The sequence below is a fragment of the Lycorma delicatula genome, chromosome 4 (assembly GCF_047948215.1).
Source record: "Lycorma delicatula isolate Av1 chromosome 4, ASM4794821v1, whole genome shotgun sequence".
Lineage (NCBI taxonomy): Eukaryota > Metazoa > Arthropoda > Insecta > Hemiptera > Fulgoridae > Lycorma > Lycorma delicatula.
In genome coordinates this window covers 34,030,974-34,081,836 of record NC_134458.1, presented here as the reverse complement: position 1 = coordinate 34,081,836, position 50,863 = coordinate 34,030,974, and the positions used below count along the sequence as shown (strand labels likewise).

General features: G+C 37.6%; 1 protein-coding gene across 1 annotated transcript; it reads right to left on the bottom strand.

Annotated features, from left to right (window-relative positions):
• Positions 1-24,788: 24,788 nt before the first annotated feature.
• Positions 24,789-49,147, bottom strand: LOC142322826 (uncharacterized). Its single transcript, XM_075361897.1, has 6 exons — positions 48,706-49,147; positions 40,289-40,717; positions 37,239-37,367; positions 35,969-36,125; positions 26,247-26,472; positions 24,789-25,086 (listed from the first exon to the last, which is right to left on the bottom strand). The coding sequence occupies exons 1-6, from the start codon at positions 48,995-48,997 to the stop codon at positions 24,877-24,879; spliced, it is 1,443 nt and encodes a 480-aa protein (XP_075218012.1). The 5' UTR covers positions 48,998-49,147; the 3' UTR covers positions 24,789-24,876.
• Between the last annotated feature and the right edge of the window lie 1,716 nt (positions 49,148-50,863).

Here is a 50,863-nt window from a genome sequence, read left to right as displayed (position 1 = left end):
ACAGGCGTACTTTATTTAATTAAACAGGTTTCCATTCAATCTCTTCGAACTACAACCAAGTTTCTAACGGAGTAAAATTTCTGTCCAAATATTTTCAGCGAGATTGTTTTGACAATGCTTTAAACGAATTAGGAAATTAAAGGTATTTCTTGCCGAGTTTGATATACTGCTAATGAATCCTCTCTCAGTTTATCTTAATTTTTGACAAATATACATATTTCACGACCAAAATCGATTGTTTACTATTACTCGTAGTTTTTTTTTTTTTACTAACTACAGTAATATGTTAGCGATAAAAGGAATCTAATTAAAAAAAATTCAAACATATTTAAAAGACAAGAAAAATAATACAGAGTGAAAGAAACGGTAAATTTAAAAAATTAAATAACGTTAATGAAACATTTTTTTTAGAAAATGAATTTTATTTCATGTAATTGTACAAATGTTGCCATTTTAGGATACATACATTTTAGTTTATTTTTTAAAGATGACATCTTCCAGGTGACCTACGTAAACACTCACGTAGTCTCTTCGTTAAATTGTTCATGGTTTGACGTAATATCTCAACTGGAATTTCAGCAATTGCTTCTCGGATCTTTGCCTTCAGTTCTTCCGTTGTAGCAGGTCTACTGTGGAACACTTTGCTTTTAAGGTGACCCCACAAAAAGTAATCGCAAGCTGAGAGATCAGGCGATCTGGGAGGCCATCTAATGCCACCGTTTCGTGAAATGACACGTTGTCCAAACAATCGGCGTACAGCTGCCATCTATATTCGTGCAGTATGTGACGTTGCTCCGTCTTGTTGAAACCAGGCTGTGTTAGGAATCGGTGGAAATCTATCTCTTTTGTTGTTCCACAACACAAAGGTTTCAAGTACGGCTACGTAACGAGCCGACGTCACTGTAATCGCAAGACCGTTGTCATCCTCAAAAAAATAAGGGCCTATAACACCATAAGATGACATAGCACACCACACGGTTACTTTCTGGCTGTGCAACGGACGCTGGTGTAGCTGCGTAGGATTTTCTTGCGCCCAATATCTGAAATTTTGCTTGTTAACAAATCCACTGAGGTGGAAATGCGCTTCGTCTGACATCCACAGTTCGTGAATAAAACTCTTCGTTATCATTTATCTTCTGAAGCATTACATTACAGAATTGTGCTCGCACAACTGCATCGTTCGGTTTCAGTTCCTGGACGATCTGCAACTTCTATGGATGGTATTGCAAGTCCTTCACTAACATTCTTCGAACACTTGAACTATGCGATTGTAAAGATGCTGAGAGACGACGGATTGACCGATGTGGACTTCGTGTGACAGCATCTTGTAAAGCTTAAACATTCTGTGGTGTACGGAGGTTCGCTCACGGCCTGGAGGTTTCTTTTTCATTGCCGAACCAGTTTCCTCAAAATTAGATATCCATGTTTTAATTGCATGCGCTGATGGAACACGGTCGTGCCGTCCCAGATTAAAATGACGGCGAAATTCTCTACGCGCTCCCTCCACACTGTCATTGTTTTTGTAAAACGCTTTTATAGCAAATGCACGTTGCGCACCACTCCAAGGATCGATGAAAACTAAATGGCAGCTTAGGTTAGAGAGGCGGGCACCACTTATCAAGTGGTACCAATCGCCCACGGCTACCAACACAACTTTCAAAATTTCCCGTTTCTTTGAATCACTCTGTACATTCAAAATTAAATTTACCGATTAAGAACCTTTACTTTAATAGTAAGAATGTAAAATCTACCGGAAAGATCCGGTAGTATTTTTTTAACTTCTTCCCTCATCTTGGTTTGGATGATTGACACCAACACCCTCAACATCGCTTGCCATACTTGTTTGTTCTATTCCGCATTATCGTCCCCGTAACAGGGGGTTAGCATGGTTTGTCCGGCATTTCTTCCTCCACCACCTCATTCAGTCGCCCTAAAGCATAAGACCGAATGTCCGTACCACAAACGGCTACTGTACCTTAGAACGGTTTAGCGAACAGTATCCTAATTAGCTCCTAGAACTTACATGAGCTTACATGAGAACTTACGTGAGCGGAATAAGCGTAGTGCGCTACACCACTCGCTTGCGTGTCCCACCGCTCACTTGTCATATATTACTAAATTGAGTAGGCGCACCCCGTCTACATACTAAAATATATGACTTGTAAATTAATTAAAATTTATTCCGTCAAGGACAGCAATTTGCTGCCACACCTAGTTCGCTAAATGCCAGCAAGTACCTCTTCACAATGTTATAGCGCTTGGCAGCCATTTCTCGAGGGTAGCTTCTTACAGCAAGCGGTAGGAGTCTTATATCCCTTAAACTACTGATGCCGGTTGAACAAAGCAACGGCATCAAGGAACTTCCACACGGTCTGATAATGCGGCTCACGCCATATTAACTCGCCACTTATGAGTGGCCAATTTTCCCCTTGACCTCTAAGTTCCAGGGTGGCCTGAGTTTTGGCTCCCCCCAAGAGCTGAGGGGTTAACATGCCGAATTCTCTCGAGCATGCTTCCCTGAGCGGCAAGAACCTGTAACATTTGAATACAGTGTACTCTGCGGTGTCCTCTCCTCCGCAATAATCGCACTTTGGAATGTCTCAATGTCCGCGCGCACAGGTACACTTTGAAGCAGACGTGATCAGTCAGGAACTGTGTCAATTCGTACCCCAGTTCCCCGTGCTTGAATTGGAGCCATCTCTGGAATTCCGGGATCTGTCTATGGCTCCTTCTTTCCTTTGTTAACTGATCCCACCCCTCTTGCTTACTATGTAGAAACGATGCCTCCGCTTCCGCCTTGTTTACCCCTTGGTTCATCGCCTCCTTCTTCTAAATGAGGAGGTCCGAGGTGCTAGGTCAACCGAGATGGTCTTGTAGCTGTAGCATACGCATAGTGAGATAGCCCTGGGCACCCGTTTTAGAATTGTCCGAATTCTCTCCTTTTCGAGCGCCCATAGACCAGTCTGGTGCTCCTTACAACACTTTGAGAGCAACACCTGCGACAAAACCCTTGCTTTAATATGTGAGGACCCCCATTGTTGATCATTTTCCGACCGATGGTGGCTGCCGTTTTTTACGGCCTTGGTCAAGTACTAAGGCCATAACTCGGTCATACCTCGGTCAAGTACCTCAAGCACCAAGCATTTTTGTCTATTCTTACCTAAGTACTTCACTGAAGGAGAAAGGTGAACGACCGTGTTTTCGACCCTAAACTAGATCAGGATGAGCTTCCGCCTGCCCAAGATGACGACCATTTGAGTCTTCTCGGCCAAAATCTGCCCGATATCCTGCAAGTGACAGACGATCTTACATGTCGTCTCATTGCCAGTGCCTATCACCATTCGCTCCGACTTGGCTATCACAATCAGAGCCAAGTCATCAGCAACCCGGTCTGAGCTGCTTCCTTCGGAAAGTAAGATTGACAGGACTTTGTCGTAAACGATGTTCCACAATGTTGGATCTAACACTGATCCATATGGAACATGGCAGTTCATATTGATCCACACCTCTCCATGCGGAACTGTCTGTCGTCCTTTCAGAGAGGTAACTCTAGAAAATCCTTTAAGTATGGACTAACGCCACGTATTTCAATGTTTCCATGGTACACCTTTAAGGAATTTTTAACTTGAACAGAATAAAAGCCGGGACAAAACGTATGCCTTGAGACAGATCTGGCTTCCCGGACAGTGGTAATCGCTCTGGAAATGATATCCAGAATTGACCTGGTGTCTTCGAAAGCATGATCTCTTACGCGGCGCCCGTTTGGGTGCATAGGTTGTATATGATTTCAGGACTTCTTCAAAATTTAAGGAGTGCCCAGCGCAGAGCCTTACTTGTATGCACTGGTGTTTATAAAACAACCTCCTACGAGGCTACCATCGTATTGATAAAGGCTCTCCCAATCGATTTAGTGGTGAAAGTTCGGGCAGCCATGTGGATACTGCGAAAGGCCGGAGGCCGAGGAATTTGGGATGCGGTTTCGAGCCGGGCCAGTACTGGAGCGGAACGGTGATTACAATGCACTGGATCTAAATTTCGTTCAGTTGTCCATCTCCCGCCTGCGGAAGAGGCTGCAGAGCCTTGCGATGGAAGCATGGCAGCTGGAATGGGACACCACGACTAAGGGAAGATCCCTGTACAAGTTATACGGGATCTGGGAGGATGGTATGCCTCGAGTACGCTTTTAAGGGCAGTGAGATATATGGCTGACCACGGGAAGATATATGGGTTCCAAGCGCTTTAATATGGTGAACAAGTACTTGCGGGCATTCAGCGACCTAGGCGTGGCAGCGAATTGCTGCCTAGACAAAGTAAATTTTAATTTATGGTTTCATATATACATTTAGTAGTTGTCGGGGTGCGCCTACCTATTTTAGTAAATATATGACAAGTGAGCTTTTGGGATACGTCAGTCGGTGGTGTATGACATCGCGCTTAGTCTGCTCACGCTGTTAGGTAAGCTCGAAGAGCTAATTTGGACATTGGTTGCTACAGTGTTTCGAGACTCAGAATCCATTTGTGGCACAAACATTCGGTTTTATGCTTTAGGGCGACCGAATGGGGTGGTGGCGGGAGAAATGTCAAGCAAACCAATCCGTCGAATACCGGGTTCTAAGGCAAGGGACCGTGATCGGAGCCCCTCGCGCTTCCCCTGGTGACGGACGTTTCCACAACTAGATGTGTATTTCTTAACAGACCCATGCGATTAGTCAATTGTCACGTATTACGACCTGCAGGCCTACGGAAACATTGTGATGTTTCAACTCATAGAGGAAAGAACTCCAACACAAGGAAGGAAATGCTGCCTTTATGTCAATAAAAATTGCCAAAACATAGTTACAGTCGGGGCTTTCCACCTCGGCAAGAACATGTAGTATGAAATTCTCGGTTCCAACCCCTTTCATTATGCCATACCTTTTTTCAATTTAGAAATGACTTCATATCGATGCTTTATCAGTATTTATACTCTAGTTGATTATGTGGTGTAGTTGTCTTATTTTGCAGTTGTTCAGGATATGCCGGTGTAAACCACTAATATTCTGGTAGATCTTGAAGAGTTTGTTGTTAATTTAATGGTTGACTTTGATTATAAAAACAAAGAACGAAGACTAATCAACCTGGTTGTTATTAGCAGGGCTGCAACTATAAGACAGCAAATGCAAGTGAGCTAAAAAAATTAAGTTAATTTTTAATTTTATTGTGTTATATAATTATGGTATTTTCAGATGACATTCCAAAGTCCGTGGCGGAGTGGTAGCCTAGTGGACTTTCATCCGGAGGTTCCAGGTTTTAATCCCGGTAAGACAAGAGATTTTTATGGCAGTAATAACATTTAGTGAACCGATGGTTAAAAAATTTCCTTTGCTGCTTCAAATTTCCCATCTAATCTTCATTTCATTTCATATTTTGTAATTTTTACCAGTATTCCAGTTTTTTAATGTAAAGAAATTAAGTTTTTCTAACACGGCACTAATGGTAAAATATTATACACTAATATATTGGTTGGTACTATTAACCAACCAACTAACCAATATATTAGTCGTTTATCTCAAGTGCTTTCGGCTATTCTGCCATCTTCAGGAGGGATTATAATTTACGATTGAAATATATAAAATTCACATATTTAAATTATATACATAACAACTGATCGTCATTTTGTAAAAGTTAGTCTTAAGTCAAAGTAATTACGTCTGTATTGAAATAGTATCACAATTCTTATGAACTGTGTAGATTGTGGAATCAGTTTAGCCAATTTAATTATTACTGTTCGTTATTTACTGATATAAAATATCATCATTGAATTTAATTTGTTCATTTTTTGATTTGTTATGATTATTGTATATATGGACTTTTTCAAGATTAAAAGTATTATAATAATTATTAGAGTAATCTAATACTTCCAAAAATTTATTAGGGTCATAATTACGTTTAGTTTCCAAAATATGTTTAGCAAAATTTAAACGGTCTTTATATTTCTTTGTTATACAATTAATATGTTCTTTAACTCTAATTAAACGAAAGATTGGTCATATCAGTATATTGTAATTCACAATCTTCACATTTTAAACTGTATACGCCCTGTCCAAATTATATTTATTACCATTTATTAGGGTTTTAGTCGGATCTCTATTATTAACATAATTTATGATTTTATTATTAATTGTATATGCTGTTATTAAATAAAATGATTTATATATTTTATTAAATTTTCTATAGTTTACATTAAATTCCATTTTTACATAATCGTTTCCTGATTATTATGTTTTAGTTTTATTTTTCTATTAAATTATCATTATATCCATTTGATGTGGCAATGTATAAATATAATGTAATGTTTTGGTAGGCAGTTTATATTATATATAATAAAAGAATATATATTTAATAAAGACAACTAATAAATCGTTACATTTTTTGTACGGATATAATTAGTTTTGTTTTCCAGTCCAGTCTTTTTATCTTGTTACCACATCGTTTTCTTACTTAAATGTGTATTAAAAATCTGTCTTTTATCTTGTAGATTATTATTTAATTGAATGGTAAATAGTTATTAGAACACATAAAATCAGAATTGAATATATCTGTTTGGATTTAATGAATTTCTATAAGAGCACAGCTAGATGATATAATATTTGGAGAGCATATATTGTAAAAGATGTATAGTTATAAGGGTGAACGAAGCTTATGAAAAAATCAAGCATTTAAATTTTCCCCCTTTAACACATTTGTAAAGTTTAAAAATAAGAGAGATATTTTATTTACTAGTAGCATCATAACTAAATCTAAAATCAGTCTTACCTTAACACCATTAATAAACTATTATCCACTATCCAGCAAATAAAAAGTAAAACAACATGTCAAATTCATTATCCAATTCAGAAATGATGCTAATGATTACCGCTTTTATAATACATTGAACAAATTAATTAACAGTAATAATAATAATTACAGTCATAAGAAAGGTAAGAAAATGAAGAAATTTCCTCAGTATCATTGTAATAACCTAATTGTATTATCATGTATTAAATTTTATTCTTCAAGTCAAATGATGAATATCAGAAATTTATATAATTGTGGTAAATTAGGTCATTTTTAATGATAAATGTATTGTTTAAAGTTCAATATATCAAGAAATAATCAGGTTTAATGTTATCAGGAAAAATTAACATTTTGTTAGTTTGAATATTTTTTTCAGGGAATTGTAAGATAATTAGCACAAAAATAAAATATAAACTTAGGAATAAGAAATAATAACAAATAAAAATAAAAAAAGCGTATGTTATTACAATCAAGTAGAGAAAATTAAGATAGATTAGAAACTGACAAGCTAAGAGCGATTAATTAGATAGATTAAAAGTGATTAGCTGAAGAAAGCAATAGGTTTAAAGCTCAAGCATTTAATAATATTGTAAATTTACATACCAACTTCTTTAACAGACATTGAAGGTATAGAAATTATACATTAAGAAATAGAGGATTAAATAAAATAAAAAAATAAGTGATTTTTTTTGTTTACAGGAGACTTGAGTATCAAAGCAGGAAAAAAGGGAAATAATTAGGAAATATATTGGCTGAACTCAAAAAATAAACGTGAACTAGAGTAATAGAATTTTGTACAAAGAATAAACTAGTAACATCTAACAATCCATATTTAAAAATCATAAAAGAAGATGATATAGATGGGTGAGGTCAGAGAATACATAAAAGGATCAGATGGTCTATATAATGTTTAGGTAGAGATGAACCAAATTACAAATTTGAAAATGTGTTACATATCAATTCTGATAACAGTTCAGTAATGATTTCATGAGTGTAAATTAAAAATATAGAACAAAGAGATGACATACCGTCATACTAAAAGAAAATTATGTAAAGTTAAAAAAAAATTTGAACAAACTATATGCTCAGATCTGGAAGGTTTTTTAAATCATAATTGTACAATAATAAGAAGAGCTAATACTCAATAAGAAAAAAAATTGAGGGAAATGAATCCAAAATCCTTCTAGTCTAGATAAAGGGATGATGTAAGAGCAAATGGGTGGCTGAATGCGTAGATCAATAAAATCTGATAAAATACAATAGGAGGGAAAGAGAAATTGATGATGATTTCAGAGAAGATTCTGCAATTTGAATTAAACAAAATTTTTATGAAAGTAAATCTTTAAGAAATGATTTAACACCTAAATTATTATGTTGCCTGGGAGATGTAGGATTAAATAGGATGCACACACTATTACACAAAATATATTAGCCTAACTTGCTCATGTAATCAATAAACACATTTTTAAACACATAAAAACAAAAACTTAATCTGGAATATGTAGAACAGAACAAGAAGCTGTAAATTAGATGAAGACAAATTCTTTTTGAAAAAACATGGGAACACAAGAACCAATTTCATCACTCTGATTAATTAATTTTACTAGGCAGACTCAGTAAAACAACACTATTCAGATTTATTGAGAAGGTGCTTCATATTTTTGAATTAGTAGAATATTTTTTCATAATAAAAAAGGATTAAAATAAAACAAAACAAAAATTTATTTATGATTTTTATGAGAATATTTTTATAATAAAAAATTTTAGAATAGAGAATAAAGAATATTTATTAATAAATAATAGAAAATGAAACAAAAAATTATAAAATAGGAGCAAGAGACTGATTTGCCCTGTCACCCCTTTAGTTTTAAATTTATTGTGGAAGAAGCAATTAAAAAACCAAAAGAATGAGAAATTGAGAGGGTAAAAAGAGTAAAATGTTTAAGATACACCAAAGATGTTGTTATTTTAGTTAAAACCAAAAATGAGTTAATGTAAATGAATTATATAACAGAAATTCAAACTCAGAATTAAACTGAATAAAAAATTCCTCATCAAAATTAGATAACCTGTAAAATCTAATTGAAGAGGTTTTAAGACAAATAGGAGATGTTGGAAATTTGTGGCCGAATCTATTAAAATGATAAAAATGGTAGGTGGGCCATCTATTAAGGCATGGTCTTAGTTAACTTGATGAAGGACTTTTAGAAAGTAAAACTCATAGAATTGGACAAACACTGGAATATATAAAACAGAAAACTGAGGATGTAGGATGTAGTAAATAAATCAAAATTTAAAGATTAGCACAGAACATAAAGGAATGTAGAATTGCAGCAAACCAGCCAATAAATGGTCAAATATTCGTACATACATCATACTGCAATAATATATCGTGTAAGTATTTATTTATTTCCATAAAAAATTGTAAGTATTTATTCATAAAATTGCGAAACACATTTAACTTGTGTAAGTGGATGTTTCAGGCTAATGAATAACTATGTGCTTCAGTGAGGGAGGCTATTAGATTCCCTTGCTGAAATAGTTGCGTTTCAGTATTACTTACTTTTAGTTTTGTCTCCTAATTGTTATTTGATGCAGATTTTTATATCTACCACGATAAACCCAGGTAGTAACACAGCTAATATACACTTCCTTTGCTCATTGGTGAATGAATGAATTTGTTAATTGTCATTGCCTCAAAGATTTGCCATTTCTACTTTCTTTGTCTCCCATCATCTTTTTTCCTTACTGCGATCTCTTTGTCAGTTGATTACATTTTGGTGTGGAAGTGACATTCTTAGTAGATTTTGAATCGACTTTAGTCAGAAAGAAATAATTGTCTCATTTAATACAAAATATTTGTAATTCTAGCCGAATATCTAAGTTTGTTGATGTATCTAAAATGCACTGAGCAAAGAAATTTTATTTTTCCTGATTACTTCATGTTTTTACTCATCACCCAAGCTTTACTGAACAGCAAGGTGCAGTTGTTGTTTTACATAATTTCAGCAAAACCTTTTGTGTGAATTTATTTTAAGACATCCCATTTATCATCCTACAGATTACTTAAACTTTTTCAATTTTTTTTATATCAAAATCATCCCGTAGTGTAAATTAATTTATTACTTTTTGATCTTATGGAACTTTTTTTTACCTTAAAACTATCCATCATTTTATTCTAATTTGCTGACAGCTTCAGATTAGAAATGTTAATCTTTTTTTTGTCAAGTTTGTAAACAATTTGTAAATTATTTTCATTCTTTTGAAGTACAACAAACATGATTTCACAAAGATTCTTATTATACTCACTCTAATAATTAAACCTTTGTTAGCTACCATTCGATAGCTAACAATCATCATCATCAAAGCTTATTGAAATAAGATTTTTTTTTAAAGGTGTAAAAGTAAGATTAAAGATAATAATTAGGTATAAATAAATAATTAATAATAATTATTAATTAATTAATAGTAGTAATAATTAGGCATAAAGTAGAATTTTGTTCCATGTTTAAAAATTTTTGTCAATTTAAAACTGAATAATTTTATAAAAATAACTATGAAAATTATTATACCAGGATTTATTTGTTTTTATGGTTCTAACTACATCACAAAGAGTCAGCAAAATTCCAAAAGGTAAAGTTAAAACTGAATCAATTAACTCTATCAAAAAATGTATTAATGTCTATCAAAAATGTATCAACATGAATACATTCAGTAAGCTGATATATCAGTCACTCTTATATTTTGAGAATTAGAATTTATATATTAGACATATCATCTGTTACTGTTTGTGTTTGTGCTAATATGCTCCTTTATCTTATCAGTCAGATTTATAGAGCTCAGTCTAACATGTTAAAAGATCACAGTTTATTAGTCATGTTTATTAATCATTCGCTTTATTAGTTCTGGATAAGACAGAAAACTACATCCCAGTATATAACCGTATGATCTAACTATGTTTGGAACATCTCGGAGAATATCATCCTGTAAACTGAAGGGTTTGAATTAATGCCAAATTTCAATAGCATTAGCCATATAAAATAAAATCGGTTCCTGTAGATCATTAGAGTTAAGATCACTGTATTGTTGGAATTTATTAGTGGATAATGACACCAAAGTAGAAAATTCCTCTTAAAATTTATTTTTTTTACAAATCATCTTTTGATTCGTAGACATAGGATTTAATGTTTAAATTAACTACATATATATTTAAGTTACTTTTAATTAACAGTATTATGTTTACTTGCTTTCTTTATTACGATTTATTTACCTACTGTTTAATTAATTATTAATTAATTTTAAAATCATTATGGAATTATTAATTTGAATGTTTAAGTAGTTTTGAAATTATATCGTAGTCATTCTTTGAATTTGATAAAAACGTGAAAAGTCTACTTTTGTTATGTAACACAGTAATGATGTTATAACATTTCATAACAATGGGAAAAACAGATTTTTTTTTCTTTTTTGATTGGGAAAAGGAAGACAACTTTTTAAACCATTTTAAGTGATTTTCTTGTGAGCTTTTTAGGCTCGAATGTTCAGTCTGGGCTTATTTTAAAACCGATGAAATATTCCTCATATTATTTTTTCCTAATATGTATGTTGCAATCTGTTCAACTAGTGAACAATAAGTAACCTCCCACAGCCCAATGAGATAAGGCTGATGTGTATGACATGTAAATGAGGTGTAATCTTGTACAGATTCGGACCAATCACTTCTGAGGCTTGTGGTTAATTTAACCCCCACTACAAAAATAGACTGATGTCCACTTTCTAGTATTGAAATTTGATAAAAGCAAATAACTTTTACTAGAAGTATAAGTTCATATGACATTTTTTTTAAGTTAAAAAAATTTTTTGCTTCGAATTTTAAATTTGTTAAAATTCAAACCTCTGATCTCCCTCCCCCCAAAGTATGTAAGTATATTATCACTTATGTTTTTATTTATTAAACATCCACATTTGAAAAAGAGATGATGATGGGAAGTTAGAAAATGCTACAACTTACTACACTTAAGCATTTATATATTACTACATGCATGCAGCATGTGCTGGCACATAAATAAAATGAAAGAAATGAAAAATTAAAATGAATAAAGTCATTACTTTATTCATTATAAATCATGAATTTATACTTGAATAAACAAATTTTTGGTTTTCCAGAAATTTTAAGTTTAAATTAGTTTTAAGGTTGTTAAAGACTATTTTAGAAAAAAAAATTACTCCCTTAAATGAGATTGCCATATAATTTAGAATACAATATAATTTAAAATCAATATTATTCCTTTAACTTGGTCAGTTTTTCTTCGACTATTGTATTGACTCCTTAAGATTTAAATAACTTTTTTGCCAAAGGTAATAGAATGATACATCTTTACTGATAATTTATTTAGTATTAAATGATTTATAGATTAATAGATTTTACAGTTTTATTTTGAAATATTGGTAAATAATTTTGTATGATGAGAGGAAGGTATGAAACATCTTACTGTCCAAACAGTAAGGAACTTATCCAAAGTTTCTTAAACATGTTGACCATAAATGCACAAATACACTAATATACAAAATACTAAAACGTCGAGTTAAAATAAGACTGGTCGTTTAAAAAACATTACATTTAGCTACAAAATCACAATCTTTGCTAATCACCCGACAGAAATTTAAAACAAATGAACAAAGGCATTAATCTCAACAGCAAATTTTAAATATAGGATGTAATTGTAAATATAATTGAACGATATAGAATTTAAAATCGCTCCAATTTCGACAAAATCAACACATTAAATACGTGTCAAACATGTAATACGTGCTAAACAAATTATCTGACTATATGTTAAGGGATTTCAGACTACTTTTAAGATGGGTAACATCACTGATATAAATGTGCATAATAAGCTTAAAAATATTTAAAATACATTCTCTATGTAATTTGGAAATAAGTCTTTTTTTAACTTTTACTTTTATATTTAAATTCATTTTATCACCTTCTATGAAGTCAAAGATTCATTTTCTTGTTTCAAGATCGCTAAGCTCAAAAAAGGAATTAATTAATTAATAATGTCGGTATGTATATTTTTATATTTAATTAAACAGAATTATTAATTTGTAATCTTTTAATTTTACATTCAGAGATGTAAACTTTCAATACTACAAAGAACACAATTTCCAAAAAAAACAAGTTTTTCCACAAAAAAAAACAGTAACTAAAAACAGATATAATAAAATGTTAAATGTAATTCGTTTGAATTTGTTTTATCCCTTAATAAATTACAAGCTCAGTTACAGCTTTGATAATTGTTCTTAATTGTCCAGTCTAGTGTTCACAGATACAAAGAAAGTTTCATTGATTTATGTCAATAAAATAATATTTATTTGATTGGAAGTAAATTAATTATATTTGTAAAAGGATTTGAAGTTCTATTCCTGGCAAGGACTTAGCATCTTTTTACCTATAATTTAATCCGTTTTATCTTCTTTGTTAAACTATGTGTAAAGCTATAGCAATAAGTATTAATTTTAAATTGTATTAAGATTTGTAACTGCATTATGATACAGTATTTTATTAAATGTTTTATTATTTTTAACATTTTTTTTCTTTACAGGGTTCATTAGAACACGATATTCAAGAAATAACAATTAAAATTAAGCAGTTTTTATTGTTTAAAAGCTAATTAAATGTATGAATAACGTACAGTGAATGTATTGCCAATAAATTTCTTTCACAATATTATATACCTGTAACATTGTAGCATATTATTGACGTAAAACATTGTAAGTTGTTCTGACCAAGGTTTTACCACGGTTTCCCTTGGTCCAACAGAGTAAATGCCAGAAAAGTTAATTTTACATTCCGTGGGTTAAATTTCAAACAATAAAGTATTATTAAATACTTATCCAATTATTTGTTATTTATGTGACCAAAAATGTATAATCCTCAACTGTTATTTGTTAATATATTTGTGTTTAATAAAAAAATTAACTTAGTATTTCCACCCATCGATATCTGGCTATATAATCTTAGTAATTAACTGTGATGCTGCTCAATGTTTTATCATGGTTTCCCTTTATCTATCCAGCCAGAATTTGGCACAGTTCCTTTTTATTTATCTGTGGAGTAGTGTATTAGAAAAATGGACTTAAGTTATGGCGCTGAAAAATATGATTATATAATCTATGTAATTAATTGTATATTTTGTGATGCTGCTCTGATCAAAGTCTTACCATGGTTTCCCTTGATTTATCCAGGCAAATGCTGGCAAAGTTCTTTTTTCTATCCCTGAAGTAGAATATCCGTTTCTAATGTGACACGTGTAATGTATTATTCTATATAGAGTAGAATAAAGGATTTATTTATGTAAATAAATACTAGAACACAAACAGCTACATAACACTTGCACAACTTGCACCTACTAAATATAATGAGTCCAGCTGTGTCCTGTTTGGGCCATATTAAAATCTATTGCAGTATTTTTTTTATTTTCTTTATTGACTGAATACTTCGTTCAAATTTGTGGGGCTAGAAGATTATTTTCATAATTTACTATCTACTGAACATAATTTAGATTGTTTTTTTTTTAGCATGGCTCGTTGTATAATAGAATTATAATAAATATATAAACCGCTTACCAATAATTATACGTGTAACACATTCAAGCACTTTCAGAGAATAATTTCCATCATCAGGAACAGACTGTGTTATTAAATATAATTATTATTATATATTTATAGTATATTATATAATTAATATGTGAAGTTTTATTTGTCATTACATACATAATAACATAGTGTGTTCCTGATGATGGAAATTACTTTCTGAAAGTGCTTGAATGTATTACACGTATAATTATTGGTAATAATTATAAAAAGCGCTTCTGTGTGTTACATATATAATTGTTGGTAAGTGGTTTAGATATTTATTATAAGTGAACATAATTTTCATAAAATTCTGCATTGAAATGGCCTCTAAAAAATGCTGTTTCCTTTTAAAGGTTCCTAATGAACTAATAAGTTATTGGCTGTCTAACATTTAAAAAAATTTCATATATAAGATACTAAATGTTAACATGGTCATATTTTTTATTTCAGTATAAAAATAAATAGTTTTAAACAATTTGTATATTACCTAACAATGCAAAAAATACTAAAAAAAAAGTTTAAATTCATATACACCCCACAAGCTGATTATACATACATTTATTCTATGATATATCTTTCAATTATAACTTCAGAAAATTTACACTCTTCGTTTAGTGTATTATTGATGTCTTATCTTTGTTAGTAACAAACGTAAGATATGTTCTTGTTTAAGACTGACTGGGATTCAAATCTTGAAACTTCTGTATGAAAACAAGATATCCTAACACAACACCACACTGATTGACAAAATAATAAAAATTAACCAAATACCCAGAGAGTGAAAAAAAATAAAAATAAATTTAACAGTTAATTGTTAAATAATAGTTAATTAATTAACTATCAAGGAGATAATCATATTTTTCTCAAATTTTACAACGCAAGATTATTGCTAACATTCCTAAATTGTGTGAGACTAGATGGTCAGAGAAATACAAGAACATCTGTGTTTTTAAGGATCACTTCATTGATATTATTAATGCATTAAAAACCTTAGCTAAAGAGGGAAATGCAGCAACAAGAAAAAATGCTTATCAAATGCACGTAGCAGCATGCAGATCTTCATTTTTTATGTCAGTAGCATTAATTTCTAAGTATTTCGCTATACTGGAACCTGTAGCAAATGCACTTCAATTGAAGACACTTGGCAGTTGAAGCCAACCAACATATTCAAACTATTCTTGACGTGTTATGAGCATCAGAAAGATGTAGAGAACTTCACTACTGCCATTTTAAAAGAAGCAGGCAACATTGCAATACATTTCAATGGTGATATAACCGCCAATAGTATTGCTGGCCGACAAAAGCATAAAGGCAATCATCCAGCCAAAAATCCATCCAAAATTTGAAGGTGTCCTCTTATAATTTCTTACTCTGATTCCATCATATTATCTTTAGCATTCAGATTTTCTGAAGACAAATTGCCTGCATTTTCATTGATAAATTTCCATCCAAGTACATGAGAGGTGTTTCATTAGAGGAATAAAATGAAAGTACTTCATTTTGTGCAACTTTCTACAATTTAGAAGGCATTGAAGGAGAAAAGTAATTGTGTTTCAAAATGTGAAATAAGATACAAGAAACGCCATACATAGGTTTTAAAAAAGAGCAAATCGATTTTTCCGATAACTGGAAAGGCTGTGGTGTTACTGGTTTCACAGCCCTGTGGAGGGTGCTGGGCCAGCACCCTCCAGCGTCGAATTCCCTGTTGAGCTTCCTCCGAGGCATGTAATCTGTCATTCACTTTCTTAACGTAGTCCTCTATAGTCTTTCATTCAATAGGTCCACTCATCATAATTCTCTGAGTGTCTTCTGGATTAAACATGACCTCTGTGCCCAAGGCTTCCAGCATCTCTTGGCGTTCATTCTCAAATCGTGTACAACTAAAATAAACATGTAGAGTCCTCAACACATGTGGGACTTTATCCTACATGTGCTGTCCTCAAATCGGGAAGGTTTGAGGACTAACACCAGCTGCTGGAATCTCCACCTGTGAGGGAATACCCCCTCTGCAAGGCAAGCATTATATACCTCAAGGTATACATCCGGAGCGGCCTGGACCGCCACTCTTATCACCAAATTCGGCAACCGGTCTGGGCCCGGCACCTTCCTCGGAAGCACGCATAACATTGCATCCAATAACTTCTCTTGTGTAAAAGGGGGTGGAATCTCTCCATCATATCCGTTGTCAGTCATTACCTCTTGTTCGTTCGGAAAAAGCCACTGATTATAACTCATACTTCTTGAGCATCCTGCATAACAGGGACCCCAGGTCTCATCCTCCTTTTCACCAATATAGTGTATGGCCTGTCCCAAGGGTCTGCCTCTACTTCCACAATTAGCTCATTCCATGCTTTCCGTTTCGCTTCTCGAATGCATGATGCAAAGTCCTTCTTGGCCTTCTTGTGTTGGGCCATACATTTATTCTTCAGACAGGGACTCGGACAGGGAAACGAGCTCTACTCATGTTCTTTCTGGCCGCTAGAAACATCCGTCTCTTGACGGCAATCTCCGACGACCAGCAATAGGTCGCCCTTTTATAATATGTCTCCTAGGGAGTCCGCCGCAGGCCATCTCTAACGAGGCCACTAGTCTGGTGACCTTCTCTTCTGCTGAGCCAGGGACGCAGACTTCATTTAAGTCAAGCGCCTCTACGAAGGCAGCCGGGTCTAGGTCCCGAGTACTCCACCCAACAAATATGGGAAGGCCATCCCCGCCGTTTCTTAGCCTCTGAGATCACAGTGACAATAGGCTGGTGGTCACTTCAAGACAGGCCTTCCCACACTCTCCACTCACAGGCACACGGGACCAGCTCAGAACTTACAAACTACAAACGTAAGATCGACCACAGATCCAGTTGTGCCCCTCCTGAAGGTATGGATACAGCTCACGTTCAGGCAAATCAAGTCCAAATAAGCAGCTGTATCCGCAAGGATCCTCCCCCTGATGTCCGTCCTGGCAGAGCCCCAACCCGTAGACTAGGAGTTGAAGCCTCCCCCCAGGACAGTAGGACGGTGCGTAATTGGTTTGATTGGCATTTCTTCCGCCACCACCCCATTCGGTCGCCCTAAAGCATAAGACCGAATGTCTGTGCCACAAACGGCTACTGAGCCTCAAACAGTTTAGCGACCAGTATCCTAACATAGCTCCTAGAGCTTATCTAACAACGTGAGCGGACTAAGCGCGATGCCATACATCACCGGCTTACGTGTCCCAGCAGCTCACTTGTCATATATTTGCTAAAATTTTCCCCTTGACCTCTAAGTTCCAGGGTGGCTCGGTCAATGGCCCCCCCAAGAGCAGGGCAGTCAAACATCAGGTGTTCATTTGACTGGACCTCCCCGCCGACGCACAACTCATCAGCTGCCAGGCGGGACCGAAACAGATATTGATTCAATTTAGCGAGGTTGATGAGCACCTGGGAAGCCATGACCTTAAAAATGAGCTTGAGGCATACTATCCCACCAAATACAGAATAAACGTATACAAGAATTTTTCCATTGTCGTGGTGTCCCATTCCAACTGCCATGCTGGAGCTCTTAGACCGCCTCCGTAAACGATCTCATAGGTTATAAGCCTATGATCGCTCACACTGGCCTCGGGCCAGACAGTCCATCTACTTGTACTTCATAGCAGGTCTTCTGTCACCAAAGTGACGTCGATGTAACTTTCCCCCAGATGTAAGTTGTAAAAGACGTAAAACAACTTACATAATGTAAGTTGTAACACCTCAGGGGCTGCTCCACTCTGTCAATCCTGTATGACACCATGCCAATCCTTACGCGACTCTTCTGTATTATGTGGGCAGCCAAGGAGACCAGCAGTCTGCAGATTGCAATCTTCGTCTCTCCGTAACTGGGGGTCGTATCGTAATTCGTAAATCATCAGGTAGCTCAGGGCCGGCCACCTCCCCAAACCCCTTTACTACATCCTCCGTCTGGATATCGCCCTCTTGATCGCGCATGCAGAGAGCAACAGTTCTGGTCCTTGACTGTACGGTCCCATCCTTGATGGCAGTCATCACTGACTGCTTAAACGTCCCAGCGTTTTTAACCTCCTCTTTGGTGGAAGGAGAGGTATGCCTCTCCTTCGTTTTTAAGAGCAACGGGAGCCCGAATGCTCTCCAATCATGTAAATTTAAACCAATATTTGTTTCGGTTCCGCCTGACAACTGATAAGGTGTGCGTCTGCGGGGAGGTCCAGTCGAATGAACACATGATGTTCGCCTGCCCAGCTCTTGGGTGGCCAGAACTCAGGTTACCTGGAACTTAGAGGTCAAGGGGAAAATTGACCAGTCACAAGCGGCGAGTCTGATTGCAGTCACAATGCGGCTCTCGCCATATTGTCGGACCGTGTTGACTTTGTTCCTTGATGAGGTTGCTTTGTTCAACCGACATCAGTAGTTTACCTAAGGGAAAAGTGTCTCCGTCCTATGCCTTTGTTCCGCTAGTGGTTCGCCCCGCCAGACAGAGAGAGTTCTGCCACTCGAGACGGTGACACAGTAATTACGTCCCGATTTCCTGCCTTCACTCTAGCATTTTTCTTATGTATACTGCAGTCTCCCTCCATAGATCTCAGCTTGAATGTCATCAAGTTTTCCTCTATTGTTCTTACTAGCTTTCTGAAACGCGTCAACCAGCGTCTGGGCGAGATCGTTCTCACTACTGGAATCAACAAAGACCATGTGAAAAACATTCCTAATCGGTACCCGTTCTCCCGACTCTTCGCTAATAAGCGCCGTTTCCATGGCTGCCGACAATACATTCCCTGCTACTAGTCTCGGGATACTCATCATCCATGCGGCCTGAGGATGCCTCATCAACAAGCTGTCCGTCAGTCTGCCTACAGTAATATCTTTGATGTCCATAACTGCTACGATGTTCTTTGGGGGGACACTTTTATCCGGCATTTTTGTGTACATGTTACGGTAACCCTTCTTGGGCCAACTCCTTTTACTAAAGTCAAACATATCCTCCCCCCTGACACCATTGTCCAATCCATCTAGTATCGGGGACTGCGTATTCACGATGTCTGGATAGTCGCCTCGACTATTTGATTCTTCCTAGTAGCTCCGGCTGAAGTACGAACCAGTCTCCGTAAATATTTCACAGTATCGCAACCCCTTAAGTGGATGACACCCACCTTGTGACGTTACCGGTCGCCACACAGGTATTTCACAGCATCTCGATTCTCCCTCCCCCCCCCCCCCCTCCGAGGGAAGAAGACCCCTCCTCGTAGCGTGTCTGGTCGCTGCACCACCCCCTCCGTTCCTAGCCAAAACTGGCTTAATAGGAGGTCATCTTTTTCCTCTCAAACTGATGACATTCCACATTGCTCAGTCCGGCCTCGTGAGATGCCACCGATGCAGATGCCCCGAGGGACATCTACATCAATAATTTCGCCCTAGTCAAGTTTGTCTTCAAAGAAGACATCAGACACCTAACACTACCACATAGCCCTCAGGGACTAAGCTACAAGCCTACACGCGGAAGATCGAAGACTCCGCGCCTATCACTACTAATAAGCCCTAAACCGTGAGTACCAAGAGTACATACAAATGCAACAAGTATGCCACGACAGCATATCAAACACAGCAAATTCAGACTAAATTGCCACGACATACCGTTAAATTAAGCGATTGGAGTGCACCCAGCAGAAACTAAAGGTATTTCACAGCAGCGGTGAGCTCCGTAACAATTTCCTTTATACTTCTTTCAACATTTTTATCCATGTTTTTACTGAGTTCTTTGACTAGCTTTTCATGCCGCCGGACCATCATCTCCACGTGAAGGGGTATGTCCTCCTTTTCGGCGGAGGACTGCCTCACTTTCAAGCGTTTGCCTTTCTTCCTGACCACCATAGTCGCTCTGGTGGGCAAGCCCTACACCAGCAGGTCAGATGTTACAGCGCCGGTGACAACCGCGATGGGCAGATCCTCCATTGCCTGCTGTCTCGACATCGTAGGCTCAGGGGCGACTTCAAGTTCTTCTGCCGGCTTCCCTTTCATTATTATGAAGGGGCCGGTAAGATAAACTAAAATAAAATAAATTAAATATTCTAATTAAATATCAATAACGTAGCTGGAGTAGTCAAGCTACTAACCAAGATATCACTTAAACCGATAACGCCAGTAAATAGTATAAAATTATAATCAGTAATGAGTAATAATATTCTATTTAATATTTTCTCACGAGAAAATATAATTAATAAAAAAGACAAAGTTATAGATAGATAACAAAACCTTCAGTCCTCAATGAAAATAGCGAAAACAGCGAAAATAGCCTCTATTGCCAGAGGCAATAAAGCCGATCTCGTAAAAGGCAGAATAAAAAGTAAGTCCGTTAATCGATAATCAAAAACTTCACAAGACACTTCCATTAAAATTCCACCAATCATCCGTACCAAAAAATTCACCGAAAAACCAATGAAAAATGATAAAATCGCAGAGCAAACGAAATACAAGTCCACGCTGTGTGAATTCATCCACTCGACTATCTCCACTAAGTATCTAACATGAATTAAAGTATCCTGGATCAACTGCCGGTAAACCAAAGAAACAACACCCTATAAACTACACAGGACTTGGTTGTTAGAAAATAGGATACCAAATCTTCCACGTCTCAAAAAATACAAAAGATGTCTCCAAATGATCTCAGCCTTAGAAGTGTAGTTCCGACTGCAATTCCAAACAGGAAATCTGCATTCAAGGATTGGCCTAACCGTTCCCTCATACAAATATAGGTTAAATCAAGCATCTTGAAAATATTGGCTGATTTACAATAGCTAACCAAAGTTTTTTCTTGCCTTAGAAGTGATTCAAGAATTTGTTCATTTAACAGAAGCTTTCTATAGAAAAAACACACTCGAGTTCAAAATTGTTTTATTTCCTCTCTATTTGACTCTGAGCAATCTTAAAGAAATACTTAACTATAATTATTCCGTGATTGTATGATAACAATAGCTTATTTGAGATCTTATCACTAGAAAGTATCTTATACTATAAATAATCTTATATCAATAGCAAGTATTTAAATGTAGTCGGTGAGGGGGCTCTTTAACATAGAATAAATAATTAAATTCAGAGCTCTAACACAAGAAAATTACTATTCAGAGCCCCCGACTGCATTTAAATAGTTTCGTGAAGGACAAAATTTTCTTATTAGTGTGAGACTTGGTGAGAACTTAATCATTAGACAACCTTAAATGCCTGCTATTTCTACAAGATGAAAAATATATTTAAACAAATTAAAACTGTTTGAAAGTTGATTTGTCACCCATTGTTTTATTTAATTAAGTACTGCATAACGATGTTTAGTTCTTTATTTCCATACCGTCTTTTTTTTTTTAGTTCGATTTATTGTTGATTTTTTAGTTGAATTAAATTTTTTTTCTGGCAGCCGTGTTTTTTAATTTTTATAATTGTTTTTATTATTTAATACTTTTAAGTATCATCGGGAAAAATTCACGATTCGAAAACTTATGGATATAACGTATCTAACGTACTGAGCCAAATGAGAAAACTAAATATTTCAATTTATTTATTTAATTGGCGTATACCAATCTGAATTTACAGATTTCTCAAGCGGTTGAGTTCTTCGAGAGACTTTTTATCGAGCGGATCATACAGAAATTTTCTGGAATCCAAACAATTAATGGCTGAACTCTCCAACTGTCTCATGCGAATCAGTGCTGCATAGGCCTGGCCCTTGGCAAGGATGAGAGTGCTCAGATCTACGACAGCTCTATCTAGGGTAGTCCTTTGTAGTTTATCCACCGTCACAGCCCAACTCAATATTAGTGGCAGCATACGGTGTTTCGCTTTGCCCTATCCCTTTAAAGCAGGGGTGCCCAACCTTTAACCGGGCTTGAGCCAATTAAGAATTAAAAATTTTTTGATGAGCCAAATATATATTTTGCTTCTAATATTTCAATTTAAAACGTATATAATGCACAAAAAATTGCACTATGTTAAAGAAAATGCGTAATTAATTAAGAATCCAAATACAAATTAAATATAAGAAAAACATATTTTAATGTGAAACCTCACACTGCATTTCTTCTGCCAGGTTCTTGTTCTCTTGTACATGGTATATACGATGTTATAGCTAAATTCATGCAGTCATTCTGATGTTCATTAGTTATTCTGTATCTGAACTTTGATTTTAGGAAGTTCATTGTTGAAAAACCACTTTCGCAAAGGTAAGTTGATCCGAAGCAGGAGTGTAACCTTTGAAAAGTTTCTTTTAAGAGTGGATATTTTACTCATCTACGAGTATCCAAAAATCTGTTTGTGATATTCTTGTTTTTAATTGTAGATCAGACTGAAAATCAATTATTTCCATTTCTAAATTAGTAGCATTTTTATTTATCATATTTGCAATTTGTTGCGATATTTCAGAAATATTAGTATCAACAAATGGATTTTAAATGAATGAAGCGATTGGCTGAATTTTACGAAAATCAGAAAATCTAATTTCGAAATTATTTTTAAGCTCAGTGAGAAATTCAAAATATTTATTTATTTCAATTTTCATACATTTCTTAACATAATACTCCAAATTTATAAAGTGACCAAAGTTACATTTCTTTATTTGGGCCATCCACAAATTTAATTTTGGTTTAAATGCATTGATACTTCCTATTAATTCAGTAATAGTTTTTTCTTTTTCCCTGAAGTTCAAGATTGAGTATATTCATCTTAGTTGTTATGTCTGTAAGAAAGACTAAATCAGATAACCAGCTATGATCACTAAGTTCTACATAATTTTCGTTTCTAGATTCTACAAACTGTTTTATCTCTGGAAGAAGCTCTAAAACTCGTTGCAGGACTTTTCCCTTACTAAGCCATCTAATTTCAGAATGTAACATTAAAGTTCCATACTCAGCATCGAGTTCATCGGTCAGTTTTTTTTTCAAAATTAATATTAATATTCATCGGTCTTTTTCAAATTAATATCATAAGCGATTGGTATCGAAGAATATTTGTTACCATTGTGTAGTAGAACCACTTTTAAATTATACTTGGACGAATCTATGAAAAGGTGTCAGTCCTCAGGTTTATGAACTTGTCGTAATTGCAAAATAAACTCATCAATATTTGTGCAATAAACCAAATTATTTTCATCAATAAAGTATTAAGAAAGTTCTTTTTGTCGGCTTCGAAAGCCCAAAATTTTTTAATTTTTATGAAGTAAATTCTAACCTTGCAGTCTTGATCCTAACAGTTCAGCTTGATTTTTTGATAAATTTAAATCCCTATCCAAGTCACTTAATTCACCTTGTGATATAAGGTATGGCTTATTGGAGGATAATTCCCAATCAAAATCATTGTTTCCTTTTTCAGTACTGCCTGATTCTTCATTGCTGCTTTCAAAACATACATTCACAGGTGGCTCAGGAACTGGAATAATTTCACTGTGAGGTACAGGCCTGATTGCAGATTGCATTGAAGGATATTTTACAGTATGCTTAGATTTTTAGAATTTCCAGACACACTTGTTAAACAAAAGTAACAATCTATTACACGATCCTTTGGTTCATGCTAAACCATAGGTACACCAAATGGCAAAGCTTTCCATGTACCTTTCAGCCATCCTCTTAAATATACAAAACAATTAGTGCATACTATATGAGGACCCCATGTCTTATTCTGATCACCAATTTTTACACTGAAAGTTCAAATGATATGCTTTTTTAATTAAAGGTGTAATGGTTTATCTATTTGATTTTACAGTAAACTCACCACATACATAACAAAAGGCATCCACATCATTTACACAATTTTGAGGCATTATGACACTGCACACTGTTAACAAACTTAATACTGAACAAAATTAATTCATTCCTAAATCCAGTGCTTAATACAAACAACAGAGCTTTGTTTTCAGCTACATGTAGTTGACCTACACAGTTAAGCTACATTGACCTGCACAGACATGATTAATCTTGTCCACAAAGGCTCACTCTTCAGAATTAGATATGATGTCATAATATGTGACTATGATATGATCTAATTCTTTATCTAGTATTGTTTATTTATAGCTTACAAAGTTATGATTATTTATGTTAACAAAGTTAAGCAATAAAAAATGAGCTAACAAAGTACAATATAGGATCTTAAAATGCTAACTATATGTTAAAAAACGAAAAAACCGAAAAAAAAAACAAAAATGGTGGGTGATAGAAAGATTCTGAGTTCATATTTGTTTTCAGCATAAAAAAACAGATTAAAATCATGTATCGATGTTAGAAAACAAAAATTATGTTTATCAGTGTAATTAGTTACATAGATAGTGTGGTTTCAAGTTGAGGAAAAAAGTCAGTAAATAATTATTAAACTCAAGTCTTTAATAAACCTTCACTTAAAGTAAGGCATATAAAAGAATTTATAATATATATATATATTTACAACAAATCGTTAAATAATTAATAGTAAGTAAAAGGATCTACTATTTTCTTAATTACTGAAAATAATCCAGATGCTGTACCCAGTCTTCGTACTACATTACATGTTTCAAATGACTCATCTTCTCCATTAGGGCAGTCATCTTGGTCATCACATACCCATGATTTAGGAATACATCGATGATTTCTGTATTGGCTGTATGGATTGTATGGCAAATCATCATTAAAACACTGAAATAAAATAATTAATATTATTATTAACTATATTACAACAGTAACACTAAAACATGCAACTTCAATCATTTAAATATCATGAAAGTAACATTAGTCATAATTAATTTAAACATTACTTTAAAATTGTTAAAAATAATGGACAACTCACTAATTTGTAAGAAATTCTAATTAAGAGTTAATTATGCATCCCCACTTTTAGCAGATTTAATGATGGTGATATTGTTAAGTGCCCATCTTAAAATGTTAAGAAATAAATTTATCATGTAGTTGAATAATGTATTCAGTCTGCATTGTGTTTATTCATTTAATGTCTGTTGTTTTTATCAAATTTAATGAATTTGTAAATTTTTCAATTTTCAAGGAATCTTGGTTTCTATGCACTATGTGTAAATTTGGATGTTATGATTAATGTTTTAGTATCTGTTGTCTGTTTTTATGAGATCATTTACAAGGGTTGGTTCTATTGTTATATGTATTGCTTGTGCATGTTCTTTTTATCCAGATGGAGACATCAGACAGACTAGATACACATCCAATAGCGACATAATTCTGCCTATTTGTAAAAAAAATATAATATGTATAAAATACTGGTGAATGATAAACTAATAATCAGAAAATTAAGTATTCTATTATTTTTAAAACAAAAATTAAACATTTATTTAGTTAAATATTAACATGGTATGTAACTACATAGATCAAAAGCAAAAAACTATATACACTTACTTAAAAAAAATCAGAGACAACAGTTTGTATTCTAAAATCACTGCCTATGAACACTAAGAATGAAAATAGTAATTGTTTAATGCTAAAATACTTGTGCAAAAGTGAATCATGTGAAACAACTGCTTGTGTGAAAACGGTGGAAAGTTATTTTATTGAATAGTAATTATAATAGATGCTTACAAATATTGATTACTTATTTACAAAAAATATCATTATTGCAATATTATCACTAGAAATTTATTTTTGGTGTGTGGACCTTAATATATTTTTTATTGTTGCAAAACTATTTTTATCTATGTACAGTTATTCGATTGTGTTCAGACTGATGTACTAATAGCATCAATGAGGTATGTATATAATAATATTTCATTTCTACTTGAAATTATGATCCTGAAATAGAAAAAAGTATAGACTAAAGATTATACATTTTGTACCTGAAATTCGTAACGACCATTACAGCGGCTATTTGTCTTGCAACCCCATTCATCAGATCCATCACTGCAGTCTTGATCTCCATCGCACACAAACCCTGGAGCTACACACCCAAGTCCGTTAAAACACCTGAAATAATCTCGATCACATGTCACAGCATTTGCATTGTATGCAGTACTTCCAGGTCGATTAAATGGTGTACGACAGTTTTCTCTATTTTCATCCCACCTAAAAATTATTATTTTAATTATTAATTTATCTGTTTCATAATTTTTGCTAATGGAAAAATTACCTGTATTGAAGAAAATGCAATCTTATTTATCGACAGAGAAAAAAATTTTAAGTCTAATTGTATCTCATTGTTAGTATTTGTCATTTTTATGATAATAAATACCATAGATAAAACTGTAAGTTATAATTAAATTTGTGCTACTGAGAAAAAGAAATAAGCTTTTATCAAAATTAAACTTTCAGCACAATACACATCTTCAAAGCTTACTGTAAACTGCAAGTTTTTTGTATTTCTTATTATGTTGCTAAACAGACTTCATGTACAAATTTCTGTTTTTTCCATTAACTTCTTAAGCACCTTCTTATAGAGATATCTGCTACTTTAGAATGGGTTCTTATAGAATCTTAATTAAAATGATTAAAAAATAGACAGATGTATATTTTTACTATCTCTTTCAGTATTGATACATTTTCTGTAGTCAAAAATTATGTTTATTTTTCTTAACGTGATCAATAATAATGATTTTTGCTAATGTTTATATGCTTGTAATGTGCCTGAAAGTCTTTTACTTAATTTATATTTCGCATTTCTATGTGGAATCTTTTAATTTTGGTCTCTGCACACTATTTTTATAGACAACAGCGTTGTTACAAATGTTAGAATTAGATTTGTTGTTATCAGTTATCTTATTTAATTTTTTGTTGATAGTTTAAAAAGCAGATTTAATATCAGTTTAATTACCGTTGTGCGAGTCATGAGGGGTGTGCTTGATGTTGTACTGGTGTCGGGATACTTCCAGCTTGGATGGAGTATCGATGACTTGGTGAAATTAAGGTGGATTCTGGACAGTCTCCTGGGCATCAGAGTGCTGGTTACTCTGGAAGACTTGACTAACGCCAAGTCTTCCACCTGGGGTTCACCACTCACTGATCCCAGAGGCGCCCCTGGGGGGCGGATGCGGTCTAAATTTAAGTGAGGAGATCGTACTCTAAGGTGGCTGAGTATGAGCAGTGATTTTGCGGAGTTAGCATCCGTCCTGGAGGACCTTGGTCGTAGGCTTAGGGGCCCGGGTTGTGTCGGCAAATCAGCCTGCACACTGCTTGTGTGTAGTGTGTCGCAGTAGGGGAACAACTCACTGATACCGCCTGAACAGGGAACAGCGGGATAGCGGTGAACGCTGAGGTTGCAGAAAGCTCGTCTAGTCTGTAACCTCGCTTAAATTTGATTCAAAGTGGGGTAACTGTGGTGGCTGGGAAACCTTCTACCATTGCAAGAGCACTGGCTTTTCACCTACAGAAAATTTACTAGCAGAAGGGATTTTAAAAACACGGTATCTTGGTCGCCTGTCCGGTGACGGGCAGGAGATCTGAGTCCGAGTGTAGGCGGACGAATCCGCGGGGGCTCTCTGTGTGTACAGACGGCCCATCAACGTAGAAGTGGGTCCCGGAGATGAGTGCTTGGATGGAGTTCCGGCATTGTGACGGGCACCATAGATGGGTGTCCCCTTGGCAGTTTTTACTATATGGGCAGCCGCACGGGAAGAGAGCCGGCCACTAGAAGAAGTGTCGGTACGGATACGGTCCTCTTAAAGACTTCGGTCAGAGGAGCTGGCGGTTGCAAGACCGGCGATGTCCAGGCGTCCTTCTCTCCCCATTCATGGTTTGCGCTGAAACCTGGGAAGGAGCATTTGCTGTCATGTCTTGCGGTAATGAGCGGACTAGCGGCTGGGCATGTGGAGATGGCGAACTCTGCGTTCGTCGGACTCACCCGTCCTATCCCGGCAGGGCTCTGTGATATTGGGCACGTGTACGGTGCATAGTTTCCAGCTAATATAGAGCCGGGTCTGACTTCTCTTGCATGCAGTCGACAGGCTTTTCTTCAGTTTCGTGACTCCTCTCGGGAAACGGTCTGTGACCGGAGCCCGGGTATGGTAGACCGGCGCGTATGCGGCGTCCGGGGGAGGGGGGGGGGCTGCGAGGGCCTTGTGAGCCCTGGAACACCCTCACCCATGATAGTACACCATTTAAATTTTCTGTTTGCTCGCTTTGTGATCAAACTTTTCTTTCTTTGCTTGTTTTTTGATTTTTACTACACGATTTCTACCTCAATAACTTCGTGTGTTGTAGCTCTCGAACGTATGGCAATTTTAAACAAAGGTTCGTTGGGTGGTGATCCGGTTTCTGGCACTACGACGCAGAATGGTGACGTGCTCCTGCTCGCAGAGTGGGAGAGGCTCGAACGGCTTTGTTCCGATGTCATTACGGCATTGGAGAATATAAGGCCAGAAAATTCAACAAGGATACCATGGATAAGGTCGACGGCGCCTTGAAAGGAATTCGTTCGATGCGATGCGGCTCGAGCAGGCCAAGCTGGTAGAACAAATTTCTGGCCTCCAGCAGGCCTCGACTGAGGCGGTAGGTGGCATCCAGCCTCTGTTCACAGAGCTCAAGGAGGCAGCTGTCGCCGAAGTTATATCGGCGAGCGCATCGTCTGTGAAGGGGGCGATGCGAACTGAATTGGAGACCATCCGTAAGGAGGTGGCTATGCCATCCTTTGTTGAGGTCGCCTTCTGGAAATCGAAGTGTACCTTCTGTTGTACAGAAGAGACCGCCGCGGACAGTCCAGCTGTGTTTTTGTTTCCCGAAGAGGGAAGCAAAATGACCGCTCCTGAGCTCGAGAAGAAGGCTAAGGAGGTTCTGAAGCCCGTTGAAGACACCCTGCAAGTCAGGTGTGTCAAGCGGATAACTGGTGGTGTGGTGCTGGAGGTGGCAAATAGGGCTCAATCGAGTCTTTTTCTGAGCCAGCAGTGAGCCAAGGCTGGCATTAAGGCCAAGGCCCCAGTTAACAAGGGGCGGAGGGTACTCATTTACGATGTACCTTTGGATGTTGACGAGTATAACTTGCCGGCGGCTATACTGCGGCAGAACGCCCAATTTTTATCGGATATTTCTGAGAAGGACTTTGCTAGAGTTCTCCGAGAGGTTCCGTCGCCTCAGTAGTGCGCGTGATGCGTACACTGTGTGATGGAATGCTCTCCCCGCATGAGGGATATCCTGTGTAGCCGAGATCGGTGGTTTATCGGTTTCGGCTGTTGTAGGATCGTCGACCATGTGGCACTGATGCATTGTTTTAAATGGTTTGCGTTTGGCCACCTGGCCAAGCGCTGTTCGAGTGAGCTTCTGTGCTGCATCTGAGGCAAGGAGGGACACAAGATGTGGGACTGTCCTGCTATGCAGGAGAGTAAGTTGACTTTCCTCAACTGTACTAGACTACTCCGTCTCCTGCTGGCAAGTCAGGAGACGATATTAAGCAAGCCACAATCAGTGTGGACTGTCCCGTGAGGAAGCGAGCCTACGCTAGACAGCTGCAGCGCATCTCTTATGAGTAGGCTCAAGATAGGCCAGGTGAATGTAGCCCGTTCCAGGACCTCCCTGGAGAACTGCGTTAGGATCGCGAAAGATTGAAACTAGACGTGGTTTTAATTCAGGAGCCCTATTGTATACATAGCCAGGTTCCAGGGTCACGAGGAGCAAAAGTCCTACATACGAGTGGAGCTGACCACGTATAGGTTGCCACATATGTGGCGAACCCAGGTCTTGGAGCACTTTTGGCGTCACAGTTTTCAACTTCGCACTATTTATGAAGCGAGATCAAAATTGGTAGGGAAAGCATCATTGTTTTCAACATATATTGTCAGTATCGTGACCCGCCAGGGAGATACATTAATGTACTGCGGCAAATTGCTCGTACGTACGAGAATGCGAACCTTGTGATCGGAGGCGACCTTAACGCGCAATCAGCGCTTTGTTGTAACGAAAAAGTTACTGACAAAGGTAGGGCATCGAGGAAGCAATCATTGAGTCGGGCCTTAATGTGCTAAATCAGGCTTCCAGGTTTCGCACTTTTGAAACTCTGCGAGGGAGTGCTAAGATAGTTGTGACTTTGTGTAATAGACTTGCGTTGGGCAAAATTAGTAACTGGAGGATACATCCTGAACAGTTTAGTGGTCTTCGACTAATCGTGTTTGAATTTTCTCTGGGATCTGGTGTGAGAGACGCTTCCGCTGTGGAGGGAAGGCTACTCACTCTAAATGCGGATTGGAGGAAGTTCGATGAACTCCTACAAGCTACTGATTGGGAAGTCGGTGGTATTCTCCCGAACTCGGTGGCGCGAATCCAGCAAAGGCTGATAGAAGTTGCGGAGGCCTCAATGCCGCGTGCAAGGGGGACCGTCAAATCTTTTGCCTGGTGGTCTAAAAACCTGGACAGACTTAGGCTCGATATATACAAGGACTGTAAGCGGTATCAGCGGTTACGGAACCCTGAAGATTGCTAGGAAGTCTATACAAATGATTGGGGAGGAATACAGTTCCTCCCTTAATGTAAACTACCTATGTGAAAACGCGCTCGGATCCTTAGTTAAATTGAAAAGTGTGTGCAATAGAGAGTGGGGCTTGGGCGTTCGTGCGTGCCGGGTAATATATCGTGCAGTATTCGAGGCGATACTGACTTATGCGTCACATAGCTGGAGTGACTTAGCGGGGAAGCGGAATTTTCGAGAGAAATTGCTGCGAACCCAGCGCCTTGCTCTCATTACCGTTTGCAAGTCATATAAGACGACTATGACGGCGGCATTGCCAGTTCTTTCGGGGGTAATCCCTATTGACTTACTCGTGGTTGAGCGTGGGGAAATTTATACAAGGGTTAAAAACGGTGAGCGTAAGAGCTTAATTTGAAAGGAGCAAGAGAAGTAACGTTGCGAAATTGGCACGCTGGATTGGATACTGCGACCACCGGTAGGGTAAGCTACGAATTTTTCCCAAATGTTAAAGAGCGGATGAAGTTGGCAGGATTTGGACCATTACGCTTCCAAACCGGCCACGGCAACTTTAATAAGAAATTGTTTGATCTCGGTCTGAAGGAGAGCCCACTCTGCGATGAGTGCAAGTTTGATGAAACGAGCTCCCACGTGTTGTTTGATTGTGCGAAGTATGAGGTGATTCGGGACCTCACACGTGATAGATATCGTGGTATTGGGATAAATTTTGGACAGACCCGTGTAATGGTGGGCAGTAAGGCAGTATGTAGGATCTTCACCGACTTCGTACACGAATTGGGTATTCTGCGCGGTTGAGGAGCAACCCTGGCTTATCTGCTTTAGATTAAGTCTAGTCTTTACTTAGATTTAAGTTTTTAGTTTTAACACGACCGCTAAGACACTCAGGTAACAGGATTGCTCGAAGTGCACAACAGGTAGGGTTGCCACGCTACAAGAGGATTCTGGTCCTGGTCGCTGAGGTGGTATAAACGTCCACGCGGCACACGAAAAACATACACTAGCAAACACACACAACACACCTTCGGACTAGTCTGCTAGTCCGAAGAAACATCCGTGTGGTTGACAACACACCCAAGCCGAACCACGACAAAAAAAAATTGCATGCGAACACATCTAAATACACTTATACGCCTTGGTCTCACACACACACTATTATATCTTTCTATCTGTTTTCTATTTCCTTCCTATATGGAGCCCCGAGCTATACGCGCTCGTTCTCGAACGAGCTCGGCTAGTCAGGAGCCCCTGGGGTAGTTTTTCCAAGCTTCTGGTCATGCTGAGAGGTACCTCCACGTGGTATCCGCTGGGCAACGGCGTTTCCCTTCTTAAAGTAAGTGTAGAGCTCTGTCTTTGGATTTTGTTGAGCCCGACTAGCTACCTTTCCTAGCTAGCCAGTAAATGTTTTTCATTAGATTTTTGCGGCGAGATTTTCTTACTCGCATCTTTTTCTGAGAAGACGGCTAAACTTTGATGAGGTATGACCAGTGAATTTCCAGTGGCGTTCGCTAGACGGGGTAAATAAAGCTCATGATCCAACGCGGGAAATGAGTCTCGTACCCAGGGATCTTGGATGCGCACTGGGTCGCAGACTATAATCCCAGAGGCGCTGGTTTCGCACAGTTCGTTGAAGCCAGGGACCTCTACTTGCTTAATGAGGGAGAACAACCGCCGACTTTCTCTTCCGAAATGGGGGAAAGTTACATCGACGTCACCTTGATGACTGCGATCTCATTAGGTGTAAAAGTAGTTGGACTGTCTGGCTCGAGGCCAGTGTGAGTGATTGTAGACTTATAACCTATGAGAACGCTTACGGTGGCGGTCCAAGAGCGCCAGATTCAGGTCGCTATAACCTAAGGGGCCTGGATCAGCACAAGCTGCGGCGCGAGTGTGCGATTGCCTTACAGGGGTTGGAATGGCGCATGGAGCACAGGGAGGAGGTGGAATTGATGGCTGAAAAATTCGGCCGGGCCATCAAGGCTGGCTGCGATAGGGTCCTACGGCGGCCTCGGCCAATGGACGGGCCCTTAGGTAGTGGCCAGTCCGCTGATCGGAGAGTGCCTGGAGCCGTCATGACCGCTGCTTCCGGGGAGCCGTCTGGTAAACGCAGGCGGAAACTCGGGAAAAAGTGGTGGTCCTCTGATCTTAGCGTGCTGCGCGCAAGAGCTAGCTCCGCTAGAAAAAGATACCAGTGTCGCTCCGTAACGGGGATTATCTTTGATGAAGTGCGCACTGAGGGTCTGCGGATCTACCGGCGCGCCCGTAATGAGTACGTTCATGCTATCAAGGAAGCCAAACTCAAGTTTTGGCAAGACTCCATGCGTGAGTTGCAGCGCAATCCCTGGCAGCTCGCGAGGTAATGTTACCGGCCAAACCCACTGCATGTGCTGTTCAGTATGCGATGCGGGTTTGGTGGTCGTGACCACACTTTAACATCTGTGACGACTTACCAGGCGTTCCTGGATACTTTGTTTACAGATGCAGGGTTAAGCAGAAGTTGCCGTTAGGGCGGGTGAGCCGCCATTCCTTGGCGTACGGGCTGTGGAACCCGTAGATATAGTCCGAGGCACCAGGAATTTACCAACTTGATCCGATTTTTTCTATCATCTGCTGCACGTCATAAGAGAGCCGCTTGGCATACTGTTCTCGGGGTGCCCAAACTGGGGTTGCTTTCCGACTTGTTGGAAGGTGGCTTTGGTGAGGGTGCTCTTAAAATCAGGAAAGGATCCGAGTGCGGTTAGCAGTTATCGACCCATCAGCCTCTTGCCGGTAATCGTCAAGTTGCTTGAAAGGCTGGTTGCGGAACGGGTCTGAGACCATCGATATGAACTCATTTCTAAATATTGGCCAGTATGGCTTCACGAAAGGGGTTCGCACTGAGGAATGCATCTTAAATGCACTTGCGGAGGTGGAAAGCGCCGACTGCATTTGTTTGCTTGGAATTTCCCCCGCCACCACATCATTCGGTCGCCGTAACTCATAAGACCAAATGTCTGTACCACAAACGGCTACTGAGCCTCGAAGTTTTTTAGCGACCAGTGACCTAAATAGTTCCTAGAGTTTACTCAACAGCGTGAGCGGACTAAGCGCGGTGCCATACACCACCGGCTTACGTATCCCAACCGCTCACTCGTCACATATTTACTGAAATGGGTAGGCGTACCCCGTCAACTACTAAAAATATACATGACATCCACAAATTAAAATTTACTTTGTCAAGACAGCAATTCGCTGCCACGCCTAGGTCGCTGAATGCCAGCAACTACCTGTCCACCATATTAAAGCGCTTGGAGCACTAACTGGCTGGTGGTCAGCCATATATCTCAAGGTTAGCTTCCCACAGCAGTGCGTTAGGAGTCTTTTCCTTAACGAAACTACTGATATCGGTTGACCATAGCACCCGCATCAAGGAACACATTCCGACAATGCGGTTTTCGCCACATTGACTCGCCGCTTGTGACCAATTTTCCCATTGACCTCTAAGTTCCTGGGTGGCCCGGTCTATGGCCTCCCCAATTGTAGGGCAGTCAAACATCAGGTGTTCATTTGACTGGACCTCCCTGTAAATGCACAGCTCATCAGCTGCCAGGTGGAACCGAAAAAGAAATTGGTTCAAATTAACATAGTTGGTGACCACCTGGGCACCCGTTCCCCATAAAAACGAACTCGAGGTTCGTTTTAAATTTACATGGTTGTTGAGCACTCGGGCTCCCGTTGCCCTTAAAAACGAAGAAGAGGCATACCATCCCCCCAGATCTTGTATAAACTTGTACAAGGATCTTCCCTTAGTCGTGGTGTTCCATTCTTGCATTGCGAGTCTGTAAAGCCTCCTTCGCAGGCAGGAGATGGGCAACTGTTCAAAATTTAGAATTTCAACGGTTCATTGAAATCACCGTTCCACTCCGGTACAGGTTCAGCTCGAAACCGCATCCCACACACCTCCCTGCTTCCCTGCCTCTTGCAATTTTTACATGGTCGCTCGAACTTTCACCACTAAATCGATTGACAGAGCCTTTCCCAATACAGTGGTAGTCTTGTAGGAGGTTGTTTTAAAAACACCAGTGCGTACAATTAAGGCTTTGTGCTGGGGACTCCTTCAATTTTGAATAAGTGCTCTCCCAATCGATTTAGTGGTGAAAGTTTGGGCGGCCTGGTAAAAATTGCTAGAGGCAGGGAAGCAGGGAGGTATGTGCGATGCGGTTTCGAGCCGGGCCTATACCGGAGTGGAACGGTGATTTCAATGCACTGATTCTAAATTTCGAACAGTTGCCCATCTCCTGCCTGCGGAGGAGGCTTTACAGACTCGCAATGCAAGAATGGCACACCACGACTAAGGGAAGGTCCTTGTATAGATTTATACAAGATCTGGGGGGATGGTATGCCTCTTCTTCGTTTTTAAGGGCAACGGGAGCCCGAGTGCTCAACAACCATGTAAATTTAAATCAATATTTGTTTCGATTCCACCTGGCATCAGCTGCCAGGTGGAACAGCTGTGCATCTGCAGGGAGGTCCATTCGAACGAACATATGATGTTCGACTTCTCAGCTCTTGCGAGCCAGAACTCAGGTCACCCTGGAACTTAGAGGTCAAGGGGAAAATTGTTATCTAAAAGTGAACTAAATGATTGTTTTCTGTTTCTTAAGTGTGTAAAATATTTTTAAGAAAACTTTAATTTTTTAAGGGGTGGGGAAAATCAAAATATTACATAATTTTATTAATGTGAATCAGAAGTTGCACAGTTTACTCATGTGCTGTAATCATCACATTCTGATATTACATAATAAAAGAACAAAAAAAAATTTAATGGAGAGGATGCTGGGACTGAAACCCTGGTTGACCTGAATCAATGTAGACCAACCCCTTCACAACTATATTTGCTATTTCATTGTGTGTAAAAAAGTAAATAAAGTATTAATTATTATCTTATTTTTTCAGACAGTTACCTTTATTTAAAATTTTTACCATATCATTGCAATGATTTTTATGACTGTTTTTTTATTTCAACTTTAAAATTTTTTTTGAGGTGGCACTAATAGGATAAGAATTTTAAATTTAGGTAAAATTTTATTAATGGTGTTGTAGCATGAAATTCAATGTTTATTTGTTACATTTCTGAGGTTATTTGTTAATTCCATCATTAGTAGATTCTAGTCTTACCCATCAGCACAATCCTGTCGCCCATCACACAACCATGAGATTGGTAGACACACATAATCTCCTCTAGTATAACATCTAAATTCATTCTTCCGGCAAATATTTCGTGCAAGTTGGTCAGGGAAATTGTGTGACCTACAGTTCAGTTCGTCATCTCCGTCTGAAAACAAAATTATATTAGAAAAAACACTGTTTCATATAAGCGTGCTCTTTTACAAAAATAGTCTATGTGAAAAGTATGAGATTAGGTCTTCTTTTAAACACTAGTTTCATTGCAGCCAGATTTGTTTTGAAGTACTGAGGATCTGGGAAAAAAAAATTTCATCAAAAAATAAAAAAAACGATGTCTTCATGTTAATCTATTCTCTTGGTCTGTAAGAAAGGAAAGTATATGTATAAAGCTATATGAAGACAGGCATATAAAATGTAACTAATTCCTGGAGCTAGACTTGACTAATGTGTGTGTGTGTGCGCGCGCGCGCGCGCGTGTGTGCGTGTGCGTGTGTGTGTGTGCGCACGGGTGTGTGTGTGTGTGTGTGTGTGTGTGTGTGTGTGTGTGTGTGTGTGTGTGTGTGTGTGTGTGTGTGTGTGTGTGTGTGTGTGTGTGTGTGTGTGTGTGTGTGTGTGTGAAGCCTTAAGACTTCCCATATTATCAAATTCAAATACGTAGTTTTGATATACCTAAATTGAGTTGTTTGTGAAGCAGTCACATAATGAAGTAACTCAATTTGATAGTTAAAATCATAATTTTAACTCTAATATAGTATATGTATTATGTACAAATGAACATAATATAAATGTTTAATTGTAACATACATATTTTTATCATGAGTTTTCTTTTAGAATGAACAAATTTTTCTTCTGTCTAAAGGAAGTTCTTTACTTCAAGAAGGGAAGGTAATTCAGACAGTATAAATGTAAAAAAATCATCCTTGTGCTGTTATGTATAGCAGATGCCTCAAACAGATTCAGTTACCAATATTACATAAACCTAAACTGAGTATGATTTAGATACATAAATAGAACTTTAACATTAAAAAAATATGTTTATATTTGGTTTTGCCCACCAGCCTTATCAAAGGTTGCAGATGGAAAAAAATCTGTAAATTGAGATTTAAATTTCTACAACTAGAGGAAAAATTCATTGATTTAAATACAAACGAATGAACATTTCTGTAAAAAAATCAGATTTATTTAAGTGTGATGTAATAATTTAATATTTTTGGGTTTAAGAAAAAATAAATTCTTAGAAATAATAAATTATGATTATTACCAACACAGTCATCTTCTCCATCACACACCCAACTCAAAGGAACACAAATATCGCTGTTCCTGCAAGCAAATCCAGAAAATGGACTTTCATTTTCAACATAACAAGTAACAGTCTTCCTTGGTGTAATACCTATTAAAAAATAATCAGTCATGTCTAAAAATTCACAAACTTATTTAAAATCAAAAGCCATAAAATAAGACCATAAAACAATTCTAGACACTTTATTGTAACAAAAACTTGATTTTATTTGTATAATTATAAAATAGAGTTTTTTTTAAAACAAGTTTCACAATAAATACATTGCCATATAATAAATAAAAGAGGTAGGACATTCTGTTCATGATTCACTTAGGGGTGTGGTGAAATGATGTATTCACAGTCATGAAATATGATTTTTTGTTATTTAGTTACAGAAAGTGGATTTTGCCAAAAAATTGGTGGAAAAATTTAAAGCATCAAGCAATTGAAATATCTTTTATACAAAATTCTTTTTTGCAATTTTTACCAGGGTAGTTAGGAATGCTACAGCAGCCTGACCCCTCGGCAGTTAGCTGTCACAAGCTTCTGAAATGACTCTGATACCAAAGAACTACAATGTTACTGTGATGGATGAAAAGGAGAGGGACCAAAAAAAGAATTAAAATTTTTCTAAATTAACATGGAAAAGAATAACTTATTTCTTAAGTACTACAAAAGTAAAAATAAAGTAACCCAAATTTTATTGAAACTTAAAACACTTATTGTAAATAATAAAAAGCATAAGCTTATATTTTCCCTAAGTAAATAGTAATATAGATTATTGCAAAAAATGGAAATAATTTCAGGCAAATTCACGAGAGATATATCATAATGTGGTATTAGAGTTGGGTTTGATTATTTTGATTTATACGATAGTATCACACACACACACACACACACACACACACACACACACACACACACACACACACACACACACACACACACACACACATACATACATACATATATATATATATACACACAGGGAGATAGAGGGGAGAGAGAGATTCATACTTTTTCATCACTGTGTAAAATGCTTTTAACATCCTTGCAAAAAGTATTTTATTAAATTACTTCATAACTCAGTTCGATGATTAATCTAATTGGTTAAAATAATTTTATTACTGTTTTTTTTTTGTATTTTATCTCAAGTAAATTCTATAGCATTGTCTAATTCAATTATAGTTGTGTGATACAATTAGCCTGTTTGACTCATTAAATATTACAATGTTGAAAGTTTTTTAAATGGTTAATATGAAATAATTAAATTTAAATCTATTCAATCTTTGTTAAATGAATCATGTTAAAAAATCACTTTGAGATTTTAATATTTTTGCATTGCTCACAAATCCCTCAATGAGCAGGCATGGCATTTGGGAACAGTTGGAGTTAAGTTATGATAACGACCAAATGAAAAATATGATCTGGATGAAAAGAAACCACTTTAAGGATGTAATATCTTTATTACTATCAACTATCACAAAGTGGTCACATTTATTTCCATTTTATAAGATATTTTATTTTTATAATGAGAACTTGCAATCACGAGTTTTGTTGTTAAGAAAAAAAAAAACGAATAAATAGTATTAATTACATGTGCACCCAGATTGTGAAGTAGCTTAGCTGCTAATATATTTCATTTACTAGTGAATCCAGGGGAAATGTTGTATGTTATGCTGCACAACGAAGCTTACAGACAAATTTGCTGCTTGAAGTATTAAACTTGTTTTTGTATGAATCTTACATCATTAGGTAAATATCACCTTTTGACAAATATACTACAACAAAACTTTTGTGTAAATGATGTCTTTCAATACTATTCCATCACTTCGTATTTAATTATTTATTACATGGTAGTAATAAAGAGTAAATATTAAATATATTATGTATAGTTAATTTTTTCTATCCTTGGATAAAGAGACTTTAACACTGTATTTATTTTAAAAGTTTTCTATTACAAAAATTCTACTATAATTATTTCTAGATGAACATCTTTACTTACATTTAATGATTTCACACAAGTTACAAATTTATTAATCATCAATTCGGCTAACTAAAAAATAACATGTAAATACGTAATAAATATATCTTATGTGACAAATAAAGATTTTATTTACTGGAATGATGTCAGGAATGTGTGGTATATAATAGCAATTAATTCATTACTAAATTATACTCATGCAGTCAGAGTCACTGAACCGCTCTTTGTAAGACTCTCTCTTGAGCAAAATGTACAAGAACCACACTGTTCCCTCATGTAGATAAACGGGTAGTTTTGTCAAGTAGTATATAAGTCATCACTTGCACCTTTGATGTCATAATTTCTATTCTATGTCATAATATCATTATCATGACTTACACCCATTGGTTTATCAGTTTTTGAGGGTTGTATAAATCTTTCATGTTTTCCAATACCAATCCCAATATTTAACCTTTTTCATTAGTCTTGTCCACTTAGACAGTTTAAGTAATATACTAATGTATATAATAGAATAGTTTTAATTTACCAGTGTAACATTAGGAACACTGACAATTCACAACTGTTGCTATCTAGTCATTAAAAATACCAGTTTATAAATTATTGTATATTTTTATTTATTTAAATACAAGACACTCTTGATATACCTTAAAAACAATTGATCGAAAAGTTCTTGTGGATATAGACATACCTATATAGTTGAACTACACAACAAAGAGTTCCCTAGTATAAGTAAGTTTTCCATAAATCTACTTCTGATTAGTTTTTACCGATTTGTTCTAGGAAACTGTTTACATTCAGAATACTTATCTACTAAAGCAGTCTCATTTAAAATATCCACAACAATTTTTGAGATAGTCCACATCTAAACAGAGACAAATCCACTTAAATTAATTCAATTCTGTTTTGGTCTAGACAAATGCCTACAAGAATACCGATAAGGAACCTTTATTTCATATTGTGCAGTAGTAAAAATTTACTGAGGTATTCAGATGAGTATTTTAAGCCTCAAATATTAATATCATAAGATACAAAAATGAATTATACTGACCTATAGATTTTAAATGGGAGTACTTTTCCCCTGAATTATACATCATACCAGTTGTTTGAATGCTCTGAGCAACTGGAATATTTGATTTAAAATCATCTGTATAACCAGTAAAGATGTAAAAAGAATGAAACAAACTTGTTGCTTTTGATACTTCTAATATTAGTCGTTCTTCTTTATGAACAGTAAGTTTGTAAATACTGCAGGGTTTTAAATTACTTATTGTAAAACGTTTTATATCAGGAATCAAGTTTACTATCTGTACAAGGACTGTTTTAGAACCTTCATTGTACCTTGTTAATAACTCAACATCTAAAATATATCCGGTATGATTGATTAAGTCATTTTTAAAAGAAATCCCAATATTTCTTATGTTCGTCAAGTTCTTTTCTTCCCGTTGTATCATATTTATTAATGCTATTGCCTCTTTATCTGAAAAAAAAAAATACTAAATAAATTAATATTAAGATTATTTTAATTAAAGGACGATATAAAATGAGTGAAGAAAAACTATAGAAAAACGCATTTTTTATTTTCAGCAATAATGTTGAGAAGTAGAAATGCTCACATAAGTATACCAATTTTGTGAGGATGGAGAAATCCCTCTAAATTTCAATAAAATATTTTATTGAAAAGAAGGTAGTGAAAGTAACAACATATGAATGATCTATACGTTATGTCAAATTTAATTGGCTCACTGAAGAATTTTTAATTAATATCCAACCATTTACTAAAAAATATGTTGTGCATTTCTCAAAATGGTAAACGTGTACAATAGTAGGCCTACACATATAATGGTATAACATGCAAATCAAAATGTATTACCTTCATTGAGTGCTGGTGTTCCATTTTATTTTCAAACAGATATTCAAAAGTTAATGCAAGATACAGATATTAAATACACTAAATAATGGAATCGGAAATTACAGCAGAAACTAGTTATTTTTAAATATTAGAACAGGATAAAATTATTTTAATTAAAGACACTTCGCAAGAAATACTAGAATTTTCGAGGTTTCTGTCACCAGAATTATCATCGTAATCATCATTGTTACTTTCACTACCTTCTTTTAAAAAAAATAATTGATTCCATAGTATTAATGTGTTTCCACATTATAGTATAATTTGTTTCCATATTCATTAATGTGTTCTTGTCGGATAGATTCAGCTTCTGTTTCCTTAACTTTATCACAACACACCTTCCAATTTTTGATATGAAACGTCTTTAAAATCTCACCGAATACCGGTTCCAGAACAGAAATTTGTAACGAAACGAAAACATTTTTCCCAACCCCGAAGGGAGAAGACACCCACCTTGTGACGTTACCGGTCGCCACACCACCGCCACCGTTTCGAGATCTGAGGGGCTTTACCGGAGGTCGTCTTTAAACTTTCTAACTGTTTACATCTCACAGTCATCAGCCCGGCCTCGGTCGGGATGCCACCGATGTAAATGCCTCGGCAGACATTTGCATCAGTAAAATACAAATAAAATTTTGCTTTCACGTAGGCCTCAAACGGACATCTTCACGTCCAACCTAACATGATTCCCTCAAACTAACTAACCGAAATCGCGGACCCCGCGCCTAGTCCACATTTGACGGCACCGTTCGTGAATGCGAATGCCTCAGAAAACGAAGGAGCTGAAACTTAAATCAGTGCTACAATCATACCAATCAAAATTATGTTTTACGCAACAGAAATTTTTATGTGTAAAAAAATAAATGAAAAAAAAAAATAATAATTCAACATGTCAGTCTCAGCTCGCGCAAAAGCCAGCCGGAAATATAAATTACGCATATCTTTGGAAAGGGGAGGTTATGAGCCACGCACAGGTACCCCAATATCCGGTGCCGAGCGAGTGAGACTGCTTCGGGAGCATCACAAAGCTGAAACGGCGCGAGCATCTCTAGCGCTGCTGTACCCGAACTTATGGACATAACGAGTGAAGATAACACCCATACATCTGCCGAAGACGTCCCCAGGCTGATATCCATCAGCCTGGGATATCAGTCGAATTGATGCGATGCAGGACCATTGGCGAGCAGCGGACAAACTTTTCATAACGGTATTTGAGAACAATCCGTTTGGTCTATCTTGCAGCGTTTATGATCGACTTTGGTTTGACAGCGATTTAAAGCAGGCGAAAGCTCGCAAGATTCCTCTTCTTCAGACTAAATTCCCTGGCGAAATATAGCGGCATTTCGTTTATGTAGTACTTGTAGTAAGTCGATAGATGCCAATAAAATCCCGACGCTGTCTCGCTCAAACGGATTTCGATAACCCACGAAGACGGACGGCCTGCACCGCTTGACCCGATCAGTGTTCGGTTGATTTAACCGCGCTTACCCTTTATGCAAATTCGCTACACTACGAAGGTAATTATTGTATATCGGCCAGGTGACAAACGTACCCGTCGATTTGAACAACATGGTGCAGCAACTAACGAGTTTCTGCAATCTGCAGAAACCTACAAAGCTTCACAAGCTTCAGAGAAATCATCGTCGATGCCATCAGCCTGTGCGGCAACTCCGTCTTGAGAAAACATAACGTCGGCGATGTATGCCTGGTGGACAAAAAACGATGGTGGAAAGACTAACATCATCCGCTGTTTTTCCTCGGTGCCGTATACACAAACCATAAAGTGTCGGTCGAAGATGTTAAGTTATGTCTTTATCAATCGCACCTGCCATATTCAGCGAACTTGACAAATTATTACCAACCACTCGACCAGAATTGGAAACCCCGATCGTTCTCTGTGGCGATTTCAATAATGATCTACGACACAATAGCTCCTTCGTTGACTTGAAGAAGAATGAATTCGGCCTCAACTACGTGCCCACAGAACCAACAACACTGGGAAACACCACTATCGATTATACGTTCACCAGGCACATTGATGTTGATGTTATGCTTTATGTCTGTTACTTCTCATATCACAGACCAATATTGAAAAAATTGTCGTCGAATAATAGTGTAAATAAATTTCATGTACCATTTAGTGTCTTTTATGTTAAATTAAATTTAGTACGCAGTCAATGTCTCGTTTTTATTTCAATTCAATACACTAAAAGTGACTCGCTGACATACAGACCGACCAATTAAAATCAATCAATCAAACCAATCTGTATAGTTGGCGAAATGAAGGAACTAAAATTTTTATTGGAGACTCAGTTTTCTTCAAAGAATATGGTGGTGGCTCTCCCATTTAACATTACAGGTAAGTTGATCGGTTTGTAGCTCAGAGGAACTTCACCCAAGGTCTGTAAAGTTTCACGTAAAAACAACGACCGTGCGCCCCGACAGAGCCCTACCCGATCTTCTTTCATTCATGTCGGCTAATTTATTTTCACACAGCGTTTGAATATCTTTGGTATCAAAAGTTACGATATGACTTACTACGTATCCTTTAACTTCTGACCAAACCAACTAGATAGGATTTAAATCCGGGTGATATGGATGTAGTCGGAGAACGTCATGACATTTTTTTGTAAAAGTTCGTCAAACACATAACAGATTTAATTGGTTTGCTTGGCATTTCTCCTGCCACCACCCCACTCGGTCACCCTAAGGCATAAAACCTAGTGTCTGTGCCACAAATGGCTACTGAGCATCGAAACAGTTTAGCGATAAGTGTCCTAACTAGCTCCTAGAACTAACCTAAAAGCGTGAGCGGAATAAGCGTGGTACCATACACCAATCTCTTACGTGTCCCACACACCCACTTGTCATACATCACTAAAAAGGATAGGCGCACCCCGTCAACTACTAAAACATTGACTCAATAATTAAATTTATCTCGTCAAAGACAGCAATTTGCTGCCACGCCTAGACCACTGAATGCCAGCAAGTATCTGTCCACCATTAAAGCGCTTGGAGCTTGGATTTCTTTCCAAACTATGCTCCCAAACGGACGCCGCATAAGAGGTCATACTTTCGAAGACATCTCGGTACACCATGTACAAATGAGGGGCCGACAGTCCGTAATCCTTTTGAGCAACCCTCCTAAGCTTCTGCATCACAGAGAAGACGTCTGCCACTGCTTGCGTAATGTGGTTGCTAAACAACAACTTCTCATCAAACAAAACACCTAGGTACTTATGAACTCGAACTCGACTGATTATACAGCCCTTATATTTAATACGGGAGTTACGACTGTATAATAATTTGTCTGTACCCTTGAGAAGCATAAAATTCGTCTTGGGCACAGAAATCTTTAAATTTTGAATGTCCATCCAGACCTCGGCGGTTGACAAAGCCGAATGAGCTCGGTCTTCTAGCTGCGGTCGTGAGTTACCACGAATTAACAGGAGACAGTCATCGGCGAAAGCCTGGGCCGTGACCCATTCCGAGAATGTCAGTCCCAAAAATCCGCCGAATACCAGGTTTCACAGCAAGGGACCGAGAACGGAGCCCTGTGGGCTTCCCCCGGTGACCGATTTCTCCACAATTAGGTGCGCATCCTTAACCAGAGCCGTGCGGTTAGACAAGTAGTCACGTACTACGGTCTGCAGAGCTACTGGAACATTGCGGCTTTCCAACTCGTAGAGGACAAAACTCCAAACCAGGAAGAAAATACTGCCTCTATGTCAATAAAAATTGGCAAAACATATTTACAGTCGGCTCTTTCCACCTCCGCAAGAGCATTTAAGATACAATCCTCGGTTCCAACCCCTTTCATGAAGCCATACTGGCCTCGATTTAAAAAACAGTTCATATCAAAAACAGTTCTAGGCAAGAGGCTGATGGGTCGATAACTACCGACCTCAATAGGATCCTTTCCTGATTTTAAGAGCACTCTCACCAAATCAAATCGACCTACCAACAAGCCGGAAAGCAGCCCCAGCTAAGGCACCCCGAGAACAGTCTGCCAAGCGGCTGTCTTATAACAGGCAGCAAATGGTAAAATATATCCGGATGATTATGGCCAATCCCCGGTGTTTTTTTCAGTGCTATTCGAGAAACCACTCGGTGAATATCTACGGGATCTACAGCGCGTACGTTAGGGAAGGTCGTAAAGCCCGCCCTAGCGCTGACCTCTACTTCATCCTCCGGAGCATCTGGAAACAAAGTATCCAGGAACGTCTGGTAAGTCGTCACAGATGTTAAAGTGTGGGCACGACCACCAAACCCGCATCGAACACTGCACAGCACGTTCAATGGCTTTGGCCGGTAACATTATTTTGCGAGCTTCAGTGGCTGCGCTGCAACTCACGCATGGAGTCTTGCCATAAGTTGAGTCTGGTTTCCTTGATGGCATGAAAATACTCATTACGTGTCCGCCGGTAGATCCGCAGACGCTCAGTGCGTACGTCATCAACGATAATCTTCGTTAGGGTGCGACACTGGTATCTTTTCCTAGCGGACCTAACTCTTGCGCGCAGCACACTAAGGTCAGAGGACCACCACTTTTTCCTGGATTTCCGCCTGCGTTTAACGGACATCTCCCCGGAAGCAGCGGTCATGACGGCTCCAGGCACTCCCCGATCAGCGGGCTGGCCACTACGTAAGGGCCCGTCCATTGGCCGAGGCCGCCGTAGTACCCTATCGCAGCTAGTCTTGATGGCCCGGCCGAATTGTTCAGCCATCAATTCCACCTTCTTTCTGTGCTCAACACGCCATTACAACTCCTGCAATTCAGCTGCGCACTCGTGCCGCAGCCTGTGCTAATCCAGGCTTCTAAGGTTATAGTGACCCGAATCTGGAGCTCTTAGACGACCTCCGTAAACGATCTCATAGGTTATAAGCTTATGATCGCTCACACTGGCCTCGGGTCAGACAGTCCAACTACTTGTAGTTCGTAGCAAGTCTCCCGTTACCAAGGTGACGTCAATATAACTTTCTTCCAGTTCGGAAGAGAAAGTTAGAGTTTGTTCTGCGTCATTAATAAAGTAGAGGTTTCTGGCTTCCACGAGACCAGCGCCTCTGGGGTCAGTGAGTGGTGAACCCAGGCGGGAGACTTGGCATTAGCGTCCAGAGCAACCAGCACTCTGGTGCCCGGGAGACCATCCACAATCCTGCCCAACTTCGCCAACAACTCATTGATATTCCATCCAAGCTGGAAGTATCCCGACACTAGTACGAAATCGAGCGTACCCATCGTGACTCGCACGACGGTGAATTCCTCATCCGACCATTGGATCATTTAAAAGACACCCAATCAATTTGAGCCAACTACGATCGTGGAGGACGGCCGTTCCCCACGAGAATGAATTACATCCACTCCGTGGAAGCCGACCACCGTGCCCCCGACCGCGTACGTCTCCTGGATCAAGAGGACCTCGAGGTTGAACTCCAGTTGGAACAGGGAAGTGGCAACAACTTCTTGCAGTCAGGGTGTAACCGCTCCACTCTCTTCTTGGCCGCGTTCAGTGTAGTCTATCTTCATCCCGCACAATTTTAGTATTTTTTCTTCCACCGGTTCTCTTGACAACAGATGTTATAGTTCATTCTCCCAGCCAGGACAGTGCTTTAGTGTAAACTTGAAACTTTGAACCAATAAGGCCCAGCGAGCATATTTTGTTTTCTGCCGGGTGGCCTACCTTAGCCATGTCAAAACCTTGTTGTCCGTTCTGAGGATGAAAGTTCGGTCTTCGAGGTACGGTCGATAGCGTTTGATTCCCCACACCAGGGCGAGACATTCGAGCTTATTTGAGTGATATTTGTTCTATGCCTCTGAAAGCTTTGTGCTGGCGTACGAGATGACTCTTCGCTGCCCGTTCTCGGCTTGCTGATAAAGCACGGTTTCCAGTCCTCAGTGGCTGGGATTTGTTTACATGACTGGGAAGCTCTGGATTTGGCTGAGATAACCTCAACGGTCTGCTGAAGACCTGCCGAACAGCTTTGAAGGGTTGCTGTGCGGTGTCTGTCCATTTCCAGTGTTTCCCCCGCAGCAGGTCAGTTAGCGGCGCGGAAAGCTCTGAGAATTTTGGGATATATTCTCACAGCCAGTTCCAGGTGCCGAGGAACTTCTGTAGCTCCTTTCTTGACCCAGGAGTCTTGTGTTCAATGATGGCATGTAGGAATGTTGCTCATGGGTGTGATTTCATGGCCCAAAAATGACACTTCGTCTCGGCCAAATTGGCATTTCTCCAAAGAGCACGTCAGGTGATGAAGTTGCAGGCGTTCCAGAATCAAGCCTAGGCGGCGTAAGTGTTCTCCCAGCTACTGCTGTAAACAATAATGTCGTCCAGGTAGCCCAGGCGGAGGAGGCCATCCCAACCCCGTAGGGGGAAGACACCCGCCTTTTGACACTTCCCGTCGCCACGCCAACCTCCCGTTCCTAGCCCTGATGGGTTTTAACGGGAGTCGTCTTTCGCCCTCTGACTTTTTACATCTCATAGTAATAAGCCAGGCCTAGTTGGGATGCCACTTATGTAAATGCCTCGGTAGACATTTACATCCGTGTTTATAAACTCACCTTTTGCCTTCGCTGCAGGTTTAAGCTCCGCCGATTCATTAGTTCCTTGCGTTTGTCTATAAAGTTGAGACCAGAGCTTGGCAGTAGTCTGCAGGCGATTATATTGATGCCGAAATCGGTCGATGAACTCGGACCAATTGAATTGTAGGTCTTTGTATTGCCTGGCCCAGGACAGAGCCTCTCATTTCAGCTTCCCTTCCGTGTACTCGACCCATTGCTCAACAAGCACGCACTGTTCTGGTAGCGGAATTTGTAGACGAGAAAGGAACATATGTTGGCATCCGGCTGGGAGGTCCCAAGTTGAAGCGACTAGCGAACTTCTGCCCTCTTCAGGTGGTGGTCGACGATGAATTAAAAATTTACTCTCGTGCATGCTCTTTTATTGAAGTCTGAGAGTGGTGGCCGCAGCGCTATTGTGGGAGAACTGCGCGGCGGGAGTGACGCTTGTATCAGCACGTACGTACACTGTGCTCCCGCTGATATATGAGCTACTACCGTTGCCGTCCGCCGATATTAAGTTAGGCATATATGTGGTAACAATATATATATATATATATATAGACTGTTTTATTTGCTAACCTATTATTATTTAATGTAACCTTTTTCCACTTACTGTTCGGTTTATGTTAAACATAAAAGAATAAACAGAAATATTAATGTTCAAATTTTAAGCTAAGGTTTGTATCCCCGGTCTGAGAAGGATGTAAAACCTTCAGTAATAAAACGATGTTGACTAAACCTTGAATAGCAGTTCATAAATAATTAAATGAAGGCATAATTTTCAGATAAATAAATTACAAAGGGATTAACAATAACTTTTAAAAACTATGATGTTAAGATGCTTAGAAACCGGGTGGAACAATGAAAAACGGAAAAGATGAAATATCTGCTACGGTTAAGATGTAGTGGAGGAAATGGGTACATGGTTCTCAAAATTTTAGAATAAACTAGGTAAAATAGTATAATAATAAATATGGCTTACTAAATTTGATTTACCAACCTGATATTAATCTCGGTGTATTTATATTGAAATCCACTTGAAGTTTACATGAAACCGGTGTAATTCTCACAGTATATGTATAATTAGGTTTCAACCTACTTAAAACGTATTCTGGTTTTGAATCTCCAACAAACGTCCATTGTGCTTCCTCTTTACCATTATTTATTAAAACAAGACGATAACCTAATTTATTAACATTTATAAACTTATGCCAGTTCAAATCTAAATTTACATATTCAAGAGTAAAATTGTTCATATTAACCGGTGATAAATCACGATTTAATATTTCCATTTCTGTTACGTTACTGTTACTGCCATTGTTGTCTTGTATATCTCTCCGTTTTCTATTTATACTGGGAAATAATTGATGTTTTTTATTTGAACTCTTTTCATATAAATGCTCTGTATCGTAGATGTCTTGTTTATTATTTTTTAAGTTATAATCATTTTTTAAATTTTCAGATGAATTTATTGAAATTTTAAATAAATTATAGATATTTTTTATAATATTTTTATTTTCATTCATCGGTGTGCTATAGGTTTTAAAACGGTATTTCATTTGTTCAATAGAACTGATTTTCATTTCATTACCGTTATGAAAATTGATAACATTTCTCTTTTGAAGACCGTTCGACACACCGAAGTAACTTAATGAAAGTAGATGTATAAAAATTGCTACAACCATATCTGAAATAATAACATTTTTAATAATGTAAAGAATTATACATGATTCTCGAAGAATGTAACAAACTTTCAGGACAGGTTCTGCTGATGAAAATAAAGAAGAATGTTCATATAAATGTGGGTTAGAGAACGCTTCTTGGGGGTGTGTCGATTGGCTAAAGATTTCTGTAAATTAATCTTATCTTTCATTAAAATTAAGCCAAACTGTAATTCTTGAGACCCAGGTTAAGGCGGAAAATTAATTGGTTTTATGTGAAATCTGACCTGAAAAATTGAGGCTCCAGAATTGTATTTTTAGTAATTTTCGAGATATCTGATGTAAAAAGACAAAAGATTGGGGTCGAAAAACACTCGGTCAGCCGACACTCGCCCAAGAAGATTCCCGAACCTATTTTTATTAACTTTCTTCTTTACTTTCACCAGCAGAACATGTTCTGAAAGATGGTTCCATTCTTTGTGAATCATTCTGTATAAATAATAGAAAATAACTGTTAGTTAACTTACAACCTCAACTACAGGTATTGTTGCAATAGTGACGATACTGGGACTTGTGACATAATGTTTAATTATGAAAGACTCCAGAAAGTTTCCAAAAATCTAATCACATCTGCATATTTTTTGTTTGACAAACTAAAGTCACACATGTGTCGTGAAGGCGAACAGCAGTTCAGTAATATCATATCTTAGGTGGCAATGTATTACATGTAAGCTTCTACCACAAAGAAGCAAATTTACTTTCCCGTAATATGAGAATGGTTGGTGGATCATGTGAACATGAGAAAATGTTTCAGATCTGTCCTGAAGGATGAAGTGGAGTATTTTACATTCCAAGAACAATATGAAAATAGATATTTCAGAACCAGTTTGCTAGCTCATCTCATATGTATTTTAGTGCTTCAAAATCTTACATCAACCTGTATCAGAGATGATCAAGATCCTACCCTAAGAGAGCTAATGGAGGTGGTTAATATATTACTACTGACTTTTCATACTGACCTACCATAATTTTCAAATAAAATTTTGTGGTGTTTACACAAAGTTCATTATTCTGGAGTCTACTAACAAACAGTTATTTTCAAAATAAAAGAATAATAATTTATTCATTTACTTGCACAAGATGTATTAATATATATATATAATAAAGTCAAAAAAATGTTTCAAAAACAAATTATGTCCGTCATCAATTTAAACTGACTGCCATTTATTTTTATATACATATTTATTATTGATCATTCAGCAAGGGGAGCTTTGGTTTTAAAGCATAAAACCAACTGAAATTTACTCCTTGGTGCTCACTTATACATTAACAAATTATATCGACTGACAAATTTTAAAGCAAGTTGAATATTCAAAAGTAGCCAAATAAGTTACCTATATAAGGATAACAATTCTGGTTTCAACTCCAGAACTGAATCTCGATTTAAATAAGACAGGTAATGTAGTAAAAAAATTGCTAAAAATTTATATTAGTGTT

What these genes read in the sequence shown, in the direction of transcription:
- LOC142322826 (XM_075361897.1), bottom strand. Translation starts at nt 48,997, where the DNA reads ATGGAAATATTAAATCGTGATTTATCACCGGTTAATATGAACAATTTT. An exon ending in CTCCCATTTAAAATCTATAG is followed by an intron (nt 37,368 to 40,288) that starts GTCAGTATAATT and finishes ATTTTTTAATAG; the next exon opens with GTATTACACCAAGGAAGACT. An exon ending in CGACAGGATTGTGCTGATGG is followed by an intron (nt 26,473 to 35,968) that starts GTAAGACTAGAA and finishes AATAATTTTTAG; the next exon opens with GTGGGATGAAAATAGAGAAA.